At 40.7% G+C, this 72,089-nt stretch overlaps 1 protein-coding gene across 1 annotated transcript; it reads left to right on the top strand.

The window, feature by feature from the left end:
- Nucleotides 1-31,635: 31,635 nt before the first annotated feature.
- On the top strand, nucleotides 31,636-63,690 carry PNPLA4 (patatin like phospholipase domain containing 4). The gene is made up of 8 exons (XM_056862051.1): nucleotides 31,636-31,794; nucleotides 33,620-33,746; nucleotides 51,424-51,608; nucleotides 54,233-54,327; nucleotides 54,520-54,655; nucleotides 56,707-56,772; nucleotides 59,835-59,987; nucleotides 63,401-63,690. The coding sequence occupies exons 1-8, from the start codon at nucleotides 31,636-31,638 to the stop codon at nucleotides 63,530-63,532; spliced, it is 1,053 nt and encodes a 350-aa protein (XP_056718029.1). The 3' UTR covers nucleotides 63,533-63,690.
- Nucleotides 63,691-72,089: the final 8,399 nt, after the last annotated feature.

Genomic DNA, 72,089 nt, shown 5'->3' with positions numbered 1-72,089 from the left:
TCTGTGCAATCTGACAAAATAGTTGGTAGAATTGTCCAGTCTTTCAGTGTCTTGGAATAAGATCCTGTGTCCTGTTTGTGTCAGTCCATGTTCAGCTACTGCTGATTTCTCAGGTTGGCCAAGTCTGCAGTATCTTTCATGTTCTTTTATCCTTGTTTGTATCCTACCAATCCCAGTTCAGACTCTCAATTATCGTCCCGATATTCAAAAAAGGGAAAAGAGACGATCCTACCAACTACAGGCCAATAAGCCTACTTAATGTCATCAGTAAATTATATGCAAGGCACCTGCAATGGAAGCTCCAGGATTGGATGGAACAAGATAACATTCTTGTAGAGGAACAAGCTGGTTTCAGGGAGGGCAGATCTACCACGGATCAATGCATAGTGCTATAACATCTAATTGAGAAATACTCCTCGAAAGGTACAGTTTCCCTCTACATGGCCTTTATTGACTTTAAATCAGCTTTCGACTCTATAGCTAGAGCCAACTTATGGAGGAAACTGGAGGCCTCAACGATTGATAGGTGGCTGCTCTACTTAATACACATGCTACATGAAGGGACTTCAATAAGAGTGCTATGTAATCCTCAGGACCATCTCTCTAATGCGGTCAGAACCGAGAAAGGTGTCAAACAGGGGTGCATACTGGCTCCACTCTTATTTAACCTATACATTAATGATATGGTACCACAGCTTTGTAATATGGACTTTCATCCCCCCAAACTGGCAGGAAAGCATATCTCAGTGCTGCTGTATGCTGACGATGCAGCAGTCATATCAAGAACACCGATAGGACTTAGAAGAGCCATGGATGCAGTAGTAACATATTGCAAGGAGAGCAATTTACAACTTAACTACCTAAAAACTAAAATTATGGCATTTGCCAGGAGACCCAACATGGAACATTGAGGGCCAAAATATAGAACAGGTCAACTGCTTCAAGTATCTGGGAGTAATCTTCCATTCCTCTGGAAGTAGAAAAGCCCATAGTGACTATGCGGCTGGGAACGCACAAAGAAGTGCAGCTGTCATATTAAAATACCTCAGGTCCAAAGGTGGCCACTACATCCCGGCTGCCCTCAAATTGTTTTAAGCCAAGTCGATTGCTCAGCTTCTTTATGGCACACAACTAGGAACTTGTGCTAATATATCATCGATAGAACGTGTGCAATCTAAGTTCCTGAGATCAGCCTTGCAAGTCCCAAAATACGTTTCCAATGCCACTTTACGCCTTGAAACTGGCCTTACACGAGATGAGGCCAGAATATGGATGGCTGCAATTAATACCTGGCTCAGGCTATCCTGCCAACCTCGAGGCCTTGCTCCTTTAATTATTAAGGATGATTTCCAATCCTCATGGAAACGAGCGGTGATAGATAAAATGTCTACATTAGGCTTTGCACTGCAGGTACTAACCCACATGGGCTATGATCTGGCTAAGGCAACAATTAAACAACGTATGATCGACACAGAGCGTCAAACAGATCTTGCCATAACACCAAACTTCATTATTAGTGCACCCTGCAAATACCTTACTACTCCCATGGAGTATCTAAGCAGACTTGAAATTCCAAAACATCGAAGAGCTTTCACCCTGGCCAGATGCCAAGCCCTCCCGTCAGCCATCCAGGAAGGCCGCTACAGAAAGATGCCATATGAGGAGAGAAAATGCCCCTGTGGTTCTGGATATATAGAAACCCTTGAACATGTTCTTTTTCATTGTCAATATTATACAGCTATCAGAGAAAGGTTCACCTCACCACTAATTTATAAATCTTCCAGCCAGTATGGACAGTTCCATATGTCATCCCTGCTACAAGATGTCAACTCAGATATAACGTATTCAGTTGCTAGATTCTGTGCCGCTGCAATTGACATACGACGGAGGAGAGGCTGTGCTAACCAGCAGTTTTGAAAATGAAGGCAAACAGTTATATTATATGTTCTTTCCTTTTCTTTCCAAGGGGTTCATTCATGTTTTATTCAGATGTTTTTTTTAGAAGACTGTAAATTGATAACTTACCTATTTTATTTGTGCTGGTCATTGACTGTAATAAAAGTTCTATTCTATTCTATTCTATTCTATTCTATTCTATTCTATTCTATCCCAGTTCAGGCCTCATCATCCCCTCAGCAGGAGGCCTATTTATAAAACTCAAGCCCACAACCACAAGTGTGAAGGAAGTGGGGGGAAAGTCCCTTATTCCACCCAATCAGATAGGGACCTAACAATTCCTGCTTGGCTCCAAAGCAACTGGCGAATCCCACATTGTTGCCACAAGAAGGGAAGGGTGGGGAGCACAGCACGGAGGAACAACTTTACGTAGCCTTCCATTCTTAGTCCTCTCGTTGGCTGTATCATACAAGGGAGACATTCCTCTTAGCCTCTTTCCCCAGTGTCTGGCGCCTCTAATTCTCAGAGGTGGATTGGTGCAAAATCATCCCTGCCACTTTTTTTGGCATAAGTATGCTTCCCTACACATGGTCTGCTATCTTCTGTGATTATAGCTGTATCCATATGCAGTGTATATGTGCATGGACTCTTTCAGAAGTTATGCTAAACATAGAGCTTTACGTTCTGCTAACAGTAATCTGCTGGTGGTCCCTGGCCTGAAGAATGTGCGGCTGTCCTCAACAAAGGCCAGGGCTTTTTCGGCCCTGGCCTTGGTCTGGTGGAATAGTCTTCTTGGTGACATCAGGGCCCTTTGGGATCTTAAGGAGTTCTGGAGGGCCTGTAAAATGGAGCTATTCTGCCAGGCCTATAATTGAGGACAGCCACGAGACGATCCATCATTACTGGCCTCTCCATCCCACCCACCCCCATTCTTGAAACCTGTGGGGGGTTGAATTGCTGATCCTATTACACAGTGGCACCAGGGTAAATTTATGGCCACCTGCATATAAGTGTTTTATTGAGATTATTGTTTTAACAATGTTGATGATGTTATGTATTTATGTATTTTATGTATTTTAATTGTTGTTACCTGCCCTGAGCCTGGCTTGCTGGAGATGAGGGCGAGTTATAAATTTGATTGATAAATAAATAAATAAATGGGTGGTAGGGACAGGACTAGTGGATTTTATACTACTCCCCACTGATGTGTTCACTGTGGATGTGTGTAATATGTCCTAATTTTCTTCATCTCCTTTGTGTACATAAGTTGTTGAACACTGAACACTGCAGAAGGAGAAATAAGCATACTTTTTCATAGCTTCTGCTGACCCATTCATATTTTCCTTGCCATATACTAGTAGTACCTAGGAGCTGTGGTTAAAACACAAATATTGAGTTTGCGAATAGGTACATGTGATAAATTGTGCTTTTATAAATGAACATTTATGCATGTTTCCCATTTCTGCCAAAAGTCACAGCTGTTAGCAAAAGGGGTTTGTATAATGATGTTCCTTCCAGTGGAATGTTGCCATTTTAGCACAGGAGCGGCTTTCATCTTCTCTTTCTACCTAGAGAGATTGTGTTTAGTTTCACTGAGAAATCCAAGGCAAATCTGATATTTTATTTTCATGCTCATGAAATGAAGCAAATAAATGGAGATAACATGTACACATGGTGGTAGGAATCGTCAGTCTCTTTAGTATTCTACGGCAGACATTATTAACTCTGAATAAGATTAAAGAGTAAATTTGAGTGAATTGCTCATATGGGTGGGGAAATTACATATTGCTAATATCAAAATTTTCCCAGTTATTTTAAACAGGTAACTTCAAGTATTATTCCCAGCCTCTTTGGCTTTCTGTTCAAATCCTCTTATAGCTAAAATGTTAGACTTTCTGCTGAAGATGCTTCCTCCTAAACCCCCTCCCCATCATTCATGGATCACCTCTCCTGATATACCCCCAGAGAGTGTTATGCTCAAATGGAAGCAACTTCCTGGCCCCAGAGCTGTCTGATTGTCCTTGACCAGGGCCAGGGTTTTTTAGGTCCTGGCCTTGGGTGGCCAGCCTCCAGGTACTAGCTGGAAATCTCCTGCTATTACAATTGATCTCCAGCTGATAGAGATCAGTTCACCTGGAGAAAATGGCCACTTTGGCAATTAGACGCTGTGGTATTGAAGCCCCTCCCCTCCCCAAACCCCACCCTCCTCAGGCTCCACCCCAAAAACCTCCTGCCGGTGGTGAAGAGGGGCCTGGCAACCCTATCCTGGCCCCAGCCTGGAGGAACTCTCTGTCTAATGACTTAGTTCTGCAGATCCTGCAAGATGGAAATGTTCTGCCAGGCCTATGGTTGAGGGCATCAGAAGTTCAAACATCAGCTGGCCTTCCCTCCTTCCCCTCCTCCTCCCTTTCCGTCTTATTTTCCTTTTCTCTTTCCCTATTGGACCCTACTAACTGGTTGATATTGATCCTGATGTTGGTCAGACCACCCACCCCCATCCTCTTTTCCTGAATCTCTCTATACCACCTCTCCCTGGACTGACACTACCTTGCAAAGTTGGTGGCTCCTTTCCCTAATTATTGAAATAATATGTAGGTTTTATAGAAAGAAGCCTAGTCTTGGAGTGCCACTTTTTATAGGCAATGATTGGAAGCATTTTATTAGAAATATATTATTTTATTGTAAATGTGTGAAATGTTCTAATTTTAATAACTTACGTTGTCATAGATTGTATTAATTACTTATTGGAAGTCGCCCTGAGCCCGGCATTTGCCGGGAAAGGGTGGGATACAAATCAAATAAATCAAATAAAAGACAGATACCATTCATTGCAATCATTACTCCCCTTCCCTTTCTTACTAGGCAAATGATACTTTGTCCATAGATCTGGAAAAAAAAAGTCTCAATGAGAGCTCCTGTACTGCTTTGCAGAAATTAATAATCTGGTTTCTAGGAATCAGGTAGCAATGACCTTTCAACACCAACTAGTTATTAGGGTTGCCACACATCCGGTTCCAGTGGGGAACCTCCTGCCAATGCTCCGCATCCCCCCCACTCAATTGAGTGGCAGGGGAAATGGAAGGTTTTGATCAATACTGATCCTGATCCAACACAGAAAGGGATGCCATGACGGTGTGAGAATTTTCAAATTTCTATGGTAAAAACAATCGAGATTTGAAAATCCCTAGACCATTGTGGCCCTGACCTGGATGGACCAGGCTAGCCTGATCTTGTCAGATCTCAGAAGGGTCGGTCCTGGCTAGTACTTGGATGGGAGACCACCAAGGAATACCAGGGTTTCTATGCAGAGGAAGGCAAAGGCAACAAACCACCTCTGTTAATCTCTTGCCTTGAAAACCCTACTCGGTTACCATGTCAGCTGTGACTTGACAGCACTTTACACACACAGAGACCATCATGAAGTCATTTCCTGTTTTAGGCCTGGAAGTGGCAGTAGGGTGCTCTAGGAATTTCCAAATTGCTATGATTTTTACCATAGAGATTTGATAATTCCTAAAGTGTACTGACATAATTTTCTGTTCCATAGCAAGAAGTTATGTCCTGGCTGTCTCTGCCCCCCTAATGTTCCCAGGGGCTAGCAACCTATGCCAAGCTGTGCCCTATTGGTCTAAGAATATGCGCTATGGATGTCCCTGGAAATCGAATGTCCCTGCTAGCTACTAATTCTTAGCCTAACTCAGCTCCTAGGGTCATTTTGGGGATGGAATTGAGTGAAGAAATGTTCACAAATAACATCCTGAGATACGATGCAAAGGTCGTGAATCAATAGTACAGCATTCTGTTTCAACCCTAAACTCTTTGGAAACAACAAACAAACAAACAAACAAACAAGAACTACTACTACTACTATTATTATTTGCAGTCTGTGTGTTCAAAGGTTATCATTATAGGCAGATTTCAGACTGAATCTTAATGTCACTCCAAACAGGTAAAGTGCACTTTGGCCTGGATATTGATACTCTTCTAAAAATTGGCAATCAAACCCCCCTGCCCTTTTTCAGTAACAACGAGGGAAGCCATTCTGTCCTGAACCTGTCATGCTCACAGCTTTTCCAGGATGTTACCTGCTGAGGGGAAGCGCTGTGCGGCTGAAGGAGGGTAGCAGCCCCTGACAGGCTATCATTCATGGGCCTCACTCAGTCTGACTGACTTTTATAAGAAAAGGCAAAGGCTCAGCAGGAGAAAACAGACAAATGAGAGAATGAGGGGTCAAATATTTATAGCTGAGCACAAGAGGGTCTGAACTCCCATGGCAAAATGGAACACGGTGGTAAAGAAAACCTTTATGGAGAAATGTGTAAACATAACCCTATTCAGTCCAGAGATCAATTGTACACAGTATCAAATGGCAGAATTAGCAATGCAAATGGTGGATGGCATGAAAGAAACAGCGACCATTGCTTCGGAGCTTTGTGGTTTACAGAAATTGGCCTTAAATCTGACAGGATCTTCTACAACTTCTCGGCACCAGGAACTGGCTTGCATTGTACCATTCAAACGTTTGAATGGCCATTCATTGACGGAAAAAGCTGTCATAGAGGAATTCACAATGGACGTGTACAGTGATCTGTGTGAAACTGGCCAAGTTACAAGTCACATTATAGTTGCAGCAAACTGCATTTTGTATAATGGAATAATAATAATATTCCCAATTACTGAATAACCTCCCCAGATACCTGGCACCTACTATGTTATCTTTTAGGTGCCAGATCAAATCTGTTTTGTGATCCCAAGCCTAGCAGGAAGACAACATGATTCTGCTTTTCTACTATTTTAGCTGCAGTCTATTCAGCTGCTATTTTATCTTTTCAAAGTTCTGTTTTAATTTTTTCATATTTTATTCTTGCATTTTTAAGCCTATATGTAAGCCACCTTGAAGACTATTAAGAGGAGAGGCATGGCAGAAAGACTGTTATTTAAAAGAAACACCTTTTAAAGAAATTTACTGTCTTTGTGTTCAAGCCAGAAGCTCCAGAGCAATAAGCAGTACCTTCATACAGGAGAAAAAAGTACCAGAGGTTGAACTAAATGGAAGAATGCCTTTAAAATCTGATGACAGGTACTTCTGTGTTTCCTCTTCTGTAAGACAACTTAGCCTCATCTTGTTAGATCTCAGAAGCTAAGCAGGGTCTACCCTGACAAGTATTTGGATGGGAGACCTCCAAAGAATACCAGGGCTATGATGCAGAGGCAGGCAATGGGAAACCACCTCTCAATGTCTCTTGCCTTGAAAACTCTACCAGGGGTTGACATAAGTCAGATGTGATGTGATGGCTAGGGTTGCCAACCTCCAGGTACTAGCTGGAGATCTCTTGCTATTACAACTGATTTCCAGCTGATAAAGACCAGCTCACCTGGAGAAAATGGCCGCTTTGCCAATTGGATTCTATGGCATTGAAGTTCTCCCTTCCCCAAACCCCACCCTCCTCAGGCTCCACCCCAGAAACCCCCTACTTGTGGCAAAGAGGGAACTGGCAACCCTACTGATGGAAAAAAGAGCGGGGGGCAAAATCAGTCATTCTCTAAGCACAGGCGCATCTTAACTTGTCAGTTTCTCTAACCGGGGAATACAGAGCTTCAGCCTTGGAGAGGGGGGTATGAGCAGGCTATGTGTGTGTGTGTACTGCTTTCAGGCACTTAAAGTGAAGGGAGGGGAGGCTTTGCTTAGTGCTTGCGTGTCTGCTCATTCCTGTGTCCATGTGAATGCTGGGAACTTATTCATAGACACTTCACTTAGGCCCACTCTCAGGTCCAGCGTGAAGCTTTCCCAGATACCTTTCTCCTTACCACCTTCTTTTCTTAACTCAGCACCATTTGTTAGCCTCTCCTCCCCGGAAGACCGCAAGAATTGCAATAAAACCATCTGGAGCTAATACTGGAACCAGTGTAGTGTAGTGATTAGAGTGTGGGACTGGAATCTGGGAGATCCGAATTCCAATCTCCACTCTGCCATGGAAGCTTGCTTGATGTCTTTGGGCTAGTCACATACTCTCATGCTAGGGCCGCCAACCTCCTGGTGGGGACTGGAGTTCTCCTAAAATTACAAGTGATCTCCAGACTAAAGAGATCAATTTCCCTGGAGGAAATGACAGCTATGGCAGGAGACCTCCCATCAGCAACCCCCACTGCCCGCTGCTCCTCCATCGGCCAATAGGAGAAACATTGATGGAAAAAAATCACTCTTGGCATGACAGAATTACAATGTTTCTGGAAAACGCTCTAGGAATTACCATAGAACTTTACCATAGAGTTTCTGGGGATTCTTGGAACGGCATAATGTCATTTCTGGGTTTTCTCCAGAAGTGAAGTAACATCACTGTACTGATAGCATCTCCTATGTCTCTGTCCCTCCAGACTCTCTCTACTTGTCAATCACTGGCTGGCAACTGTATATGGCATACTCGCATGCTGCAAAAAGGATTGGTATGTGTTTTGGGGGGGAAACTCCACCACACATTGGATGTTTTTGTTGCTCTTTCCTTGTAGGAGCAAGCACGCTCCATAAATCAGTGCTCTTCTCTTTTTCTACCAGTATATGGGAAGCAAATCATATGGAATGTAGTAAGGATGTAGCTCCATCCCTGCCTGACTGGTCAAGGGATAGGGCAACCCAAAAAGAGCAATATTAATCGGGCTTTTGTGCAAGATTACAAGACCAGTGTTGCAGGAACTGAATTAGAAATATATATCTTTCTATTGCAAGAGTAAGTTTCTCCTTTAATTTTAATCTGGAAAGAAACTGTGTCTGCGGTATCAAGAATGTAGGACACATTGGTTTATACAAATGAGTCTAGACATTTTAAGCTTCACAAACGAATAATATACAAGTCCAAGCTTAACATAATCAAGTGTACTTCTCATAACTGATCCACACAATCTATCCAAACACCAAAAGAATTAAAATATCATAGTTGCCGATTTTTATTTTAAAATGCTTATAAACAATTACAAAACACAGAATAAAATATTATCAATTCACCTATGTAGTATATACGTTATACAACCAGAAAAGGAAGAGTTCTTTCTTACAGTATATCTAGCAAGGCATAACATTTAGCTACAATATTCTAACTTTCAGTATAATTATTAACACACATTCAATATGATTTATATTGGAATCAGAAGTGGGGACAAGTAGAAAGAAATAAGCTCACCTCATCCCAAACCTCTTTTACAAGACCAAAGAAGCCCTTCCAGGATTTAAAGGACTTTTGTGAGTTCTGTTTAACAATCATTCTTGGACTTTAATATTTGAAATGATTATGGATTACTGGATTTGTTCCGGCGTTTTTGGAGGGTGGGTTATTTTATACTGTAATATTTTAAGGTTGTGTGTTGCTTTGAGCCCATGTGATAAAGAAAGTTATAAATTACATTGGATTCAACCCAATGCTATTATTGCAGTTAAGCCGCTGACAATCTGATCCTGTAAATAACATTTTTCTACAAGACAATAAATCAAATTTATGGTTAAATATCCACTGCATACCTCCTATCTACTCCCTGATCCTTAGCTTTTAGAATACAGCTTACATTAACCAGAAAATCCTTGCTGTTATAAAACAAAAACAAACGTGAATGCAACTGTTATTGGATATGCTAGTGCAGAGGAAATAGCCTTTCTGTTATGTGTCCTTTGTACCTTTTACTAATAACCTAAGACACAATGGATCACTCCAGAAGGAGAGATTGTCATCAATACTGATGTGATCATCGCTCTATTATCTGCCTTGATCTCTTGCATAAAATGGCTTTGCTGAAAGATCAAGGTTGTAATTTCAGTCTGAGCAAGGACAGAATTCTTCTGGGACAAAAAACATGTATCTACACTTAGGAGCTGCCATGAATATTCCCCAAAATTCTGAGAAATGGGGGAAATGCCAGATCTTCTTAGAAAAAAATAATTTTAAACCAGGCTGTAACTTTAGCATGTTTACTTGTTTAGAATGTATCAAGTAACTCTTGTCTTTTATGTTATAGGCCCCAGAGGAAAACAGTGACAAATGTATGTTAAAAGGTAGTATATCGTTCCCTCATTTTATATAGGAATTTAGCAAGCCCCATGGGAGCGCATCAGCAATGATATTATGAAATGTGCTGCTTAATAATATGAAAGGTTAAGTATCTATTGCTAGTCGAAAAGCTCATTACTTTCAGCTCAGAAATTGTTTACTGTTTATCACATATTTTATTCTGCCTCTTATTCACAAACCTTCGGGCAGTATACTTTATGCTGGCCTATCCTCTGAGACTAATGACAGCAACTTGCTCAAAGCCATCCAGTGAGATTCATAGCCCAGCAAGGGTTTAAATCTAGACCACTCAAGCTGAAATCCAGCATCAGCTACAACACACCGGGTGTCTTGCCACATGTCACTTCAGTAAAGTACTGCAGTTATTATAGTATGCAAGAAAATTCTTAACAGCACAACAGCATCAGCTAGACTTTCCACAAATTGTAATGTTTAGATAAGCACCTCCTACCAATTGGTTTGGTCCTATATTGTTTCTTCTTTAACAAGCAGGCCGTGAAGCTACCCTATTCATCCATTTATAAATCTGGATTTTCACACAAGGCTCCTTCACGGATTGCCACTGGATAGAAGCTCCTCTTGGCATGACTCCATATTTGGTGGGGCAGGTTCACCTTCATTTAAATTGTTACTTGGGCTAGGAGGAGCAGCTTGAGAGAGGTCTATCAAATTGCCTCCTCAGATCACATACCTTAGTATACAGAGCCTTCTTGCATCATACGTAGGGTTGCCAACCTCCAGGTATCGGCTGGAGATCTCCTGCTATTACAACTGATCTCCAGCCGATAGAGATCAATTCCCCTGGAGAAAATGGCCGCTTTGGTGTCTAGCCCCTGATAATTTACTATAAATGGGCTTGAACACAGCAAAAAATATGGTTAGTCAATGACTTATAGACATCGAATTGCAGAATGAGAGGACCCTTCTTCCAAGACCATACAGACTATTAAAGAGTTGGGAGGGTTCCTTCGGCTCTTCGGCTCCTTATCTGACCTCCATCGTTTTTACCAAATTTCGATGGGCTTTTTCAAGAGCTTGTTTTAATGCCTTTCCGTCAGCCTTGCTCAGTGAGAGATTCCAGCATTTGCCTTTGGCGTCTAGGTTGTGCCCCTGTAACTCTGATGTTGAGACAATTACCCAGATTTTATTGTATTGTGAATTTTATCAGGACATCAGAAATAGGCTGATTTTGCCCTTGTTGACCAGAGTTTTTAGACATTCAGATGATTTTATTATTAAATATTTACTTGAGGATAAAGATGCCAACATTTCCTACATAGTGGCAAAGTTTTGTTACATTGCCACTAGAGTGCGAAGAGCTTGGGTTGGTGCATCAACATTGTAACCCTGGCTCTGTATTTATCAGTTTTAACTACGTTTATCTGCTGGTCAAATGACTGTAGATGAATAAACTGAACTGAACTGTCCGCTATGGAAATTGGACTCTATGACATTGAAGCCCCTCCCCTCCCCAAACCCTTCCCTCCTCAGGCTCTGCCCCCAAAACCTCCCATCAGTGGCAAAGAGGAACCTGGCAACCCTAATCATACCTTCATTATTATTAACACCACTCTCGTTTCCCTTCATAATAGGAGGCCAAGAGCAGAATTAATGTAGCTTAGGCATAGTTTCATTTTATTTATTTCCAGTGTTCGAGAGGAGGTTGGCTAATGGGCAGATAGTTTACCAGCTAGATGTTTAGAATACTGCTTAGTTTCACATCTATCCGAATTCTATGAAACATGTGCAGAGTTTAATATTACAACTCTAATGCTTTCTCATCATTACATACTATAGTTTAACTATTCCCTTACTTAAAATTTGCTTTGGTAGTATGTTTGAAGTAAGGTGATGAACATCTCTTTACAAAAGATTATTCTTGAAAGAGATTTTCATGAAGAATTAGAACCTGTAAGGTGCATGCCACACGATGTTTTTTAGTTCTTTACCTGTGAAGTAAGGTTTCATAGTTTAGGCTTTCAGGTTAGAGAACAAGTAAGCCAGCTGTGGAGAGGGCTTCGAAAACTTTAAAAACACATATTCATATTGAGAAAACAAAGAGAACAAATGGTACAAAATTATTCTTCTTAAAATATTAAAATACTGACAATAACCGGCAAATATGAGATAAAAAGCAGGAAATCGCCTTTCCCCGCAAAATGCAATATCATCATATAGAATCTTTTGCATACTGCCATGAGCTTTTGTTGCGAAAGTGTTTTGAATATATCAGATAGGTAAGTACATGGAAGATAAACCTATTGGTGCTTAATACTATCTTGCAAGACGTTGAAATTAACAGGAGTTCCGTTTTGACTGACATTCATAAGGACATGTCAGAACACTTTCCTCCTGTCTTCTATGACCTTTCAACTCTTTTTTTTACCCCCTTCTGGAGCCAGTGTCACCCTACCAATAACTAGATCAGTGCATTTTGACTCTCTTTTCTCTATATCCAGTGCAATACAGTGTGAAACATAAAGATTCAAACCATGATGCTTCTGTGTCATAAACTTTAATTTGGAGATGTCATTATTTCCTTTTATTGTAGTACACTGCCCCCTGCAGGAAGAATCCAAGCTCTGTATCTCTGCAAAGATTGCTGTTTCTGCAGAATCAGAATAATTTTACTTGTGCTGATAAAAAATGTATGTTGCAGTTCATTCCAGCCTATTTATTTCTATGTTATCATGAATCACATCACTAGTTATTACTCAAAAGCATACCCAATAAGAAATATACTGGAAAACAAATAAAACGTAGGAACGAGAAACAGGTTAAGAATTAATAAAATGATATCATGAGTGCTGGTTCATAATTGAACTGGACAGAATTTCTGGAGATAGCGATTTTGCAAGACATTACATCATTATTCTCAGAAGAACATAATGTTTCTGTTTTCATAAAAATCGTGTAGAGTGAAGACGGTGGGGAAATGTTCACCACTAGCATGTTGTAGTGGTTTGAGTGCCAGATCTGGGAGTCCAGGTCCAACTATCCACACTGCCATGGAAGCTTGCTGGGTGACCTTGGGCCAGTCACTTTCCTCTCAGTCTAGCTCACAAGATGGTTATCTTCTTCGAGACAAAGTATAATAATAGTGAAGGGTTGCATCCACACAGTCTTTTGCAACTAGTTTTGCTTGCCTGTATAGGATAATCTAATTGTGAATGGTTGTTATAGCACAACAGTAGTGCAATATCCAACAATGATTGGATACATATAAAGCAGGAAATAGGGGGATCTTTAATAGTAAAAGAAACATACCAGAGAGGGTCACTAAGAGGGCGCTTCTTCCCGTTCTCCTCCTCACTCACTTGATTTTCTCTCAGTAGCTCTGTTTATATGCTATTGTGTATACACCTACATGTGTGTACATTTGTTTGTAAGAACGAGCCAACAGGTGTTCACTTTACAAATGAAACCAAGGACCAGTGCCTGGATAATGTGGGGTTTGAACCCTACGTTCAGATGCACATGCACTGACTGTAACATGAGAATTACTCCTAAGAAGAAAAATCAAGTGTACACTGTACACAGATTGAATGTGTGTCCACTGTAACTTGTGCAAAGGGTTAGTCTTTTGCTCCATGCATTCCCTTTACTGCAGACACAAAAGTACTCTGAGGAAGTGAGGGGTGGGAAGGGAGGTTTAGGGCCCCTGTCCTACATATAACCAGGCACATGTTCACCATAGCAGCGAAAATTATGCCTAGTTACTGGTAACTTACTGCAGTGTACATGCACACTGTACATTGGTAACATTCATGGGTATAATATCCTATAGGTGATGAGAATTTTTTCTCAGATCCATTCCAATTAGAAATCTGGTAAAGCAAGGAAGGATAAGGTGATACCTTCACAACCTTGAATTCAAAACATAAAGGGAAGAAATAATAGTTACACAATCATACTGATTAGGGAGAGACAAAAAAACCAGTTGGTTTCCTTTGTGTAGACAGGGCTGCTGAGAGGGGGGACTGGAGGGGGGACATTCTTGGGACCCTGAAGCCTATTTCATGCTGCATCCAGCTGAATGCCTTTCCACTTATATTCTTTTAATGCAGTTCTGGCTGCAGACACTAGGGGCGCAGGGAAGTCTGAGCACAGTAAAAGGCACTCTGTCCATGGGTAGACTCGCCTTTCTGCAAGACTGAAGCAAACTTGCCTAACAGATCATGCTAAACCCATCAACCAAGCCAGCATAGGAGCAAGATAAGCCAGCACGGCTGATGGCTGCTACAGTAATTGCCATCCTGCAGCCTGCTAACTTCATTATCTCCAGTAGCCTACCCTTTCCTTCTTCCTTTCCTTGCACCCAGTACCATAGTTCTCCTGCCAGATCTTTCCAAGAGATAGTTAGTGTGTTGCAGCAAGATTTTTTTAAAAAAAACCTTTTAAAAACCTTAATTCCTCTCCCTATTTCCCACACTTTTCTCACTCGTTTCTCTTTCCCTCCACCTAATTTTTCTGTGCCCCCTCTTTATTTTCAAGTCTTGGTATCAACTCCTTCTCATCCCTATCCTGCATGGCTACTTAAAATGTACTTAGTGATTCCCAATTCAGACACTGGGTTGTTATTATTATTGTGTGGGTGGAAGATCTAACAGTCCTGGGTAAAGGCTACTTTGCTATATGACAAATGACTTAATGTTTCGAATATCAGAATAATGAATCCCATTCAGCACCACTACATAACCCAGTTTGCCTCTGCTTTTGTGCGAGATAAAGTTACAAGGGTAAACCAAAATAGATTTCTTACTGATTTAGTTACTAAAGAATTACTGTGACATGATTTTTTGTTTGTGAACTGGAGCCCACTTCATCAGATGTAAGAAGTGTATCCTATACTGGTAGTATATGTAAATATAAAATTACAAAATTAGACACATGGCTATAGAGTAATGTTGAGAGGCGCAGATTGTATACATGTAGATGTGGAGGGCATTTTTGACAGGCACAGCTTGTCTGGAAAGGGGGAGGAAAACTGCTCCTGCTTCTTTTACACAATTATGCTGGCTTCTATAGATACGAAGGGCCTAACTCTGATCGCCGTGCTCACAGTATTTAACAGTAGCTTGAATACTGAACAATCAATTCTTCTACCTGCCCAAAGGGTTGCAAAATACTTGATGAAGCAACAGCAGTAGCTACCATCCTTTCTTTGGTGAACTGTAGGCAAAATTCAATTTATAACCCAGTCTTTCTCCCCTGCTGCGTTGTTTTCCTGTCCTCCATTTTATCCTCACAACAACTCTGTGAGGTATGTCTACCTGACAGTGTCCTTTCCGCCAACCTTGTGTCAAGGAGGAGACAGGAATGCCTCCCTCGTGAAACAGCCTTGTAAGCATTATTTTTTCATGTAACCCAATCAATGAAAAGTTTTTACCTTGCAGAAAGGACACGTTTTAGTGCAAAAACAAACCTCACCAAAAAACAAACAAGAAACAAAGCATAACAAAAAAACAAAAAAACAGTATAAACCCTGGTTCAAAGAAAGCCAATTGACGACTTTATGCAGCAATGGAAGCCATCATACGACAAATATAGGTGCTTTTAGAATAACTTGCTTTATATCAATATTTAGAAGTGGTACTGTTAGTTTATTTAAAATGCAAATTATATATGTTCATACCAAGAAATATGATTCATATTAGGTATCAACCAAATTTCAGCAATCAATACTACTGATTAGTAAAATTAATATAGCATCTTTAGAAATTCACATTAAATATTAGACTTTTAAATAACAGTTAATGGTATAGTTTGTTTACTCAGAGCTAAGCCCAGAAGATGATGGGGTAAGATACAGAAGTAAACGAATAGTTTCTTGGGCACAGCTATGTAATACATGTATTATTTCCCCTAATGTGTTCCCCCCCTTTTTTTCTGTATCCTTATATATTAAAAATATTTTTTTTAAGTATAAACCTGATATAATCTACCAGTGCCGAAGAGATCACTCTGCGGTGCCTTTGGTTCCCTTGTGTAGAACTCTGCATCTTTGATTTAGCACAGGCAGACATAAGATTGGGTTGTAGGACTGCTTGCTACTATCTCTCCCCCCCCCTTGTTTGGGTCCCGTCGGCACTAGAATACTAAAGCACTAAAGCACAACTACAGCTAATCAGTATCTGAGAAGAGATGGAGGTTTTCCCCAGGGTTTTAATTTGTCTGTTAAACAACACGTTTGGCAGCAGCAACTGTAGCCTTTTAATCTATGTTTCCCTTGGTACCAAAGGAAGTGTTAAAACTGGAATTTTTTTTTTACATTTACAAAGCCAACAGGCCTTGGCTTCAAACTTGCGAATAAGTGGTAATTAGCATGACGCCTAACTGAATTCCTAGGAGGATGTCATTATTTTAATTCACCATGCTAATTTTAAAGTTCTTTTTTAAATTCCCATATTGATTCACTGTAAACAAACTAATTTGGAAACTTGGTTTTCAATAACAGGACTGGTACTGGTGTATAGGCAGTATCTTGCTGATGTATGGAATGCTTGGTTGTCTCTTTGTTCATGTTTTCACTTCAGTTGTCACCATGGGATCAGCTGGCTTTACCACACTAGGCAGAGGCCGCCGCTTTAATTTATTTATTTTACTTTAAACATTTCTATGCTATCTTTCCACCAAAATAGGGTCTTCAAGTAGGCGAACAGGAAAACATGACAACATCAAGACATTAAAACAGCATATAAAATTAAATGTATATAAAATATTTGAATAGACTGGTCAATTGACCGTAATAAATATTATTATAATTATATAAAATATTTGAATAATTCAATAAAGTATATAAACACACATAACACAACCAGGGAGGAGGGCCAATTACAGTTAGTGGGAGACACAAAGCATAAATGTCTTCATGCACTAGTGGAACACAATGATAGTAGGAAACAAAGGAATCTTCCTGGGAAGAGAGTTCCAAAGTTTTGGTGCCACAACAAAGGCCCTTTTGTTGGTTTGCCACATGTCTAGCCTCAGATGGTGAGGGCACCTAAAGCAGGGCCTCTGAAGATGTCCAGAGTGGATGGGTATGTTGATATGGGAGAAGATGGTCCTTAAGATTTGCTCCTATGTTAAAGGGTATCCTACAATTCTGTTCCAGTTGCTTCTTATCAGTGACTTCTATTGCTGCTTCTGTCAAAGCAATATCCAATTCACTTACTGACTTCACTCCTGCACAGCTCTTCTATATCTTGAAGAGGCTCTAAGACACCAGGTATATTATATATTGTCCTTAGGGTCTGGTTTTGGTGAGCAGTATTTCTCAGTCAGTCACATTAAGCGCTCTAACACAGAACTCCCCGTTGGGCTCGGATTGGAACAAGGTTCTACTGAATAACACACCTGGATGGATGGTGTAGAGTTCAAACAATCCAGTTCTTTCCTTGCAGCAACTGTTTAGCCTCATGGGTACCAGGGCATCATGTCTAGGCTTCACCAGCATGTTATTATGAGCCACAACAGAAAGCGGTTCCTCTTTCTCACTACATTGACATGGTGTAGGTCTCTCTACAGCCTGTAGAGCTGCCTGCTGAGGCTCAGATATTGTAATATTTCATAGTCATATCTGTTTTCTTCTGACAGTCTGGACATCCTTGTGATGTCCTAGTATAAAATCTACTCCAAACTATAAATCTCTTCAGTGACTATGAAAGTCCATGTAGTTCTCAGATACCCCAGCATCACATCAATTGCTCCTTCTGCTCGCAGTGGCTTGTCATCAGTAGTTACAAATATAACTCCAGCTACATCCATTTCCCTTCTATTGAGCTGGATGCACACTATGCTCACTTTTTCCAGAACCTGAATGGAACAACATTGACATTTCCTAACCATCAGTATTCCCATTCACATAGTAGTAGGTGCCTGGCCTGCTCTTCATCAGGATCATTCTTATAGTTGCTGATGGTGGCTCTCTTGCAAGAAGTTTTAGTTTTCCTGGTGCCTGTCACTTCTTGCGGTAGTGCGTCAAGGCTTCCTTTCCATTATTCATAATTTTACCGACTGTCAGAAGTAACTTCACTCCTGGCTCGTTCTTTCCCTGGAGTTCTAGGATGCTGTTTTATAACGAATTTAAACTCTGCTTCAAGGCAAGAGCGACACAAATCCCCGCCATTTCTATGCATAGCCCTAACTTCGGATTTCTCTCTCCATGCCCATTCTGGCTTCTCCCTCTCACGTGCCGGGGAGTGAAACCTTCATGAAGTGTGCAGGAAGACACCAACTGAATAGAGGCTGCAAAGGCTGGAAGGCAAATCCTGGCAGGGAGCTGTTGAAGAAAGGTGGGGAGGAGTATCCAGCTTTGCAAAAGAACACACGCAGACAGGGAGTAATCCCTTTAAGAGCTGACCCGCCCCCTCCAAGTAAAATGCAACAAGGCTGTGCTTTCAGGGAGAGGGACTCAGAAGCTCTGTGATTCACTGGGGATGCATAATTAATCACAAGGTACTCCTGGAATTTCTTTGGGGGGGGAAGCCCTCATGCATATGTTTGAGAATTCGGAACAGAAAACTGCAGCAAACCAAACACAAACTTCCCCTGCATAAATGACCTAAGACTGCTAACAATTGCTTGCAAGCGGGCCTTTTCTACCTGCTCAGCCACCACTGTGGCAAGAAGTTCCTGGAAGGCTGTGGCTGACATGAAAGAGTTGCTACAATTAACAGCAGTTACCATTAGGAAAAGACTAATTTCTGCCTCCGCACTTTGCACTCTGAACACAATATAGTCCATTGGTTTGTCTAAAATGTCTTTAACAAGCAGGCTATGAAATTCCCCTGTTAATACATTTATAAACTTTTGTTTTTTACCCAAGATTCCTTCATGGCCTGCTGCTGGATATAAGCCCCTCTTGGCATCGCCAGCTCCGCATTTAGTTGGACAGAATCAGCTTCATTTAAATTGTCACTTGGACTGGGAGGAACAGGGAAAACTTGATCACAGGGTCCCCAACCTTTTTGAGCCCGAGGGCCTTTGGGATTCTGACACAGTGTGGTGGGCACTACCACAAAAAAGCTGCCGCAACAGGCTGAGTCAACCACAAAATAGCAGCCACAAGAGATGGAGCCAACCACAAAGTGTCGGAGTGAGGTCATGCATCACTCTAATAGTAACTCTTCAACATTAACAGGATGCCTTTTAAAATGAATGTGTTGTTTAAACATATTTTCATGCATTCACACAGCTTAACTTCGGTCACACAGTGAAGATCCTTGAGTTGTAGCAGCTGGTACTGAAGCAACTTAAAATTGGCACCACCAATTAGAATTCCAGTGGCCAATCACAAGCCCTGCTGGGCAACAGCCCTGCCCACTTTTTCTAAAAACACTTGGTAGACACCAGGAAAGTTGTTGATAGGCACCACAGTGCACCACTTTGGAGACCTTCACTATCAAATAGCCTTCTCAGAGCACATAAATAGTATGCAGAGACTCCCCTCTTCCCTCCTCCTTGCTTTCAATTCCTTTCTGCATTTCAAAGGGACAAAGCTGCCTTCCTACTGGCCTTTTAAGTGCTTGCAGAGCTGCTTGTAAAAACCACCTCCTGCACAGGGCATCTGCAGGTAAAATGCCTGCCAGATACTGCTCTACCTTCTGATCACCCCACAGAGGACAGAAGCTCATAATGGGCCAGGTACTCGCTTATTCCAGATACATTTGAGCAACCAGAAAATTTCTTCTCAGACAATAAGCCTTTTGCTTTCTTGAAGTTTCTGCCACCAGCTGCAACACACTTGTTAAGGAACAAGCTTAAATTAAGGTTTCCAAGTCTCCAGTGCAGATCTTTAAAACAGTTACTGCAGTGAAACAGTCAAACCTCTCTGAACACAGAACAACTAGAACCAATACAAAACCAGCAAAGCACTCAGATGTGTAACAGCTCCACCCACTAGTAGGGATTATTATAGAATCATTGCAATACTGTCACCTAGTAAAAGATCATAGAATCATAGAGTTGGAAGGGGCCATACAGGCCATCTAGTCCAATCCCCTGCTCAATGCAGGATCAGCCTAGAACATCACCACCTCCCTAGGCAGCCGATTCCACTGTTGAACTACTCTTACTGTAAAAAAAAAAAATTCCCTAGTATCTAGACGGTACCTTTCTGCCTGTCATTTAAACCCCTTATTGCGATTCCTATCCTTTGCTGCCGACAGGAACAGCTCCCTGCCCTCCTCTAAGTGACAGCCCTTCAAATACTTAAAGAGAGCAATCATGCCCCCCCCCGTCAACCTCCTCTTCTCCAGACTAAACATTCAGTCACATTCAGATGACATATTTCATTTAATTTGCTTGGTCTGACATGCATCATTCAGTATTCTGTAATTTAAATAAATTAATCCAATCAGTACAATTATCAATACAATAAAATTCATTTCATTCTGGCCAATTATATAACATCATGTTAAGCATGTATTGCAGTCACCTGACAAACATATGGAGAGAGTGGGAGACTTGCCATTGGAAATGAATACTAGTGAAAGGTGGATTGCAAAAGACAGGGTATAATTTCAGGCACAACACAATGTTATTAACATTGACAGGGAAAGTGTAAGAGCAATGACAGGGTTTTGAAAGATGACATAGTAAATAGTGAATTGCCCTCTCCCCCCCACAAATTGGTAGGGAACAAGACAGACTAAATAGAAAGTACCCATCTGAGACAGAGTAGAGGAAAAGCCGACAAATGTGTACATATGTCACAAGCACACATTTATTTATTTATATCATGCTTTCCTCTCCAGTTGGGGATGCAAAGCAACTTTAACAGGCCCTCCTCCATTTCACCCTCATATCATCGACCCTGTGAGGTAGGATAGACTGAGAGACAGCACTTGACCCAACAGATGATGCACCTGGTTCTCCACTCTTCCATTCTCACAACAACCTTGTGAAGTCTACTAGGCTGGGAGTGAGTAGCCCCAGGTCAAATACAGCACCGTCCTAACTACAAGCCACACTAGACAGTACTGTGTCCCAGAGTTCACCAGAGGGCCACAGTGTTATTTTTCTGCTTTTAAAAAACTTTTGAAAATACTGTGCGGCCTGATAGTGCTGGGAACCACAGCACGGGGAGATGTGGGACTCCTGCCCCCCATGTGTCATTTTCAAGGACCAAAACAGCTGCATGATTGTGTTCTGCAATATTTCATGACCTTAAAACTCACTATAAGTGCTAAATATAACAACAGAATGCCTGCAAACGTATAAATTTCATTTTTAAAAATGGCTTTTGTTTCTACCCTGGTGGGACCTAGGTTCTACAATAGAGTGATTGGTGAGATGTTAGATATAAAAAGTTGAGAACCACTGCTCTAGAATATGGCATAAGGACTGAACAAGTTCAGTCCATTCTGTTTTCCCTTGGTGTGTTTCTTGCTTATGGGTTATATAATGCTCCTGCATTATGATTTGCCCCAGACAAAATCCAGTTCTCTGTTGCAGATGAGAGAATGACCAAGAAGAAATGGGGAATGGGGTGGGGCTTGCCTTCCTTTGAATTTAAATGGTACATCTCAGGAATCACATTATATTGTTGCAAGCAGTGGAGAAATGCCTTTTCTTTTCACTCTGCTTTTTAAAGACACATTTTCCATTTCAGAGACATTTGACGTGAAGATGCATAGGTGCTCTCTGGGTAGAAATTTCTCCAGTTGAAAGAATTCTTCATAAAGCTGTTTCCCACCCATTTTACTACAGTAACATTTTCTCGCTGAAAGCCTCTAAATAACATAACTGTAAAACTAAGCCTCTGGGCTAGTCATGCCAGAGTTTCACAACCAGCAATGAACTAGCTTTCCCTTCCGGTGGCAGGCAAATCTGAAGTAACAAATGGGTGTCAAAGCCAGCTGGTAATGAGAGATACTTGCTTTTTATTCATAGGAGTCCAATTTCAATACCTTTATTGGCATACCATCAAGCAGTCGATCAAATAAAACCAGCCCTATTCATAGGAGTCATGATTCTGACTTCTGAGGACGAAAGTCCTCAAGAGGCCAGGAAAGGGCTGCGCCGGCATTGGGGCCCTCCATGCCGGCGTTGGGGCTATGTCACCGTAAGTTGCCCCAATTCTGGCGGGGAGGGCCGGATGCCGATCTCCGGGCGCTTACCTCATGTTGTGGGTAAATTCTCACACGCATAGTCTCTTGCTGGTTCCATTCTCCTCCAGATGACAGATTCCTCTCCCATGAATTCACGTATTTCCTAAGGAAACCACAGTTTGCAGCTGTGATAGCCCAAAACCAAAATCAAAGCACAATCCTCAGAAAACCTTTTATTATGTAAATCTATGGTGTACAATCTATTATGTAAATCTATTATGTACAAATCTATGGTGAGACCACACTTGGAATACTGTGTACAGGTCTAGTCACCACAGCTAAAAAAGGATATTGCAGAGCTTGAGAAGGTGCGGAAAAGAGCAACCAAAACGATTAGGAGACTAGAGCGACTGACCCATGGGGAGAGGTTAAGACCCTTAGGGCTGTTTAGCTGGGAAAGAAGGTGGCTAAGGGGAGACATGATAGAGTATAAAATTATGCATGGTTTGGAGAGAGTGGACAGGGAGAAGTTTTTCTCCCTCACCCATAATACTAGAACGCAAGGTCATCTGTTGAAGCTGGAGGGTGAGAGATTCAAAACAGATAAAAGGAAGTATTTTTTCACACAAGGCATAATTAAATTGTGGAACTCCCTGCCCCAGGATGTGGTGATGGCTGCCAACTTGGAAGGCTTTAAGGGGGGAGTGGACATATTCATGGAGGAAAGGGGTATTCATGGCTATTAGTTAAAATGGATACTAGTCATGCTGCATACCTATTCTCTTTAGTATCAGAGGAGCATGTCTATTATATTAGGTGCTGTGGAACACAGGCAGGATGGTGCTGCTGCAGTCATCTTGTTTGTGGCTTCCTAGAGGCACCTGGTTGGCCACTGTGTGAACTTGTCCAGACTGCTGGAGTTGATGGGCCTTGGTCTGATCCAGCAGGGCCTTTCTTATGTTCTTATGTTCTTATTAGTATCAACAAAAATAAACAAATGAGTACAAACGAGACCGCCTTCGAGTGAATCAGAACAGGAGTCCTGGCAGCAGCTCTCCAGAGATTTTGGCAAGGGTTGCCAGCCAGGAGCCTTTTGCAGGCAGAAACATTAGGGGAGTAGAGACTAGGGGAAACAACATTGTGTTATGCTGTGATGTAACATCTGGATGAGTGAGGGATGGAACAATGGGAGCGGGAGGTTGCCCACTGCAGTGGACAACCTGGTAAGTAATTCAGGCATAAGGCATCTTTTCCAACACCTGCTACTGGAAATCCTTTAAGTTGAGTAGGGAGGACTAGTCCAAGCATCTTCTGCATGCAAACCACAGATTCCATCAAGATATTCTTGCCTCGCCTTTCCTTCAAGGAATTTAGAGCAACAAACGTATTTCTCCTTTCCTCTATTTTATCATCACAGCCCTGTGAGGTAAGTTAAGGATGAGTGAGAGAGACAGACCACTATTCAACACTGTTCTTCCCCCAATGAGGATATAAGTCCATAGAGCTTACTCCTAAGTACCATGCATACGATTTCAGAGTTAATATTATTTGTAATATTCATATACTTTCCCTTATAAAAATGAAATCATTAATATTCAATTGACTTTATTTATTTATTAAGAATTTTGACTGTTCATTTTATAATTTTCTAAACTGTCTGAAGATAAATGTTTGCAGAATTCAATCAAGTGCATTTCAATATCGACACATATTCTATACTTGTTGTCATTTCATGTATGGTTTCTATAGTAAGCTCTTCCTGTCAAAATCATGGGGGGGGGAAATTGGAATAAAAAGGCCCAAGGAAAAAAAATTGCTGGCCATTGCTGAGAGGCAGCCAAATACTACAGACCTAAGTTTTCAGACTCATGAACTTAGTGCAAGCCCCTGCCAAAACTAAACATGAATCGTTTTCCATACTTAAACCCTGCTATCAAATGGCAGATTACACTGGAAGGTCTCCAACATTTTAATGTATTTTCAGAGAAAGAAGTACATTTAGATTTCATCTTGGAGACCTAGTATTGCCAGGCCCCCCTGTGGGGGATGGGGGGGGAGCGTTGACAAATCCAGGTTGGTAAACTCCTGGAGATTTGAGGATGGAGCCTGGGGAGGACAGGGACCTCAGTGGGGTACAATGCTATAGAGTTGTCCCTCCAAAGCATTCATTCTCTCCAGGGGAACTGATCTCTGTAGTCTGGAGATGAGCTGTAATTCGGGGACATCCCCAGGCCCCACCTGGAGGATGGCATCCCTATTGAGGCTGCAAAGACTCCTGAGCAGCAAAACCTTTGATATTCTGCGAGGAAGTTGATGGGTAGAGAAAAACTTAACACAAGATAACAGAAGTTATTCACAAAAACAAACCAGAAGATAGCATGTTTTCCAACCCCCTTAGACTGGCTGCAGATAACACATATAAGATGATAAACTGTAAAAACATAAATCTTAAAAAAATGTATGATAGTGTAGTCAAATGTCATCAGATCTCAGAAACAAAGCAGGGCCAGTGCTTGCATGGGAGACCACCAGGGAAGACTTTGCAAAGGAAGGCAATGGCAAATCACCTCTGCTTCTTACTTGCCTTGAAAACCCTATAGGGTTGCAGTAAGTCAGTTGCGACTTCACAACACTTTACACACACACACACATGACATTCCAAATAATCATTTCATGAATATAGTAAAGATGGATGTCTTGTTACATTTTTTTTACACTTAGGAAGAGTTCTTGGTTCTTCCAAAGACATTCTTAGGACTCTGGTATGAGTATTTTGCCAAAAAAAAAAAAAAAAAAAAAGTTCTGTATACATAAGGCCTATTTAATTATTTTCTGTATATTATAACAATATATTATAACTCATTTGCACATCTTACCAGTCTACTTCCAGTCTAAGGCTTCAGCATACAAATCATGACTTTCTGGACTTCACTGAGAAAAAAGTACAATCATGTTATCAGCATAAGCATAGAAATATTTATGAATGGATACTAGCAAGGAATACATCTATATCCATTAACTGTTAGCTGAAGAAGTGGATATTGGTGTACAATTCATTTTCCTAGTGCCGACCCTATCCACATGACTTGTCATCTTGTCTGCTTCTTAAAAAACTTTTCAATCTAAGATTTCCAGTCTAAGAAAGTGCAGAGCTCATTGTTGCTTTTCATCTTGTATAAAATAGTACTAGTTATTTATCCTTCAAAGGTTTGCATTGTCAATACAAACTCCCTTTCTTCCACTAGCAGACAATAAGAATCAATATTGCACTATTCTCTTCACCTCTGGTTCTCATGAGAATCAAGAGATGGTTAGAGCTTTAAGAAAAAGCTGATCTAGCAGTCATTCTTGCTTCCTTAGTGGTTTCTACACTGCTGCAGTTTTGACCCCCCCTCCTCCTACTTATAGCACGGAGTATTTTTAACAATGCATTAGAAACTGATGGTGTTTCTAGAACTTGCATCAAGCTCTCAAGATATTCAGCAAATCACAGTCAACAGCTAGTGGCCCTTGATGGAGTTACACATTCCTGTAAGGGCATTGAAGTCCCTGTCCTCCTCAGGCTCAGCCCCAAAAATCTCCAGGTATTTCCCAACCCAGAGCTGGCAACCCTAAGGAGTAGGCACATTATCACTGTAGCTATTAACTGACTTGCTAAAATTAGCCCTATGTCCCAACCTAACTGGAAGAGAGGAAACCGGTGTAAACTGCTTGGGGATAGGGTTGCCAGCCTCCAGGTGGTGGCTGGAGATCTCCAGCTGATGGAGAACAGTTGACCTCAAGAAAATGGCCGCTTTGGCAATTGGACTCTATGCATTGAAGTCCCTGTCCTCCCCAAATCCCGCCCTCCTCAGGCTCAGCCCCCCAAACCTCCAGGTATTTCCCAGCCCAGATAGGGTTGCCAGGTCCCTTTTCGCCACCAGCGGGAAGTTTTGGTGGCGGAGCCTGAGGAGGGTGGGGTTTGGGGAAGGACTTCAATGCCATAGAGTCCAATTGCCAAAGCAGCCATTTGCTCCAGGTGAACTGATTTCTACCGGCTGGAGATCACTTGTAATAGCAGGAGATCTCCAGCTAGTACCTGGAGGTTGGCAACACTATTGCTCTGGCATGATTCAAAAGAACAAGGTATCAAAAGTAAACAGTCTACCAAACAATGGGAATATTCACGAGTCATTTGCTTGTTTTTATGGCCTGCCTTTGGTCTTTCAAGAAATATACTGAGTGCTTGATGTTCTTATTTTCTGTTGTTTTTATTTTCTGGAGGAGGTAGATGGCTTTTTTCAGCATTGGGGAGTGTCCGATCCAGTGTTAGCCTGCTAACAATCAATGACTCAGTTGTCAATCTGTTTTCTCCTGGAGGTTAATGAAATCGATACGTATGCTGACCCAACAAAGTTGAATAAAATAACAGCACCGGCTGAAACTATTTTCATACAATAATGTCAATCCATAGTTCACCAAGAATTCAATATCAGATAACCAAGATAAATTATAATAACTGTATTAATAAGGTTAAAGAAACCAGGTTGCTTCACCAGTGGTATAACAAGTTTCACAAGACCGGAATACAAGTCCCAGGTATAAATCAAAGTCAATAACAGGTTACTATTCTACTGGTGAAGCAACCTGTTATTGACTTTGAGTTATACCTGGGACTTGTATTCCGGTCTTGTGAAACTTGTAATACCACTGGTGAAGCAACCTGGCTTCTTTAACCTTAATAATACAGCTATTATAATTTATCTTGGCTATCTGATATTGAATTCTTGGTGAACTATGGATTGACATTATTGTATGACAACAGTTTGAGCCGGTGCTGTTATTTTATTCTCCTGGAGGTTGGCAGCCCTAAGCCCAGAGCTGGCAACCCTGGTGGGGGGGGGGATAGTGGGGCAAAAAATCAATCAGAACTAATGTAAAGTCGTCGAGAGAGAACAGGGCTCAGCTGTTTGCAGTGGCTCCTTTTCTTTTCGTCTGCTCGGACTGCCTTGCAGGGCTGTTGCGTGGGCAAGAAGCTATGGAACAGTTCGTAAGCTAACTGAACGCTGCCAACTGAATCGCGACGGGGCGTCCGTTGCTTCGGAGGGGAACGGGAGGAGCGCTGAGCTGTCCAGCGTGCTGAATCTGCTGGCTGCTTTTAGGTAAATGCAGACCCCGGAGATGGAAACTAACGGTGTGAGCCGAGGTTTTTGCGGGGGAGGCTGGGGAGGGGGCTTGAAAGGAAACTGGGGGCAAGCCCAAAGGGGAAGGGGGGGGATACAGGGGCCGCGTAATCCTTGTCGCCCCACCCCATGCCCCTTCAGTAGCTAACTGGAAAGCTTCCTTCCTCCACCTTTCTTGACTGACAGCTGCCTTTTTCTGCATTATGGGGAAGTGGGTGCAAACTGTTTTCGCAGCCAGTGAGTTTAAGATAGTTGGGAGGGATAGGGAAGTATTTCAGCCCAGTGGTGAAAGCGGTCGCTCTGGTTTATTTGATTTATTTATTTATTTATTTATTGGCCATTTACGCATGGGAGGTTTTGCCTTGGAGTTGCCGTTCTTTAAATGCACATTTCCCCCATCCTGATTCTCAAAACTCCAAAGTAAGGCCCCCCCCCCATGCAGAGTTTGGAGCATTCAGATGGGGAAAATGTGCATCCAGAGAGCTGCGAATCCATAGCAAACCTCCCATGCATAAAGTTTGGAGCATTCAGATGGGGAAAATGTGCATCCAGAGAGCTGCGAATCCATAGCAAACCTCCCATGCATAAAGTTTGGAGCATTCAGATGGGGAAAATGTGCATCCAGAGAGCTGCGAATCCATAGCAAAACCTCCCATGCATAAAGTTTGGAGCATTCAGATGGGGAAAATGTGCACCCAGAGAGCTGCGAATCCATAGCAAAACCTCCCATGCATAAAGTTTGGAGCATTCGGATGGGGAAAATGTGCATCCAGAGAGCTGCAAATCCATAGCAAAACCTCCCATGCATAAAGGGCCTTAGTTGCTCGAATCCTTTATGAGGGCAATTGTTGGGATCTGCCTGCAGGGGAGTTGCAAGGAGGTTGGGTTATAATAGGCTGTGGGCAGCCATCCACTGTGAGATTGGGGGTTACCGCACTTTGTATTCCCAGCGATGTATTACACAGCCCGGATAACCCACAAGAACCAATGAACTCTGACCGTGAAAGCCTTCGACAATATTTTGATGTATTAAGAGTTTGAAAATGTTGTAAAAAACAGTGCCGGTTACCGCACTTGTATTCCCAGCGATGTATTAAGAGTTTGAAAACGTTATAAAAAATACTGTTCGCACTTTGTTTGGCCCCTTTAGCTGTGAAGACGTCTTCCAACCATTTATAAGCCGTGGTATCCAAAAACCCTTTTAAAGCAATGTTTTTTATAACGTTTTCAAACTCTTAATACATTGCTGGGAATACAAAGTGCGGTAACCCCCATCGCTTTAAAAGGGCTTTTAGATAACATGGCTTATAAATGGTTGGAAGAAGTCTTCACAGCTAAAGGGGCCAAACAAAGTGCGGACAGTATTTTTTATAACGTTTTCAAATTCTTAATACATCGGTGGGAATACCTAGAAAGTGCGAACAGTATTTTTTATAACATTTTCAAACTCTTAATACATCGCTGGGAATACAAGTGCGGTACCCCCTATATTATGTTTTCCACACTTTAAAAAGGCAGGAGTGCCCTTAACTGACCTTTCTTCCAGGGTCCATGTTTTTTTTTTAACGTTGCTTACCTATTAACTATTGACATATCTTTATTCTGTCCATGGTTAATTTCAGAACAAAAACCAGAAGAGGTGTAATAGCCTGGAGGGAGTTGTTTTTTAAAAAAAAAAAACGACCAGCAGCATCCCTTTAAGAGAAATCTTAAAGTTCAGTTAAAACCTTTTTTTCACCCCTGTCCATAACAACCAAGCAGATTAAAATTTGTTTTAAATTCCAGCGGGGTGTCAGCTGGGGGCTCTTTGCCGCCTTATGTGCCGTCGGTTTCAGAGTGAGCTCGATCGATGCAATGACAGTGATTTCAATGTGGTTCTTTGACCAAGCTTATTAGGTTTGTTAGCATTGTACAAAACGGCTTGGTGCTTAAGCTGAAGCAGTTGTGAATTATGATGTCTTAAATCTCTAAACTGTTGACTCAGGCTTGGTTCTTGTTAACAGTGCTTTAATAACAAATTGTGACTGACACTAATTGGCACTTCCTACTTATGGGACTGGGGCATCTTGGCATCCAATCTGTATGTATTGCTGTATTTTGTCTATTGGATACTGATATGGGCAGAAGGGCTGTCAAACTTCCGCTTTGTAAGAACTCTTTTATTATACAGCGTCCTGGGATTGAACTCATGCTGAGGTCCCCTGATTTTAATGGGACTGCCATTCCCCACCCCCACCCCCAGGGCTCATGACTTTAACCTCTGTCTGAAAGCTAGGGTTGCCAACCTCCAGGTGAAGCCTGAAGTTCTTCTGGACTTACAACTTATCTCCAGGCTGCAGAGATCAGTTCCCCAGGATGAAACAACAGTTTTGGAGGGTGGAGTATATGGCGTCATATTCCTGCTGAACTCCCTCCACAACCCAAACTTTGTTTTACATTATGTGTTTCGTATGGCAGTGTGAGTTGCTTTAATATAAAATCCCTGCGCAGCCACAAAGCTATAAGAATGGCCTTTCAGCTTAGCCCTCCTAAGAATAAAGTGAACTAATCCCCTGTATACTGTGCTCCTGAAAGAACGGCTGGGATAGAAATGTGAATCATATAATTTATATAAATGTTCTAAAGCAGATGGACCTAGAAAAGCCTTAAACAGATTCCAAATAATTAAGAAGTTCCTGGTAATGAAAATATCACCGTTATTACCCATCAGGAGTAAAAAAAAATCAAAAGCAATACATCTTATCGAATGATGTGTACTTGCAGGTTTATGTCAGCATATATGAACATATATCTTATCTCCATCCTCCTACTGGGTGAATTAAATTTAGGGTGCACCCATTTGATTAAAATTAAATTGTGTTGGGTAATTTTATAAAGATTCTTTGGAAATGATTACTTTCTGAACTGTCCACACATTGTTCATATACAGGAAATAAGATGGGGAGGTATCTAAAATTTATTTTATGTTTATAATCATAAATTTATATCAAAGTTCACACTGGTAGAAGTCCAGTCCCTTCATTATAAATAATTGTCAGAGAGTGATTGTTCTAGGGAACAGTTAGTCATCCATCTCATGATGGATTATTCAGAGCTACTTCAGGTACAAGAATGCAAGAATAATATTACAGAAATATGGCAATGAATTCACGAGGAAGAGTATGCATGCCTCTGTAAACATAGACATATATTTTGTTCTCTTGAAGGGGATTGAGTGCTGAAGGATTTTAGCCTTTTTTTATAACATGCTAGCTGTACATGTATAGAGATGTTTGTTTAACTGTCAAGTTTTGGTGTTCACTGGAACATTGTCTGTATGATGTTTATTGCACCAGACACCTAATCTTATAATCTGAAAAGAACGGTCTTTTTTTTGGCATTGCCTTGAGTGCAGGTTCAGATGTCCTTGTAATGTTTGTGTTCAAAATCTCTCCATCAAACGTCATCTAGGGTTCAATCTCAAGCAAGTTTAGGCCTCTGATTCTGTAACTGCTGTCTCGATTCAGTTCTTTGATCCTTGTAATGGGCTCACAAGCCTTCCCCTGTTCCTTCCCTGTTCCAAGGAGGTCAGAAGAACCTGTGACTGCCCTAAGTCTCCTTTCCCTTGCCCCTCCCCCTTGCTCCCCGAAGGTGCCAATTTCAACCTGGATAACCACCGCCTGCCACCAATGACTCTTAAAGGAATCTCCTGCCAGAAAGTCATACATCTAACACTCTGCCTGCATTGTACTTAAGGTGCCCCGCATAACTGCCGCGCCTTCTGCTACCTTTCTACAAGCAAGTGCAAGGCAATCCATCACAACTTTGTACTTCAGAGCTATTGTGCTCCAGGGATGGAGAGATCCTCTGCTGCCCCTCCCCAGTACCACATTTCAGAAAGCTGGACTGAATAGTGTGGTGAGTTTCCAGAGATGAATCTTGGACAGCTTAGATCTCCAGGTTGGGACTTCTCTCAATTGTCCCCTGCCTCATGGACAAGATGGAGTCCCTCAATTGAAAGCTTAGTCCATCATGGTTTACGCACATCCGAAGAGCTGCGCAAAATGAAAGAAGACCACTCTCCCCAGTGTCTAGAGTTTTTATAACCTCTCCCCCCTCTTTGGGATGGGCTTTCTGTCCCAAAGGACAAGTTTACCATCTATTGCTTTAGCTTTCCTAGTTTTATGTCTCTAGGTGTGACTTACTAGCAGAGGATGGGGTTGTAATCCATTAGCATAAATAAGAACTTGACTGCTCTGTGCTGGGAGCTTGAGGGCTCCTATCTCCAAATTATGAATTATTGGGTGGAGGGTGTTTCTCCACTATTCAGTTATTTTATTATTGATTATTTATTGACATCTATTTATTGTGTGTGTGTGTGTTTGTTATAGGATCATGGGGAATCTTCTGTGTGGTTTTACTCACTGGACAGCCCGATGATTTATCTTTGACCATGTCAAGAGATGACCTGAAAATCTGTTTTTCAGAATAATGTGGGCTATCAAAAGTATGTACAGATTGCAACCACCACAGATTCACCTGAAGCAGGTTGGTCTACACAACATTCTGTTTTTTAAACTCCAGCAGTTTTGGGATAATGCTGATAGCTGGTACACTTTGCGAACTTTCTGTGCTTTAACCACATGCAATGCAAGTATTAATTTACTTCTGTATTGTAATGGTTGTGCGTACCAATTTTTGTCCAAGCTAATGAAAATGACCGTTTAATTAGTATTGCTTCACAATTTTCAAGGGCCATGTTAAGTTATTTGGATTTCTGTCTTCTACCTAAATATCTAACAGTATTATCATTTGATCTTGCCGCATTCACTTGTGTGTAATGGGGCCTGATAAATCTGACTTTTAAAGAAGATGTATGCATAAAGGTGCATTATAGGAAAGGGGAGGGAAATATTTTCATTCTTTATGTGTTATCACATGTGAAATACAGTTTTATGGAGGGAGAAAATGGTCACTTGTTAAGAGAGCATGTTTAAGAAAATGAATAGATCGGGGAACTTATTTTCTTGCAGTTATGTGGCAATCAGGCAACCCCAAAGTCTTTAAGAAGTTGTTGACACATCTGATATGTGGCAGAAAACTAGGATTAATAGGGAAGAAAATCAGTGGGAACAGCTGCAGAGTTTTGGATATTTGTCCTTGAAGCAGGTACATAATTTTCTCTGTATGAAAACCTCAACATAGCCATACAGACAAGTAGAGAAAGTAAACCAGTTTTATACTCGCATGTATCTTTGGACAACAGAGAGGCCTGAAAATTGGGTTTGGCAAGATAGTTTTCTGGAACAAATTGTTACCGAGGGTGAGCGACTGACTTCAAGGTTTATTGTACATTGCTACAGTGCTTATTGTACAGTGTGAGCCTAACCCAAGTCCTGAACACTGAGAGGTCATTAGCAAGTGTAGGGCTCGGCGGGCTACCTAGTATTTCACAGTTAGATTCTAAAATGCATGTTTCCTGTTGGGACTTGGGGTTTGCCTTCTTCTACTTAGTCAGAATGGGGCAGAAGATAAGCATGGGGTAATTAAAGCAGGAATTCTATGCACATTGACATGAGGGTAATTCCCGCTCAGTTTGGCGGCACTGGCTTCCAGGTAAACATGTATAATTGGGAATTTATGCTGTGATCTTAAGCTTCATTAGGGGAAAATAAGCTAATATATCAGACCAATCTATGTATGTGTAGGACTGGGCTGGTAGAATGCAACTGTGTGCAAAATATGCAACACAAGAGTGGTAATATACCCTTTCTTAATTCTTAGACCATGTTTACAAGATTGTACTATCTTAGAAAAAATATATTTCTAATACTGACCCACTGCAAAAATTGCTGTTTTGCAGATAAATACAAAGAAAAAAAGAAGCTACATATTTCCTTAAATTATTCTTATTTTTCTCCCTTCTTTTTGTAACAGCATAATTGATACAGTAAATACTGTAATCAGTGATGAAATACATGTTAAAAACCAGTTATTAGAAAAGTTAGAATGAGAAATACAGACATCCTACCATTAACATAGAGCATATAATGGTTGATTTCTACTGGTTCGTGTATACTTCTACTGGTGGAGGTGATTTTCTCTAATTCCTCTTTCATATAGCAGACACTTTCATCATGTCCAGTGAAGTTTCTAAGGATTTCTTGAGTCCTAGGAGCAGTGTCTCATTGGGTGTGGGTGGTATAGTGGAATTAAGAGGCAGAAAAATTCTGAAAATGGAGTACCATTCACAGATTGTAGGATGCAGCCCATAATTAGTAAAAACCAGTTATATAATAAAACAGAGAGAACAAATCTAAAATAACATAAAAGGGTGCCCATTAAGAGCAGAGTGTTTAGAATTCGATAAATCTATAAACCAGCCAGATCCCCCCCCAACATTATAGTAATTATTTTCTTAATTCCCCCCCCCCTTGGTATTCTAAAAATGTTAATATTCTGATTGTATGAGTAGATTTCCCAAGTTCGAAATACATGGCTGATAATGAACGTCACAACAGCTGTCAACAGGAGGAGAAGCAATACGGTTTTTGGAAGAGCATCTAATTCACCATGTGATAGATGGCTGAGTGAGATGGAAGGTATTATTTCTTGTTAATTCTATTTTAAATATGTGTGTTCTGCAGACACAGTTGTATTTGGTGCTCTGAAGGTGGTTTTCACTAGAATGTTAAAACACAATTACAGTCAACCAGCAGTAAAAAAAAAAACATAATCCAAAAGCACCAACAAAAACATGATCTTAAAGCTGTGTAATTTTACAATGTGAATATAAAACTCTTGGAATATAAAGCACTAAACTTAATTAAGCAGCAAGAACAACACAAGTAGGTAACAAAAATATACTCAAATGATCTCTTAAAACCGGCCAATCTAACAATAACATAAACAGGATTAAAAACAAGCAGCAAAACTTGGGACAAAATGGATTAGCATCAGATAACAAGCTTCACAATCTGTTAGCAGGTTGCAAGCAGCAGAGCTGAAATTTTGCCAACCTATTAATGTTCTTGATTGTTGGTTACACATACTGTCATGTAGTGGCTTCCCTCTTGCTATTCAGTACATAACAGTGCCAAATTAAGTGGAGTTACACCCTTCTAAAGCCATCAGAGTCATCGGGCTTGCAGGGATATAACTCTGCTTAGGATGGCACTGCGAGTTACTGTGGGTGACTTTGCATATGTGAGGAGTCTCCCTCTGTGCCTTATGGCTGCCAGAACCTATGTTTGTTAAAAGAAAAGGCAGGCAAACTGTCTAAATCAGAAACCATTGAAACATGCACATTCTAGCAGAGCTTTGCCATGGCTGCCCTCTCCCTGTAAACCATTTTCTGCCCCAAGGAAATAAATCAACTTATAAAACTGGTTGAATTTTCACAAAGGTCTGTGCTTAAGAAAGCCTTGGTCAAATTCACTATAAGTAGTAGATGTCACAGACTCTCCTTGTGTCTGCTTCCTTCAGCCACCAACCTCCCCCAGTTCTGCACACTACATTGAACAGAGCACCAAGGGATCTGTATTTAAAATTAAAATACCCAGAAAACAAGAAAACATTTGTCCTTTCCTGGGTCTACTCTGGAGTCACTGCCGCCATCAGAAGATCTTGGGGATCAGCAGCAATACATATTTATTTGAACTTCCATTTTCTCCCCTTATGACCCCCTCAAAAGACCATGAAGTGTTCACATGGGAGAGTGAACATTTTTAGCTTCCCCCTCCTTCCCTCTCTGTTGGAGCTGTTCCTTCAGCACCAACTATAAATTAAAATTCGTCCGAGCAGCTTTAGGCAATACAGGTGAGACTTTTCCAAATGTCTGGCCCCATAAATCCAAGCTCACAGATCTTATAAAACGTTATTAACTAAATAAATCCTAGAAAACACAGATATTTTCAAAACTATGGACTGGTAGAAATAAGGCAAAGTACAAATGTACATAAAGGTAGTTGCTGGCTAATCTTATAAAGCTTAATGTCATCCCTAAGAATGGGTCCAAGACTGAAGTTATTAGACAGCTAGATTGAACTGCAGGAACCTGTCCCCAACTGCCCCCCCCCATGGCTACCTGATTTTATAGACTTCTTTCCTAGCTTGTGAGTTCCATTCCTGGGTGAAGCAGAACTTGGGTTGCAGATTCAAATTTTTCCTCCAAGACAGCTATTGACACTCAAGGAGTTTTGTGCCCAGAGGAGTGAGAGACTAGTAATAATTTATTAGGGCAGCTGACAGCCTATCCCAAATGGGGCCTTTGGCCTGGTCTCAGTGCATCCATCACCATTAAAATGTCATCCCCCTTCCTGGAATGTAACTTAGGTATTCTGTTTCCCAATTCCATAAATCCTCTCAACACAGCTTTAAAAGCATCCCAAATTATATTTAAACTGGTTTCTCCATTCATATTGATCTCAAAAAAATCCTTAATAAGAGTATGTATTTCTTTTCTTATTTTGTCCTCTCATAAAAGTCTATCATTCAACCTCCATCTGAATGCTTGTCTATTATTCCATTCGAAAGAAACCGGATTATGGTCTGAAAAATTTCTAGGTATTACTTGTACCTTACGTAATTGCGTAAATATAGATTTACTTGCCCATATCATGTCAATACGGGAGTGTGAGTCATGTCTTGCGGAATAGAAGGTGTATTCTTTCGATGTCATATTCATTGTTCTCCAAATGTCTTGTATTTTAAATTCCTCAATAAGTTGGAAAAAAGTCTTAGGAAGGCAGCCTTCCTTATCATCCTTGGCCTTTGATTTTTTATCAATTGCACAATCTATAACTCCATTGAAGTCACCCATTAACAGTATTTGTTCTTCAGCATGTTGCAATAGAATGTCGTGAAGCTGCTTATAGAATTGTGCTTTATCCTCATTGGGTGTGTAGATCCCTACCACCAACGTTTTTTTGGCCTAATATCTTGGCTCTGATTATAAGTATTCTGCCCTCTTCATCTTTATATACTAGTTCTGGAGCAAATGAGGCATGTGCATAGATAACTACTCCTTTAGTTTTTGTATTTGATGAAGAGATGAAGATTTGCCCCAAAGAGTTTCTTTCTAGGTACTTTTTGTCTTTCCTAGAAATGTGAGTTTCCTGCAAACATATTAAAGAGTATTTTTGTTTTTGTAAAAAATTGAAAATCCATACTCTTTTCACCTTTTCATTTAGACCATTTACATTCCACAAAATAACTTTAGCCATATTGTCAGAGTGTTAATATATAGATTTTATAGTCCACCCACTGCTCCTTTCGCTGTGTCATCTTCTTCTTCTTGACTAGAATCTTGCTTCTGGTCTGGTGTAAGGCCTGTGAGTTCCTTTCTGTATTTCCTCAAAAATTTCCCAACATCTTCCATCATAGTGATAGTGTATTTCACTTCTTTGTAAGTAAATGTTAGTCCTTGTGGTAACAACCATTTGTATTTATTCCACTTTTCCTCAGAGTTGCTGTGAAGTCTTTAAAAATATTCCTTTTTGTCATCAGATGTCTTGGTATATCCTTAAGGAGTATTAATGCAGTACCTTCCAGGACTATTGGGTCTTTGTAGTGCTGCTGCATTATTATATCTTTCATCCTGACATCATAGAAGGATATCATAACATCTCTTGCCTTTTCTCTCTTCAATTTAGGGAGCAAAGGCATCCTGTAGATTTTATTTATTGCATGGTCTAATTCTTGTTCTTCTATGTGGAATAAGGCAGCCAATGTTTTCACCAGTGATTCTCTTGTAGCACCACAGTCTTCGGGTAGATTTCTCAGGAGTAGATTAGATTCTCTGACTTTCAAGTCCATAGCAAGTTGATCTTTCGTGGTTTCCTCTTGTGTTTGTAGTTTTTCCAGTTGTTTTTCATGGCCTTCCACTTTCTTCCTCACTTCTTTGCGTTCTTCAGTCATTTTCTTGACAGAGGCATCCATTGTCTTCATATCAGATTGCAGTGAAGTAACCTGAGTCTTCACCTCCATCACTTCTTTTGTTACAGTGTCCAGTTTTTCAGCTAACATCTCAATTAGCTGGCTCATTTGCTTTTCTTGCTGTTTGGACATTTGTTCCATTTGTTTGGTAAAAATATCAGTTTGTTTGGCTAAAAGATCTTGCATCTTTTTGTCTTGTTTCTCCATTGTTATATCTGTAGAAGGTTTAGCTATTGCAGGGCTATGCAGTGATCCAGAACGTTGCCGTGGAGCAGACATATAATCTAGCAGTAATCTCAATATAAAGGCAGGTCTCCAATCTTTTAGTCCTGAGGTATACTGATTCTTGTATAGCCTCCCAGCTAATTTGCCATAATTACTTGTAATTTGGCCTCCAAATCAAAGTAAAAATCAAATTTAAAATATCAAGGCACCATAGAGTATGAGGACCCTCTAGGTCGGCTTCTTGGACAGGAAATAGGAAGTACCGCAGACCTTCTGTCATTTCCTTTCTATGATCAGAGAGGTAGGATGAGTTTACCTGTTGCCCACAGGAAACGCACTTCCGGTCCTATGATGTCACTTTGCAGCCAGTTTTCTCTGCCCGCACCGAATACAGGGTGCCTCTATCTTGTAACGTGGCCTAGGATCTCTACCGTGGAGGCCATTAACTGGAGGAGGGACTTCTTAAACTTTCTCCTTCTCTCCCAGATATTCCAGCGTTGTTATTGGAGGTTAGTATGTCATTTCAAAGTCTCATTTGTTTAGTCTATCTCCAGATGGCGTTGATAAGCTTCCTGCCGTTTTATTCCTTTTTTTTAACAAAGTCCGATAGAATTATTTTTTAGGGTGGGAGGCTAGGATTCCATCACTATTTGTTGCTTAAGTTTCATTTATTTATTTTCAAAGAAAAACAAAGGGGTTCTTGGCACTCACTCAGATTTCGGAGGGTGAGGCTTTCATTCCTTAAAGTAGTTGCATAGATGGTATTGGATAGGGGAGAGCGAAGCCTTAATCCAAAGAGACGTCTGCGGCGATGTAAATCCCCTCAAGCCAGCGGGACAAGCATCTGAATCTCCGGGAGTCTTAAAAAAGCACTCTCGAAGAATTCAGGAGTCAAACCGCTCTTCTTCGGCAGCAGGAGCATTCCTGTCACCCGTTCCACTGTTTAGGAATCGGGGGGCGCAGGGGCACCCCGATTTTAGATGTTTCTTGGTTCTCCGCTGGGAGCTCCCAGGAAGACACAGTGCTTTGGTCAGCAACCCTACCGGAAGTCCAATTCCAACAGATAATCCTGTATTAACGCTAAAAGCACATTTATCCTTCCACGACAATTGGCTCCTTCCTCCAAAAGAGTTAACTAAGACTTTTCACCCATTGTACTGAATTGAAACTAGTCAATGCCATGGTCAGTTTCATCTTCAGTATACTGGGGAGCACACTTAATGATCTATCCTAAATCCGATTTCTGGCTTCGTATAATAACTAATCTCTACCCTGGTAAAGTTAAAAAAATTGTGTAGGTGCTGGGATGTTGTAACCCCAATGCTGGCAATGAAATGGGCCAAGATATTCAACACTGTTATGTTGTTTTTTAATTTAGAATGCCATTCCTAGGACAGACAATGCTTAATGGAGCTAAACAGGGCACCATATAGTAAAGATTTTCTGTTTTCCCCCCATCATAACCTCAATAAATTATCATTACAAAAATTAAAAGAAGCTGGCATATTAAAGTTTCTAGATTCTGCAGGAAATGCTATTCCACATTTTCTGCAAATTCCCATAGTCCTTTACGACAAATTTCTACATACTTATCTCTGTCATTTATCTGAGTACAGATTGCCGTGACTATTCTTCTTCTTCTTAGGAAATGTTTTTTCTTTAGGTAAAATAATAGTTCTCACTGCTTTGGGAAACTCTAATTAGCCCCAGTTGAAGACAAATGTTCCATGAAGAAGGGTCAAGAGATCTTTGACCCATCTCATTTCAAAATGTTTGGTCTGAGTTATTGTTTGACTGCAGTTGTTGCAATTCTGGTAACTAAATAAATATCCTTTGAAGATGGATATTTTCTTCTGATGGGTAGTCCAGGCAAATGAAATTAGGTCTGATCATTGAGGTCTAGGTTTATTTATTTATTTATTGTTTGCTCATCCTCTCCTTTCATCATTTAACTGTCATCTTAGCCATAAATTATTAAGTAAACACTGCAGGAAATGGGTCCTGAAGCATTCTTTGGGCAGATGTTAGACAAAGTTTAGCATTACCATGTGTTGTTAACCCAAGTATGTAACTTCTGTTTGCTAAACAATGAAAAGAAGCTGTTATCATAAACCTGCTCACTAGGAAATATGTGGCATTAAAAAGTTGAGACTTGTTTCAAAATTGGTATAAAAATCCCCAAGTAGGTAAAAAAAGAAAACAAATCTAGATATCACAGACATCATGGGAAATAATTGTTTTGGGTTTCCATGAGTGTGATTTCATAATTCCATCCTCATGAATTTTTATAATAAATTTCTAGGTTTATTCTGTGATTTACTTCATTTATATTCTGCCACTCGCTCCAGTGGTTACCCAAAGTGACTTGCATTGCTCTCCTCTCCTCTATTTTATCCTCACAACAACCCTGTAAAGCAGGTTAGGCTGAGTGTGCGTGACTGGCCCAAAGTCATCCAGCAGGTTTCCATCATAGAGTCCGGATTTGAACTTGGGTTTCCCACAAGCTGTCTCAGTGTCCAGCTTGGTGCTGTTCCTCTGATTTTAAGAAAGGATATTGCAGAGCTTGAGAAGGTGCAGAAAAGAGTAACCAAAATTATCAGGGAACTAGAGCAACTTCCCTATGAGGAACGGTTAAAATGCTTAGGGCTGTTTAGCTTGGAAAGAAGGTGGTTAAGGGGAGACATGATAGAGGTCTATAAAATTATGCATGGTATGGAGAGAGTGGACAGGGAGAAGTTTTTCTCCCTCTCTCATAATGCTAGAATGCTTGGTCATCTGCTGAAAATGGAAAGTGAGAGATTCAAAACAGATAAAAGGAAGTATTTCTTCACACAACTCATAGTTAAATTGTGGAACTCCCTGCCCCAGGATGTGGTGATGTCTGCCAACTTGGAAGGCTTTAAGAGGGGAATGGACATATTCATGGAGGAGAGGGGTATTCATGGCTACTAGTAAAAATGGATACTAGTTATGATGCATACCTATTATCTTCAGGATCAGAGGAGCATGCCTATTATATTAGATGCTGTGGAACACAGGCAGGATAATACTGCTGAAGTTGTCTTTTTGTGGGCTTCCTAGAGGCACCTGGTTGGCCACTGTGTGAACAGACTGCTGAACTTGATGGACCTTGGACTGATCCAGCATGGCCTTTCTTATGGTCTTAAGTTCTTATGTTCTCTCTGTTGCAGAGTCTGAGGCCAATTTGTATGTACGCAGAGCAAAACTTTAGTTTTCCTCTACATCTTCGGTGGTAGACTTGTAGTACACCCACAGTACCAAATTATATTTTTTGTAGTCACTGAGAACATATAAAAATGTTTTTAAGTAAAAACAACAACAGAAGACTATCACACAATGTTGGGTTCCATCCAAGTAAGTATTCCACTTCTATGGAATACCAGAATCCAGAGTGAAATCTGGTAAGAGAGTTCCATGGATACGCCTAATTATAGATTTGGGGATCTGAAAGCAGCCAACTGGCCATACAGGTATTTTTTTAAGAGTCTGCACGCCTATATAGCTTCCTGCCATTTGACTTCTTTCCTATTACTTGTTTACTTTCAACATCCATATGTCACCGTAAAAAGAAGTAGCCAGGATAAGGCTATCTTTCTCTTTTACACCATAAACAAGGGACAGGACAGGTACTGTATGTAACCATATTACAGTGCTTTCAGATATGTGCTGATACATCCCAAGCCAGAAGTATAGTTGCCATCAGTCCTCCATTTTGGCAGGTCAACCTCCTTTTTGATGTGGACCAGCTTCTTTCTGCTAGCAACAGAGTTTCTAGCCATTACCTAGAAATTTCATCACATTCACTGAGGTTTACTGTACCTCCAGGAACGAATCAGCCTTGCCCAGTATCTAGCTATTTGATCACTCTCAAGTAATAAATCAGGGCTCCTAGCCACAAAAGACTTCTACAGTGTTATTCTGCCATAGTTATTTACCCTTTTTCTTAAGGGGTTCTTGGATCAGATTGATCTAGTGTTATAGGCTGTTGAAGTTCCTACCTAAATGCCAGCTCAGTGAGGTCACCAAGCCTGCTTCTGTATAACCTCCTTTCTCTTATCCTTTAAAAAAATGTTTCCAGAGCCTTTAACCACCTTTCTCTTCCCCTTCAGCTAGTGTATTGATGACTGCAAGCTCCCTTACCCCACCCTCTTTCAAAGCCCTGAAGGAAAAGAATCTTGTTTTTAACTCAAGTATCATCTAACCCTGTAATTGGTACTAGAATCTGTCCCCAAAGTTTGCTTTGATTGACTCTAAATCAGTTGCTTTGAGGCATGTATTCAGTAGACATAAAAATGTCTTTACTTATCTTCCCAAGTGCATTACTTTGGATTATTTACAGCCTGGATACTCAAACTTCTGCCTTGGGAACTCCAGCTTTGCCTAGCCTACACAGATAAGATAAAGCAGGGGCTGTAAAAATCTTTTGTTCTTCCTCTTTGAACGTTTTTGAATGGAAAACATTGCATAGTGTGTGACTGTTTGCAATATTTGGCTCTTAATGCAGGAATTCTAGTGCTGGTTAGTATTTTTGTATGCTTGATATTATTTTGACTTCTCGAACTTGCTCATTCTTCTGAATGGGGGCTTATGTTATTCTGCTCAATAAACTTTATTTCTGATTTCACTCTGTCCAGATTATCAGTATTCCTTCCAAGCTTTGGGACTTTGCTAGCAGATCCCTGTAGCTGTTGTATATCTTGGTGGCCAGATTGGGAGTACTCCTTTAAACTGTGTGCATAACCAAAACAGCAGGTAATTTAGTTTAGGAATAAGAGATGGCAGAAGAAACTTTCTCCTTACATTCAGGATATTTTATTGTGTATGTGGGCCAAATGAATAAGAGGACCGTGTTACAGAAGAACAGGAGAGAAAAGATGAAGGGAGCTAACTGTGGCTAACCCTGTGTGTGTCAGTGAAACTGGGAGCAATGCCATAAGGGGTGTAGACTCTGTCAAGAGACTAAACTCCTAGCAGAGTCACTCAAGATGGAATGGTCACAGCTGAGACACCAGACAAAGATGCATCCACCCACTTCAGGGATCAATAGCCACATCTGCAGAAGAGAACAGGCAGTTCCAATGGTGATGGGGGCAGAGGAATCCTTGAAGGGTAGCTACTGGGCAGCAGCAGTAGTGGAAGGTGACACTGGCGGAGGATGGCAACAGCAGTGCCACTACAGCTAATCCTGGTTAGTACTGCGCAGAAGAAGGAACCGGTAAACCACTTCTGACCAACCCTTATCTTGAAAACCCTATGATGAGAAAATCCAAAATGAAAAAAAAGATATAGTGCTGGAAGATGGGACCCCCAGGTCAGATGGCACTCAATTAGCTACTGGGGAAGAGCAGAGGACAAGTATGAGTAGTGCTGTTCTTAATGATGTGATTGGACTAAAGCTGAAAGGACGCTCAGTGGTTGACATGAATGGATGCAAAAGGAAAGTTCAAAGCTGTTTGATGCATATACTAGGAACATGGAATGTGAGAATCATGAATGAATGTAAGCTTGAAATTATACAACAAGAAATGGACCAATTAAACATGTCAATCCTGGGAGTAAGTGGACTGGATTAGGACATTTTCAATCAGAAAATTACGAAGTGTTTCACTCGGGGAATGAGAAAAATAAGAAACGGAGTTGCTTTAATAGTGAGGCAAGATGTAGCAAAGGCAGTCAGGAGCTATAATGCAAAGTCTGACTGAATAAAATCAGTCAGACTTCAGGGAAAGCCTATCAACATAACCATCATTCAAGTTTATGTTCCAACTACAGATGCTGATGAGGAAGAAACTGAAAGTTTTTATGCAAGTGTTCAGGAAGAAATTGATCATACACCTGAACAAGATGTGCTGATAATCATAGGTGATTGGAACGCAAAAGTAGGAAACAAAGCAGAATCAAATGTTGTTGGCAGACTTGGGCTAGGAGCACGGAATGAAGCAGGAGAACGAGCCATAGAATTCTGTGAAGACCACCAAATCTATGTTGGTTACTGGAGCATATGAGAGAATTTCAGAAGAAAATCAGCTTATGTTTCATAGATTACAGCAAAGCTTTTGACTGTGTGGATCATGAAAAGCTATGGCAGGTTTTAAAGGAAATAGGTGTGCCACAACATCTAATTGTTTTAATGTGCAACCTGTACTCTGGACAAGAGGCCATGGTTAGAACAGCATATGGAGAAACAGAATGGTTTCCAGTTGACAAAGGTGATAGACAAGGATGTATTTTATTTCCCTTTCTCTTCAGTCTATATGCATTATATGATTAGGAAAGCTGGATCAGATTTAGATGAAGATGGAGTAAAAATTGGAGGAAGGAACATTAACAATTTGAGATATGCCAATGATATACATTACTGGAAGGAAATAGCGAAGACTTGAAACGACTACTGCTGAAAGTTAAAAGAGAAAGTGCCAAAGCAGGACTACATCAAGAAGGACTACTGAACCTCAAGAAGACAAAAGTAATGACTACAAGAGAATTACTCAACTTTAAGGTTGACAATGAGGAAACTGAAATTGTTCAAGACTTTCTATTCCTTAGCTCCATCATCAACCAAAAGGGAGATTGCAGCCAAGAAATCAGAAGAAGATTGAGACTGGGAAGGGCAACCATGAAGGAGCTAGAAAAGATTCCGAAGTGTAAGGATGTGACACTGGCCACCAAGATCAAGTTAATTCATGCCATCGTATTCCCTATTACTATGTATGGGTGTAAAAGCTGGACAATGAAGACAGCTGATAGGAAGAAAGTAGATTCCTTTGAAATGTGGTGTTGGAGGAGAGTGTTACGGCTACTGTGGACTGCCAAAAAACAACAACAAATCAGTAGGTTATAGATCAAATCAAGCCTGAACTGACCCTAGAAACTAAAATGACTAAACTAAGGCTATCGTACTTTGGTCACATTATGAGAAGACAAGAGTCACTGGAAAAGACAGTCATGCTAGGAAAAGTTGAGGGCAGCAGGAAAAGAGGAAGACCCAACAAGAGATGAATTGACTCAATAAAGGAAGCCAGAGCCCTCAATTTGCAAGATCTGAGTAAGGCTGTTAAAGACAGGACATTTTGCAGGACATTGATTCATAGGATCGCCATGGGTCGGAAGCAACTTGATGGCACTTAACACACACACACAACCCTGCTTAGTTTCCTAGATCTAATGGTATCAGGCTGCTAGAAAAAACAAGACTGTGACTTTTTTGGGATGGAAAATATAGAACACATAAAATAAAATGAAGATTTCTAGATAGCTAAACACTTGCAGGTAGCCCTTACACACCTACCTCAGAGGTGGGTCAGGCAGTCCATCCAGACATCTAGGTGTTAATAGCTTACTGCCAAAAGCTGACAGACAGAACTTAGGTTGACTGACCCAAACTCCCTTCCCTATTAGGTTGACTGACCCAAACTCCCTTCCCTATATCCCCTTTCATGGAAAGGAGGGCTTCGTCTTGAACCTGGGAGATTCATGGGTAACAGCAAAGTGTATGGGTTGCATTCAAGGGAAAATATTAAAAGCATCAGACTGGAGGAAGTTTGTTGAATGGGCTAAGATCCCTGTACAAAACAGGTCTTTTGCAACAACATGACACATCTAAGTACAGGAGTCTCCTCAACCATGCACCGTAGCAGTATGCCTTTAATAATGTAATATCTGAAGTAGTTAAGTGAACCTCGCTGACAGAGCAGTCTGTAACATAAAAAAGAAACTAGTTCTAACCAGGATCCTATTATTTCATTTGCCTGTAGACTGTTTCTTTTATCTGATCGCATTACATAATTGGCTATAGTCTGACTGAGGAGTATATGAAGTTTTCATTGTTTTCTGTGATATTTCTGCTGTCTTTTTTTTAAAAAAATAGGCCTCTCTGGAACTCTCTTTTGTCTTGTATCATTTCCTCCTCCACCTATATAAAATATTCATATTCTGCAATTACTTCTCTTTACATATTGCTTTACTTGCTTGTTGCATGGTTAATTTGGTCTGCAGTCTATCTCTTCTTTCTCAAAAAAGCGCCTATTAATTTATAAATTGTAATCTCCTTTCTGCCTTCACTGATGATAGTGCTGGACTAGAAATTAAAAAACAATGAGAATTATGACTTCTTATAATTATAACAATTGTCTGATCTTTTTAACTAGAGTTGGGGGACTTCATGTTGCCATATGTATATATATGGATTGGTAAACTCATTTAAGCCAAAATCTAAAGGTTGGTTTACTTCTTTCTGTTCTGTGAACTAGTAGCTCAGACAAGGCTGTTCACTTAAACATCCTGGAACCAGAATATCTGAAGGACTGCTTTTACCCATATGTCTGAGACTATCTGTCCATGAGTGGTGAGGAAGTTAATGGTTTATACTGCAAGTCTTGACAAATTTTCTTCAGCTTTATGAGCCACCCCAAAAATGTAGAAGTCAGGCGTACTTTTCAGCCTTCAGAGTTTTATATTTTAATGATCATATTTTCTAATTATTGCTACCACAAACCCTAATCCTAAACTCTTCAGTTTCTTGTCATTTTTTGAAAGTTATAACAAAAGTGTTACAACGTATAAATAAATATGGGTTAACCCTGGTTATCACAACAAAAAGCTAACCTCTGTCCATTGCTTAAATAAGCTCTGTACTTCTACTTAAAATCATTAAGAGGTACTTACAATAAATGGATGCTGAAAATATTGGACAGACTGCAATTTAGGTAATTTGCTTTAATATCTGCTAATGTTCAAAGGTAACCATAAAGCACCTTCTTCACACTGGTCTCTATGGCTCTGGGGACAGAATTCTACTAAGAAACCTCTAATAGAATGGTGGCACTTATCTGTTAAATGCACAAGTTCAAATCCTACCTTTTCCATAAAAATAGAAACAAGGAACTGGTGTCTTTTTTTTCCCACTGGGCTTTTCGGGCTGTAGCTTTATAATGCTACTGAACAAATGCTGCCCTTAGCTGGCAATCCCTGGGACCATTGACCTGAGGGTGGGGGGGAATGCTTCTTGGAACTTTCTTCGTGTTTTGAAACAGGAAGTGACATCACGACACTCTAGGGATCTCTGTGGTAAAAACAAGAGATTAAAAAAATCTAGAGTCATGACATCATTTACTTTTCTGAAACAAGAAGTGATTTCCTGTTCTGTTTTTCCCTCCCATTTTTCTCCTGCCACTCCACTGAGCAAGGGAGGGGGACAGAGAGCATCACTGAGAGGTTCCCTGCAGTTACTGGCACTAACAATATAATATAATATAATATAATATAATATAATATAATATAATATAATTCACTTCAGTTCTTTTCAGACATTCTGTTTTTTTGTTCAAGCCACATGCAGAAGTAATATGTGGGCTATTCAATGTTGGTACAGCTTCAGTATACACAAACAGATTCCCTGAAAAAGCTGGGGTTCTATTCGTGTATACCAAAGCTATGTGTGCACATGGTAAATGCATGCATTGTCTCATTCACATGAAATGCCGACTGCATGAGTTGGGATGATCAAGCCTAGTGATGGGAATGCCTGAATCTTGTAATTTAATACAAATTTGTTCGGTGACTCAAAAACCAAAGTGATTTTATCAATAATAACTCCACTTTAAGCCAGTGAGACTTACAAAGTGATGCTGGGGGGGAGCATCCTTATTAATATAATATTGTTAGTGTATTCTTAGGTAATCAATCTTGAACATATAATGCGATCCAAAACAATTTGTTTCAGCATTTATTTTCTATTATTTGAAGTTAAAAAACACACAAAAAATGACAATGAAATAAGTGGATTACCCAGGGAAAATGATATTTTAAAAAGCTTATTATTCTAGTGGATTTCAATAATGTAAGCAGAAAGCTTAGCTATTAGAAATAGAAAGATATACTTAATTAGATTTACATATCTTTTGTAAACTGTTGTATTCCAAGAGCTAATGGCATCTGAAGACCATGTGAGGAATACAATTCATATGGCAGTTTTTCACCCACTACATTTATCTCTTTTGTCTTAGTTTTAATTTCCTTTAGTAATTTGAACTGTAAAAGGAATTTCAAACATGTGTCCTCTCTCTTTACAACTGGTTCCACCAAGTAATGGGCTTCATATTGAATCTAGAGGTAACAAATATGGTAGAAATGATACATCATCCACAAGTATCTGTTAAAAATACATCTTTGAAAGGCAGATGTTTAATTTGCCTGCTGCTAATGCTCCTAAAACCACCTTCACAGTCTGTAGATCAAATTTTGCCACTAGTGTTCTGTCTGCCTTGCTTGGAAGATTGCAGTTCATATGATAGTAATGTTCCACATATCATATGATAGTAATTTTCCACATACAGAAGAGAAGATATATGTGTTACAGTACTGAAAGGCGGAAAGGGTTGCCGGCTCTGGGTTGGGAAATACCTGGAGATGTTGGGGGGTGGAGTCGGAAGAGGGTGGGGTTTGGGGGCAGGGAGGGTCTTCAGGGACTTCATTTTCTCCAGGTGAACTGATCTCTGTTGCCTGGAGATCAGTTGTAATAGGAGATCTCCAGCCACCACCTGGATGTTTGTAACCCAAGCTGGGAAGGTCTGGATGGGGACGTATTAGAAGAAGAGAGACTAGCCATGGAAGTGCCATGATTGCTGGGAAAGAGCAAGCCTGGCTAAACAGGAAATGGTTTTCATGAGAAAACCTAATTAGCTTAACTAGATAGAATGAAAAAAAATAGTAACTTTAATATCATTCTGCCTATCTCTCAGTTCAGTCATAGGTTTTGGCCTTAGGAAGAAAAGACAGCATTTATTGCTAATTTTATTTTCCCTTTGCCCAGTGTAGACACTTTTCCTCAATCATGTGATTTCCCTTTTTGAAATTAATGATTTAAATTAAAATAATGTTTTTCATTATATGGAATTTATGTTAAAGTGGGGCTGCCTGAACAGATAGCCTAACTCAGTCCATTCTTACCAAGGTGCAAAAATGGCACAGAGACTCCTGTCTGGATTAGAATCACTACCACAGACTAGATTACTAATGTACATCCAGGTACGTTTAGAATTGGTGGCCAGAGAAAACCTGAGCTTCTTGGTTCAAGAAAGAATATTTAAAGGAACAGAAAGATATAATTTAGTTTCCAGAAGACCTAACAGGAAGACATAAACTTACAGCCTTGTGATGGTTCTAATTTCTGTTGTGATGGTGGATGAAAAAATATTGCTTCATTAGGGTCTAGTGCCAGGGGTCTCCAGTGTGGCACCCATAGGCAGTACTGGCAGCCTCCAACACCTTTTCTGGCACCCACCAAGTGTTTTTAGAAAGTGGGTACAGCCTGGCACGGCTTGTTGAGTTTCTGATGTTCGTGGTATAATGCTGCCAATGGCTTTATGTAAAGTCCCTGTGAAAATAGTGAAGCAATATGGTCAAAGCATTGTGGGACTTCCTTCTGACTAACGATAGGGCTATCTGGCTAAAATGCTTAATGCACCTAACTGGAACTTCTACCAAAGACATCACATCCTCTAAATTTCAGTGTATTTTTATTATTCAGGTGGAAGTTAATTATTTTGGTCACTTTTCAAAAATCATTTGTGATCTATCAGAATCTGACCAGAATCTTACTGTTACTGTGCACATGTGCAAGGAGCTCTTGCCAGACCTTTAGCATAACTGTCATTGTTAACTGTAATAGTGCAGTTTAAAAATGGCTGGGATCATAGAATAGCCAGGAGAAGAAGCTTTTTTTCCCTTTTCTTTTTGTATAAGTGCTCTAGATGTTTGCAAAATGAAGACAGATACTGCCAGATAAGGGTTTTTTTTTTTAAAGCTAGCTCGGTATGTATACTTTTTGTGTATATGAAAGAAAATATTTTAAATGGTACGTTCATTTTAAAAGGCATCCTATTAAACAGAGCTTCTGCCTGAAATGTTGAAGGGCTATTACCAGAGTTATGCATAATCTTTCTCAACCACACTGTGGTTGGTTCTGCCTCTTGCAGCAGCCATTTGATGATTGTGCCCACCATCCTTTGTCAGAATTTCAAGTGTGCCTGCAGGCTCAAAATATGGGAACCCCTGTCTAGTGAAACCTGGGTCAACTGAGTAAATTCCATCCTCCCCACCTGTGGTTAGAATGAAGTGCCTGCAGACCTCATTCTGTCACAATAAACTGAGATAGTGCAAGGAACTTTGTCACAGTACAAGGAACTTTGCCAGGAAGGGCCTGCGCTGGCATTGGGGCCCTCTGCGCCGACTCCCGGGCTACTTACGCCTTCGTGAGTGGCCCCAATGCCAGTGGGGAGGCCTGGATGCTGGTCTCCCAGCACTGCTGTGGCAGTGCCGCCCTGGGACGCTGGCTGGGCCTTCCACCGGCACCCCACTGGTGTAAAGGCCTGCGCCAGCGTTCCGGGGGGCATTCCCAGGGCGTGCCGGGAGGCAGAGCTGGCTGTAGGCAGTTTCCTGTCCCTGTTGAGCCCGGAACAGGTGCAGCATCGCTGTTCTCTATGGGGCGAAAAGCCCCATTTTTACCCCAAAAAAGCCTCTAAAAGGCTTTTTTTTTTTTTTTTGCTTTTTGGCAGACATGAAACAGCTTTGGAGGCGCCAAGGCAGCACTTTGGCCACACCGCCTCCGGCTGCTGAAAGCTCAGGAATGGGCTGTTAGTGAATGTTTGTTTGAAAATTCCAGGAGCTTTCATATTTTTTCATACTATAGCAATGCTTGTCCTTTATTATGGAGTTTGAACACCTTTGCTAACCATTTGCATGGTGGTGACCTTTTGAATGTGGGGTAGACATGTGCCTTTAACTGTATGTTACAGCTACTGTGAAAGCAGCATCCCTGCATTGTCTCCTGTTCCTTCTAGTAACGTTCAGTAATGCAGAATGTGTGATGTGAAATCATTGTATTATTGAGCATTTCCACTTAATGGGCTGCTGCTTATGAGAATATCACAATGTAATGACATCATGTCACACATTTGGCATTGCTAAGTGTTACTGGGAAAGAGAAGAGAATACATAGGCCTGCAGCTTTCAGTGGCAAATCACGTGTCATCTGCAGTTACTAGATCTGGCCTATGATTTCACTGTCTCTTTCTCATCAAGGTCTTTTGGTTGCTCATCACTATTACAATTCCCAGTCTTAGGGTGTAATGTAGTCTACAAGCAAATGCAATAGCATCATAAGGAATGCATGCTGTTGTGCAAACATTTTGAGGAATATAACAATCATTGTTAATATGAAGACAGCTATATTCATTTATTTCTGTCAATGGAACTTCACTGTCTTTGTTTTGGATCTAACTTATTTGGATCTACTATGTTTTGGGGGTTTAGTGCCATATTATTGTTCTGTTGCTATAACTATATCTAATTCTCAATGTGGCCAAATCTGTGCATGCTTAAATCCAGAGGCTGGATCCATGAACAGGCAAGATGGATCTTCTACAAACCTGACAAAATCCCCAAGTTTGCAGGGGGTGGTGGTGGTCTGAAATCTTAAAAAAAAATTGGAGGTTAATAGTGTTGTCAGCCTTCTAATCTTGGGTTTCTGGCAGGGGAAGGCAGGGGGAGGGAGCAGGGCCCTTTTCAGAGTTGCTTTGGCCTTTTAGAGAGGATTCATGTGGGCAGGCCTGCCAGCCACCACCACAGTTTCCTACCATGTAAATTGCATGACTCATCCCAGCCCAGCTGCTTGCTACTGTTCAACAGCAGTCACCCCCAGAAAGCCAGTGTGATGTAGTGTTTGGAGATTCAGACTAGTATCTGGGAGACCCAGAATTCCCATTTTATCATGGAAACTCACTGGATGACCTTGGGCCAGTTACATGTTCTCAGTATACCCTACCTCACAGGGTTGTTGTAAGGATAAAATAGAGCCAAAGAGAATAATGTCTTTGTATGAATGGGCTTAACTTAATAGATGTAAGTGTGAAATTTTGCTCACATTTCACAGAACCTGACCTCAAACGTTTTGGAAGTATTCCTCTCCAAGTATTTTGCCATGCAAAACCAAACCTGTCCTGATGAGTTTAAGCTTATATTATGTCACAAGAGAGAGCATTTTGGAAGAAAAGAATAGATTAATGACCCATTCTGTGATGGCAACCTTTCTTCCCATAGCCAAAATGAAGCATCTCAACTTGTCGTTTGCAGCCTGTGGGTTTCTTGGGATCTACCACTTGGGGGCAGCAACTGCTCTCTGCAGACATGGTAAGAAGCTACTGAACACTGTGAAGGCCTTTGCCGGAGCTTCTGCAGGCGCTTTGATTGCCACCCTTCTTTTAACAGTGCCAGAAAATACAGAGGTAATTGGAAAAAGAACTGTAATTGTTAAAAAAGAGATGCTACCTTCAATCTGTGGCCTTTGGATGATATCAGTTGCAGCTGACAGAAACCGAATCAAAGCTTTGCATCAAAGCAACTTCCTTTTGCTGGCACGTTCCAGAGGAAAAATGGAATATAGAAAGGATGGATTTATGCAAAATACGTTTTGAATTTGTTGGAAATCTTGCGTATATCTCATGGTTTGTATATTGCAAGATTATACATGGAGAAGCCAGGCCATGTTGGTGGATGTTTCTGAGACTTGTTCACACACTTTGGCCTTTTATATATGGCTGTTTTCCTAGTGGTCACCCCTCCAACAACTTCGGGTCTGATTACAAGGATGTCCCTGATTAGCTATGTACTGCATGATGGTATTGAATGCCAACTTTTATGACTAGACAATTCAGAATAATTGTTGTCTTGTTTAAGATACTACACAGCAATGTTCTTTTCCATTAGTTCTCTCTGACTGAACTGAATCCTAGTTCTTCCAGTGTAGTTCTCTCATCCTCTCTAATGTGATGCTTAAAAAACGCAGCTCTAGCACACTTCATCCCTGTGCGTTATTTCCCTTCAGTGCCACTACCAGTAGCACTGTTCAAGCCCCCTCTCCTGAACACCAAAGCCTTTTGTAAGTCACTGGATAGGAATCACTCCTGTTCAACTGATATTTTCTCTTGAATTTCAGTGCTGTAGATATTGCCCATATGCTATCTGCAGCTGTTTAAGCTGATTTTGCATTTTTATGAGCGTTAAAGCAGTCTTAGTAAATTACAACTTCTAGCCTGTGACATTAAAAATAACTGAAAATTGCCACCTACAGTTCTTTGTGATTTAAATCGGCATGGTTCTTTCAGTATATTGTAGGGTCTCATTACTCATGAAGGATCTGTAACTGTTCAACTTCTGTGCTTTTCGTTGTGTAGAATTTCAGGTGGCGCTAAATATTCCAAGTGAAAATAGTGATTCTTATAAGTAAGAATAATGTTAGGATTACTTTTAAGAAAGCCTGTTGCAAAAGATCTAGATGTTAGGGCTGTATGATAATGAAGCAAACTAGCCAGCTAGTTTCAGCCATCTTTCCTGCTTATTGGAAATATTCTAAGTTTGTTCCTACAAATTTTATAGTGTGAGAGGTCTTCTTCCATTGGGTGTACCTTAGTCAAAGTAGACAGAACTAAAAAATTCTTCTCTGCATATAACAGCCACCTCCAATATATGCATACAAAGCCCAAGAAATAGTGCTTTCTATTGTCTGGGAAATGTGTGGTGTGTGTAATAGGAAGTGTCTATGAAAGTACACTTATATACAGTAATGCACTTATAGAAGACACTGGAAAATCTCTGTGAATATAAACTTCTGAGTCACAGCCAAGAAATGAGATTGTCATCACTGGGTGATCTTTATGACCATTGTTCATATCAATTGTAACAATTTATATGCCATTAAAGGTTTATGAATGAATGAATGAATGAATGAAAAAGTAGAAGAAAAAAGGGGAATGAAACCCAACCTAGAAACCGGAAGCTGGGTGCCCAAGGTTGGGTGGGATGAAAAAATATATAAAGAATGAAAGTATAATTTATTAGAAGTGCTATGTCAAGATTAAAATGATTTAAAAACATTAAAAGAGCACAATGGCATTTCCTAAGGTTGATATCTATAACCACATGCCAGAAGTGTTTCGGCCTATGTGGCCTTCCTCAGAGGTCAATTGAAACCCATGTAAAGCATGCACACATTTACAGGTATATATACATATACAGACAATATAAAACAGACCAGGCATGTAATAGGTTGTATAATATATTACCAATTACACAAACATCTGGTAAGATTGTCTCAAGTTGTTATGCTGGGCTGTATATGTCTCCCATATAAGATGTGTGCAATTATCAACCTGGCATATACAGATGTTTGTGTAATTGGTAATATATTATACAACCTATTACATGCCAGGTCTGTTTTATATTGTCTGTATATGTATATATATCTGTCAATGTGTGTACGCTTTACATGGGTTTCAATTGACCTCTGAGGAAGGCCTCATAGGCCGAAACACTTCTGGCATGTGGTTATAGATATCAACCTTAGGAAATGCCAATGTGCTCTTTTAACTTTTAAAAATCATTTTAATCTTGACATAGCGCTTCTAATAAATTATACTTTCATTCTTTATATATTTTTTCATCCCACCCAACCTTGAGTACCCAGCTTAAAGTGCTACTGAGCCATTTTTGGAAGGTGTAAGTGAATGGGGCCTGGCGGAGCCACTTATTTTTCCACTTCAATAGAGGGTGGGGGGAAAATCCATCAGGCACTGGATAGGGATGTGCAGATGAAAGGGGGGGCTGGCAACAATGTAGCTGTGGCTACATTGTCAAATATCCCTTTGACATTTTTTAAATTGATAACTACTAATCCTTGTGGTGCTGTGGTTTGTTAAGAAGTATGATGGCATTTCTATGACTTTTGATGATGTTTCTATGACTTATTTTTCTTTTTTCAGGAATTTTAAATGTACAAGTAATTCATTTTTAACATTTTAATTAAGCATTAATTTGCCTGAGATAAACATTTGTGTATATATATGCATTTCAGGAGTGTATAAAAGTTGTGTATGCATTTGCAGAAGAAACCAGGAAACAATATTTGGGTGCACTAACGCCGGGTTATGATTTTATGACGAAACTTAGGTAGGTTTTTGGTAAGTAGTCTCTTGAACTTAGTTTTGTGTGAAACCCCAAATAAATGGTGCTGTAGAGATTCTGTATGGAGGGCTCTTTGCAATAAGTGTGAGAAGATAGAGCATTCTATCCCACCTAAATTATTTAGAAGATGTTTAATTATTAAGGCTGACTAATGTTTATCATTCTCTTTTTCTGTAGGGGCAGCATTGATTCAATTCTCCCTCCCAATGCTCATGAGATAGCACAAGATCGCCTCTTTATATCAGTCACCAGTGCTAAAAATGGAAAAAATCATTTGCTTTCAAATTTTGCCTCCAGGGAGGATCTTGTTAAGGTGGGAGACTTGCATCGCCTCTTTACATCAGTCACTAGTGCTAAAAATGGGGGAAAAAATCATTTGCTCTCGAATATTGCCTCCAGGGAAGACCTTGTTAAAGTGGGAGACTTGCATATCACTTCTATAAATGAAAATGCATGAGTGTCTCCAGGGTCCAAGAGTTTGGCTTTTATTAACTGTGGCCTGTGCACTCTTCGTTTTATTCACTTGAGCAACTATGTTGCTGTAGAAGGACTGCTGACGTGTTTAAACTGCAAACAGCATGACCTAATATTTCTGTGAACCTTAATAACTGGAGCCTTATTTATTCCTTGGGAAATAATAAACCTTCATCCATTTTCTATGTGTATGCGTAAGTAAACAGGGCATTTCCCCCCAAAAAATTGATATCCGAATGCAAAGGTAGAGGTTCATGTATTAGGCAGAACAAAAGGAGTGAAGAGTTGCAAGAAGTCATTATTTCAATCTGGTAAAGGAGAGCTAAGGAGCCCCGTGGTGCAGAGTGGTAAGCTGCAGTACTGCAGTCCAAGCTCTGCTCACGACCTGAGTTTGATCCCGACGGAAGTTGGTTTCAGGTAGCCAGCTCAAGGTTGACTCCGCCTTCCATCCTTCTGAGTTCGATAAAATGAGTACCCAGCCTGCTGGAGGTTAAGGGAAGATGATTGGGGAAGGCACTGGCAAACCACCCTGTAAAACAGAAGTCTGCCTAGTAAATGTTGGGATGTGACGTCACTTCATGGGTCAGGAATGACCCGGTGCTTGCACAGAGGACCTTTATCTTTTTAAAGGAGAGCCATGTGGTGAAAGAGGCTTCCACCCAGACTGGCAGCACAGATTTGCATCAATTTCAAAGTGTTTGACCAGATTCCTTTGAACCCTCTGGATTTTTTTTAAATTATTGATGAAAATTTAGATCCCCATTCAGGATCACAGGATCACAAAATGACTCATTGATCCTGCTAAGACCATATCAAGACTGACAGAAACAATATGCGAAGCAAGTCTTTACCCACCACATTTCTCTCTTCCCTTCTCCCCACATACACAAGGACACATAAAGCTAACCATGTGCAGGAGAAAATTGGATTGTGTCAAGAGAATCTACCTTAGTTCAAAACTGATGGCTATTGGAGCAGGATTTAAGTTGTGATCCTCTTTAAAATATCTCATACGGAGTAATTTCTTATATTTTTAGAGTTCCAGTCTGAGACATTTTGTTCAACTTCTACATAGAAAGGGATGTAGGTTCTTATGGTTTTCCTTGAGATAGTTTAGATCAGGCTTGGCCAAACTGCTGCCCTAGGGCCTCATGCGGCCCAAGACGGCTATGAATTTGGCCCAACACAAAATTGTAAAATTACTTAAAACTTTATGAATCAGCTATCATTAGTATTAGTGTATTTTATGTGCAGTCCAAGTTAGTGTTAATGTATTTTATGTGCGGCCCAAGACTATTCTTCTTCTTCCAATGTGGCCCAGGGAAGCCAAAAGATTGGACACTCGTGGTTTAGATCATCCAATGTAATATTTTCAGAGCACAATTTTACTGAAAATTAGGCTACATTCAAGAGCTGTGATGTGTGTTACGGCCTTGCTCATTATCTCATGCTAAAAAGACACATTTTCAAATGGCTGAGGATGGAACAGAATGTTAGGAGGGCCATTGTTCATCAGACAAGGCAGATAACTGTGGTTACAGAGCTGACCTTGTCATGAGAGGCAGCAGGTCCATGCAGCACACATTTCTAAATATGTTATATAACAAAAATGAGATCCAGGCCAGAATTGGTAGGCCTTGATCAACACAACAAACTCATATAATTAGCCAGCATGGTCTGCCAAAGTTGTAGAGGAAAGATATATTAGGAACTTATGTATGAGGATCTTACTGTCAACAATGCAGAGTTCAGCCATTTAGAAGTGCATACGTAAGATTGTTTGAAAAATAGGTTAAAAAGAATAATAAGACTAACAGCTATTACTGAAAACATAAAGCTCTTATTCCGTTACAATATTTTGACTGGTTTTTGTTTACCCTTCTTCTGTAGGCTCTTCTAGCCAGCAGTTTTATTCCTTTGTATGCAGGAATCAGTGCAGTGGATTATGAAGGAGAGGTCTGTGTTTGTTTTCTGGATTTTGCAAGTTGTATTGTGTTTGCCAAAACTGAAACTTTGATAATTGGATGAAGTATAGGTTGAGTTGTCAACCTCCACGTGGTAGCTGGAGATCTCTTGTGATTATAACTAATCTCCAGCCAAAAGAGATCAGTTCACATGGAAAAAATGGCCACTTTGGAGGGGGGACTCTATGGCATGATACCCCATTGAAGTCCCTCCCCTCCCTAAAGCCCACCCCCTCAGGCTCCGCCCCAAATATCCAGGTATTTCCCAGCCCAGAGCTGGTAAACGTAAGTATAGGACTGAGTTTTTATACTTTTAATAGGCCCAATTTACATGTCTCCTCTATAGCATCTTAGCCTTGAAAACTTGCTTTGCTGTGGTTTGTAAGCAAATTGTATCCGTAACGTGTAAAAGCACTACTGACACTGAAAATAAGCACATCATCTGGACAATCCAAGTGCCTAAAACTTCTACAAGTGATGGTTGCGCCAGAAGAGGAAGCAGCTCAGCTTCTTAATGGGTTAAGGAAGTGCCATTGTGTTCCTTATTCTACTAACTAAATAAGCATCTTGTTATAGTAAGCCCTATAATGAATGCTTACTACAAATGCCTTACCAGAAAATATGTGAAGAGGACTTTTCTTTAGTTTGCTGCACATAACCTGTACTGACCCTGAATCAACACATGTAGAGGAGAAATGGGCACAGTTGTGCTGGCACTGTCCCTGTTAATGCATGATGTCTGGTTTGTGAGCACGATGTCTACATATGGTAGGGATGCTGGCCTCCAGGTGGGACCTGAGGATCTCCCAGAATTACAGCTCATCTCCAGACTACAGACATCAGTTCCCTGGGAGAAAATGGCTGCTTTGGAGGGCAGGCTTTATGGCATTGTACCACACTGAGGTCCCTGTCCTCCCCAGGCTCCACCCCAAAAACGCCAGGAGTTTCTCAACCTGGGGCATGCAACCCTACCCCACCACCCACCACCAGTTGCCAGGGGTAATCTGGCAACCCTAACATATGGAGAAAGTGTACACATTTGTGCTTATTCCCTTTGATCAGGAATGTTTGAAAAGCAGCACTTCCATTCATGGGGACAGCAGGAGGCTGAGGTTATTTCCCTATTCCCAGTTCGTTCCTTACTCCCAGTTCCTGGGGACAGCCTCTATGTGTATACACGTCTATTTGTGCGTATAGTGGTTAATTGCTGATAGTCATGCATAGGCAAGGGGTGGGGACAGCATGTTTGTACCCAATCCTCTACATGTGTTGATTCACAGTGTGTACAGGTAGTGTGTACAGCTAAAGAAAAGCCCTTTCCAGATTTTTTGTACAAAGGGATTCATGGCAGGGTTCATCATAATTAAGATGCCTCATTAAACAGAACTCTTTGTTGTCATGATATTGTCCAGAAAATATCTATAGATTAAACAATTATAGTTTCCCCCCCCCCAAAAAAAAAGACAACTAGGTCTGGGGTTTTATGATGAATGCTGTAAAAAGGATATGCAAGACAGGCTTTTCATCTGAGACCAGAACATTTATTATTTTTGTTGTTGTTATCATCATCATTATCATTATTATTATTAACAAAATTCATATGACTTTCTGCCCAATGAAGGCCACTATGCTGGCAAACAGTTTAAAAAATTAAAACAGTTCAAAAAACATTAAAACAATTCATAAAAACAATAACAACAAAAGTACATATTAAAATGAGCACATAAAACACTCATTAGAACACAGGGTAGGAAGGAGGGATGATTGCGGGAACACCTGGCGTAACAAAAAAAAGTATTGCCGGTGGATGACATGGAGTGACTATCCACTCTTGTGAGAGTAGGGAATATGTTCTAATCACCAGAGTAAGAAATCCCACGTTTTATATGAGTATGGTGCTGGATTATGCTACCTTCGCCTGAATAGTTTTCAATTCATCGTCCGTCTTCAAGTGCAGTTCCACATAGGGACTGTGCTTGCACAGGCTTACAGGCTTACCACCAGAGGATTTTACAAGCTTTAGCCACTAGGGGGTGCAGGGCGCTGGAGTGCGCAGGTGGTCAAACTGGAACAGCGTGTCTTACCGGTGTGCCGAGACCCCTTCCCTCAGTTCTTCTTTTGCCACCATCAGAGTCAGTTCGCTGATAGCCGTGGGTGCCTTCTTTTTGTGTATGTGAGTTTTTCCAAGTAGCCAAATTCTGTCTCCAGACATGTGGGATATGTAAACGGCTGACTGAGATCAATAATCTTATTCCATAAATCGCACTACCTCCCCTTTCTTAGCTTATTTTTGACTTTGATTTTTTATTATTAATATTGTTAATCTATTAGTAATACTCAATCTAATTTTAATTGCATTGCCTTTTACTCATATATGGAGCTGATTCTGTATCAAAATAGATATTGATTGGCTTGTTTCCTGGTGGCCATCACTTTGGCCCGTAGAATAAGCAAAATAGCTCCCCTGAGAATGGATGCACAAGATTGTTCCTGGTCACTGTCCCCAAAACATAGCATTTGTTTTGAAATTTTGTAACAGGAAATTATGCATCCTGAAACTTCTGACTAATAATCTATTCTGATGCGTGCAGAATGAAAGCATATTGGTAGATGACGAACAAAGCCAGAATAATGAGCTTTTCTGAATACTGCCACAGCATCAACTAGAGTCAGAAACATTTATTGTGGCTTTGCTCCAATAAAAATTAAGAACGTAACAGCAATATTACAGCGGATACATTGATATTGTTTAAAAGTTGTGTCATGTTAATTTAAAAGAATAAATATAAATTAAAATGTTTCACGATTTGGATAAGAAATAAACATTTTGACACAAATTCAAAAGAAGATTTTTAACTTCATTATTACTTTGACTTTTATTTTACTAAACTTTGACGAAGTTTGTAGATTGCTGCGCAGAATTTGGCGACCTTTCTAATTTGTAAGGGAATTTCATCTGAGAGGACCTAACTCTGAAACTTCCTAACCTGAAGCTTTTCAGAATAACCTGAAATTTTCTCAAAATCAACTAAATCCGGTTTTACTTTCTATTAGAAATGGATTGATGGTGGCTTAACCAATGGTCTCCCCATCCTGCCAGTGGGCCGAACTGTGACAGTTTCTCCCTTTTGTGGCAGATTGGATATCTGCCCACAAGACAAAGGACGCATAGATGTCTATGTTAAAATTGCAAAGCAAGATTTAATGGTAAGATTTGCAAATTAAAGTGATGTTTGAATAGCTCCAGAATAATTTTTGTCTAGGAAGTCACCTTGGTTAAATACAACAAATCTGGATTTGATAATTTTGTGGTCCGTTATATAGATTTCTGAGCATCTAGCTTTTTAAAAACACTATACCCAGCTCACACTACACTAGCAGTGCAAACCTAAGGAGAGTTACTCCACTCTAATCCCATTCATTTCAATGGACTTAGACTGGAGTAACTCTGCATTGGATTGCACTGTAAGTCATTCATTCAACAGCCATAGAAATACACAAAGATTGTGCCAGTTTATTTTTTTAAAGAATGAGCGATAACCTGCCCTTTGCTTTTGTACCACTGCTTTACATATTCAGCATGGGCAGGCTGTATACCCAGAAGACAGAGCAAAACAAAAAGCCATGTTCAAAGGTGATACCAAAGCAGTGTTGCCATATTACCTTTTAAAGGGCTGTTTTGCTTCATTTACCAACCAGGCAATGCCCAGACCAAGAATCAAGACTAACAGTGCCATCCTAAGAACAGTTTCCAAGAATAAGCCCCACTGAACAGAACTGAATAGGATTTTGAGTAAACTAGTTTACTCTCAAAAGCACTTTTACAGCGCATTCTTGAAAGGAATGCCTGCGCCGGTTTTAGGAGGCAACCCAGCGGCGTTGCCTCCTAAACAGGTTTCGGCACCTCCGAAACCTCTACCTGGTGCCAAAAAGCTGCAGCGCAAAAAGCTGGCGTATCTGTAAAACAAAAAGGGGCGTTCCCGAGCCAAAATGGCTCAGGAGGCCGACTAACTTCAGCCCCGCCCAGCGCTGGAACGCCTTGGGAATGCCTCCCAGGGCACTGGAACACCTCCCGGCTCGCCACTGCGGCCTGTACCGGCATCCAGAGGCTGGCGGGAAGCTGCGGCGGCCTTCTGGCCCAGTGCTGCCAGGGGCCGGCGTCCAGGCCTGCACACCGGCACTGGGGCCAGTCATGCCAGCGTGTGCCTTCCGGGCACCAGTGGTGTGGGCCCCTGCACTGGCAGAGGCCGGCGTCAGCCTCCTAAGGCCTTTCAGCCCAAATTTCAGGAATGGGCTGTTATTCTGCATGGTGATGTTGTGACGATCAACTGTATTCCCAAACCCTTTCTGACATTGCTCAGAAAGTTTTTTACGCCAACAAGGAAACAGCCAATAAAAACCTTTCCAGACAGACTCTGCCTGGATTCAGGCATGTTACTATACTTATGGACAACACAGAGGGTTTTTATTGAAGAAAACAGTTGTCTTTTGAAATGCCTTAAATTTTAAAAAGCCCTTAGCGCTAGATTCTTCCAATTCTCAGTCTATCATGAAGCTCATTGTTTGGCTTTGGACCAGTCTCCTTGTCTCAGACTAACCTACTTAATCATGTGACCTGCCCTGATTTTGGGTGTAGTATCTTAAAATGTTTCTGGGTGTTATAGAAAGGGTCAGCTATGATAAAGTTAAGAGTTTGGCTAGGAAGAGTGGCTTCTGGAAGGAAATCACCCTGCTAGATTACACTCTATATATTCATGGAATCACATTGTAGGTGTTAATAGGAAGCTAGATCACATTTAAAACTGCTATTGATTTTAGTGATTAAAGACTTAGTTTTGGTAAATTCCAATGACCAGGTTACCACATGACAGGATTTTCTACCACATGGTTGTTTAATGGTGTCTATTACTGCACACATAGTAGTAATTTATTTTTTCTCTACACATTCCTATGCACAGTAACCTTTGAGCCCTTTTGGTTTCCTCATTGTTGATTGGATAGTTATATGTATTACTATGAGAAAAACAGGAAGTAGGATAGTTTCATTTAAAATAAGACCTAATTCCGTTTAGCTTGCAGCCCATTCATCATTTTTATGTATTTTTCTACTGTAATACTATTTGCTAACGTTTGAATTAGGTATTCACACTTTTAAATCATTACAGTCAGTTATCAGTCATTAAAAGAAGGCAAAGGACCCCTGTGCAAGCCCCAGGTCATTCCTGACCCATGGGGTGATGTCACATCCCAAGGTTTACTAGGCAGACTTTGTTTATGGGGTGGTTTGCCAGTGCCTTCCCCAGTCATCTTCCCTTTACCCCCAGCAAGCTGGGTACTCATTTTACCGACCTCGGAAGGATGGAAGGCTGAGTCGGCCTTGAGCCGGCTACCTGAAACCAACTTCCGTTGGGATCTAACTCAGGTCGTGAACACAGCTTGGACTGTAGTATTGCAGCTTAACCCTCTGTGCCACAGGGCTCATTATCAATCATTACCAAAACAAAAATTTCTGTAGCTGGTTGGGAATACCTTTTCCATTTAGCAGCACCAGCTACATAGTACAAATATAAAGTGCTTGAAGGAATATGGGATGTCAAACTGCTTGCTTTTCAAGTAGGCCTAAAAAAAAAGACTGCATTTCTTTTCAATGAATGAAAACAGTCCCAGGGCAGAATAGGAGCAACAATTACTGTATTGATTGGGTAGGTTCATAAAGGAGTAGGCACTTCTTCAACTAGTGATGACAATTAATGAATAATATGGGCTTGTTTTGACCTATTATTAATCTATAATAAACATGCCAACATCTTTATTATAGAATAATTTCTTTTAAAGCCAGAGAGAAGAAGCAGAATAATGTTTTGTGAAAGCAGTTCAAACACCACTATTATCTGTATTAGATGAGTTTTAACACAGTGAGAACAGAATTTTTAAAAGTGGTTCTGTAAACAAAGAACCATGTAATTGTAGTGACAAAACATTGTAGCAATGAATGTTGGAGTAGGTGGAATGTTTGCACTGTATATATACAGAATGAGAAATAGATAGAGATTAAGAAAAACAGCTACAGAATAGTACAAAACTAACCATGGTCGTATGTACTGTAGTATCACTCTGGAGTTCGGATTGTAGAAATTTAGAACATTTAAGAAATGAGCAAAATTCCCTGTATTTTTTATGTGGTCTTCATAAATGGCTGATCAGATGGTTTCTTCAAATAATGGTGAATGGAAGACCTTGCTATAGCTGGGCTGGTAGTTTGGGTTCTGGATGGCAAAACCCAGGTCCAAAGTCCAACTCATTCATGACGTTCACTGAAAGTTATTGAGTAAGCAGGTTTTTTTAAAGGTACGCGTGGTTGTTCTCAGGATAAAATGGGATAATCCTCTTTAAAAGCTGTGGAGAAAGGGAAGGACAGTAATGTGATAAATTATAGTAATTAATAGCAAATGTTGAATGTCAGAACTTGGCCCTGATGAAGCCTGCATCCTTGTATTTAATCATATAAAACTAAAGAACCAAAGAAACAGAAAAGGTTATTCTGTTATGATTAAGAAAATATATTTATGCTGTATATATATATTTATGCTGTGTTCATTTGTCTTGCCTCTTTGTTTCAGTTATCCACAGCCAACCTCATAAGACTTCATCAGGCGCTGTTTCCACCAAGCCAGGAGAAAATGCAATCACTATACCAAGATGGATATGATGATGCCATACTGTTTTTACTGAAGGAAAACTGGTTTGAATAAGATTATGTGTGCTGAAAATTAACAAAGTCTGATGGCTGTCAGAGCAAAGCTTCCCTACGTGGAGCCCAAGGGATTGCTGTCACAATTTCTGTTTATCTAAAATGACTGCCATTGGAATTGCATCTGTCGCTGTCAAACAAGTGTTATATATAGGAGTGTAGGCTAGAATTGTAAACATATTCATATGCAACGGAATTCTACTTATGCAGTAAGTTATTGTTTTTGAGCAGAATAATAAGCACGGGGGTTTGTTGGGGGGGTCTATAGTTAGTTTATTACAGCATCCAGTGATAATTCAATAAATACTAAAGTATGTTTGCCAGCATAAATTACCCTTCAGAGATTTGTTCTTGAAAATCTACAGAGAGCTGCATGCTTGTGTTTTCAAAAGTAATCCTATCTGTGCATCCATTAACTGACTTGTTCATTTTTGGTTTTTAAATTTGGTGTATATTTTTTTAAGTATACTCTCAGGCATGAACTCTAATTACAAAGAGGCTGTGGGAGACAAAACAGTTTAATTGCATATCTTTTAATTGTTACGCATATGTGTTTTGTCATTAGTGCATCTTGTTCTTCAAATAAATTGCAGTCTTTTGCACACTTTGATTTGCATAAGTTTCAAAACTCTTGGTTTCCATATGCAAAATACTTTGCAAAATAACAGTTTAAATGTAATAATACTGGACCTGTTCTATAATTATCTATTGTGGCCTTTTTTCTGTAGAAATTTGGTGTGTTCTAAATCAAGGAAGCCCTGGCCTGGATGGCTCAATCTAGCCCCGTCTCATCAGAAGTTAAGCAGGGTTGGCTGTAGTTAGTATTTGGATGAGAGACCAGGGTCGCTACTCATAGTCAGGCAATGGCAAACCACCTCTGAACACCTCTTGCCTTGAAACCCCTATGGGATTGCCATGAGTCAGCTGCGACTTGATGTCATTTTCCACCACCACCAAATCAAACATTTACAGGAAGCAAATGGGATCATCTGGCAGAAGAGGAGGAGTGAATAGAAGTAAAAGGAGATCTAACCCCAGACAAGGTAGAAAGTGGAGTCATGAAGAGGGAGCTGTAGGACAAAGACCATAGTGTTCTGGAAGTTTGTGACAGAAAGATCAAAAGCTTTGGGAAAGCTCAGGATCCATGCATCATTTGTTTGGGCCTGATACTGCCTTGTACCATGGCTCTGTCCATGCGCACAATCCCATTCCAAACATCTAGTCTTATGAGAATGAAAGAGAAGACGTTTCTCTTCTATTACTAAAATTATGTAAATGTGCCTTTTCATGCTAATGGTCTTACAACCCTTTGCTCCCTTGGTAAAGTCAAATGCTCAATGCCAGGGGCGTTATGGTGAGCTACTGTCCAGAATGGCAGGAACTGATGCCCTATCAGGTAGAATATTGGGGGGGGGGGGACTGCTGCCTATTAGATACCTTTGGTGTTGATTTGGATGTTTGTTACCTGGGGGTATGACAGCCAATGACAACCATTGTGCTATCGGCATGAATTTCTCTGAGGAGGGAATCTACAAGCTTCAGAAGCTGAACAGTTGGGCTGGAACTTTGTTCTCTGCTCTGAGTTGTGGCTCTTTCAGGCAAAATTAAAGGCAACATTGGCTCCTACCTCTGTGCAAGAAATTTGAATCAAAGAAAGCAGACCTTAAAAAGAAGGAATTTTCTGGTGTGGTCCAAGTACTGACATTGCAGGGGGAACTGCTTCACATACATGGTTTTCCAGGTAATTGGAAATGCACAGAGTTTGACTTTCCAGTGGCAATTATGCTACCATTATAATGTAACAGCAGGACCATTTCTGCTTAGGTAGTACGTTGTGCCAAAGCATATTGGATTTGTTAATACTTCGCACAAATGTTTATTGTAAATCTCATGCAGTGTTTTCTGTTAATTATTCAGCTACGTATTACTGCTTTGCCACCATCCTCAAAAAGGTTTGTGTACATATAGGGAGATGGTGTGCATAGACAGAGATTCTTTCACCACTTCTAGTGCAATTCTAATTGCAGAGCAACAAACCATTGTTTAAAAGCAGGTGTTTTCGCTTTCTCTTTAGCAATAGGAATGGTCGTGGCAAAAACTTCAGCTGAAGTCCCACTTGTCTACTCAGTTATCTTCCATGAGCACAGGACTGACTCCAGGTTTAGGAAGGGGGATCTGGCGAACGTGGTCAGGAATCGCCAACGTACTATAGGAACACTGCATAACTTGCAAATGACCCCCCCCCCATCACAATGTTATGTTCATCAGGCTACTGCCCTGCACCTGCTTTTGTAAAATCCTGCAGTCTTTTCTCTGAGCTTTTTTTTTTAACCTGGGGTGAACTACACCTTTATCAGAACCAGGCTGGATGATGCAATATGCATATGTTCACAGGACTCTATATAGTTTTAATAGAATATACCAGTAGCACTGATTGTCTCCCTTCAAGCTGCAACACTAGTACAGATGCAGATTTTTACTAACTGCATCTTTAGATCACTGTGCTTGGATTAGACAAACCTAAAACAGAGTCTCTAATCACTAATATTTGTATAAACTTCTCTTTGGTATCACAGAGCTTTGCCATAGGTTCAGTCTTTCCTATTGCTTTTTATATATATATATTCAAAATGTTATTATAAATCTACAAAATTACAAAAGTTCTGCACAAAAGATTTCTGAATTCATATTCTTCTCCATTATTACTGAACAATTAGTTATTATTATCATTATCAGTTACCAGATTAACACTTCTATTTTTCCCAAGTCCAAATTTTCCTCTCTTTTTTTGCTGATACCCCAAGGAACTTCTTTTTCCCAGTAATCAATAAAAAGAGTTCATCACTGAACAAAAAGTCTCTGCATCTTTTCTTTCCAGTATACAATCGCTTCAACATTGAGATTTTATCCATTAACATTACCAACCAAATTATTCACTTCCATATGTCAAAGTAGCATAGATAGCTTCCAATTCTTTGCGATTAGAGATTGGGTCAGGAGGTCTCGAGTTATGAGGCCCGGAAGGGGTCCCCCATCTGCCCATTGCAATAAAGCCATTACAAACACATTCGTGGCTTTCCGTGGCTCCGGGGGGGGCATTTTTGGAGGTAGAGGTCCCACACTTTCAGTGTAGCTTGAGGGGACCCTTCTTGCAAGAACCCCCACGTTTTGTGAAGATTGGGTCAGGGGGTCTTGAATTATGGGGCCCAGAAGGGGTCCTTCCACCCATCTGCCCATTGGAATACAGCCTTTAAAAACAAATTCGCGTTGGGCCGTACCATTACCCCGGCCCGGGGGTCTGGTTGCCTCAGCAATTGGGCAGTACCATTACCCCGGCCCGGGGGTCTGACTAAAAGGCAATTAATCCCAAGGTATGGGGTCCCCCCCCCATCCACCCATTGGAATGAATGGGAGCAGGCAATGCTTAATGTGCATCTAGAGAGCTGCAAATCCAAGCCAAAACCTCCCTTGCGAAAATGGCCAGAGAGTATATGTGTGTGTGAGTCTGCTAGAATCGTATTGGATTACTCCTGAGTCCTGACTCCCAGTCCCTGCTCCTGATGGAAGAGAACAAGACATCCACAGTAAGACCCATTTGGGGGCTTTTCTCTATAATTCTCTATAATTTTTTTCTTGTGTGTGTGTATGTGGGGGGGTTCTGTGTGTGTGGGGGGAAGCTAAATGGGGGTGGGCTTACCTGTTCTGCTGGGGGTGGGATTGATTGCCTCTGTGTGGGACTGTGCTTTCTACTGTTTTCACCGGTTGCCAACTTCGTGTGGAGTTAACTGTGGGTCAGTGAGTCTCTCTCTGGCTGGTTCCTATTGTTTCCAATGGGCTGTGCAGCCGCTCCTGTTGTTTCAAATGGGCTAGCCTGTCATTCGTTTTAGTACATCCTCTGTAATGTATTTCAGTGGAGTCAATGCAAGTCAACAGACATTCCCCTCTCCCGTTATCTTCAACAGGCTGGGCAGCCTCTCCCATTGCTTCCAATGGGCTTACTTGTCATTCATTTTAGTACATCCCTTTTAATGGCTTTATTCCAATGGGCAGATGGGGGCACCCCTTCAGAGCCCCATAACCCGGGGGGCCCTGACCCAATCTTTACAAAACTTGGGGGTTCTTGCAAGAAGGCTCCCCTCAAGCTACACTGAAAGTGTGGGACCTCTACCTCCAAAAATGCCCCCCCAGAGCCACTGAAATCCGTGAATGTGTTTGTAATGGCTTTATTGCAATGGGCAGATGGGGGGAGACCCCCTTCCAGGCCCCATAACTCGGGGCGCCCTAACCCAAACTTCACAAAACATGGGGGTTCTTGCAAGAAGGGTCTCCTCAAGCTACACTGAAAGTTTGGGACCTCTACCTCTAAACATGCCCCCCCCCAGAGCAGCGGAAAGGCACAAATGTGTTTTTAATGGCTTTATTCAGACGAATTTTTCCCCGAACTCCGAACTTAGTGCCGAATTCCATGGATCCGAATCGGGGGAGTTTGGACTTGGGCATTTCCTGAATCAAAACAGGCCAAATTTTGCCGAATCCGAATTTTACCGAATTTTTTTTTCAACAGCCCTAATGGCAAACGTATCCCTGAGAAGAGCTAAGGGAAGCTTTAAATACTGATATTTTAAATTAGTATGTCAGTTAGCTTTATAACTTGCTGTCAAATATTTATGCTACATGTATAATTATTTATTGCTTTAATGTAAAGGGAAAATTGGGGGAAATAATATATATAATACCAAGGAGCTCTATGTTTACTGAACAGTCAACAAGGCCTCATGCTTTTCTCTCCCAGATTTCTGTTGTGTAGCTGATTCTTCCATAGTCTCTGAAGAATGGAACTTATATGGCCAGTCAAGATTTCAGTGGGGAATATTTTTTAAGTAGTTTTTTTAAAGACCTTAAATTTGACCAGATATCCAATAGACAGCAATGCAAGAAGATCACTGAGGTCATGCATCCTTTGCGACCTCTATTACTGACAAAGTTACAGATACAATAGAAAGCAATGTTCTTCCAAGGCTAGGGCATTAGTTCTCAGACAGAATGCATTGAAATCCTCATGTCTGGAAAGCTCTGATGAATCATTGTCTCGTCGTCAATGCATTCTCTCATTTCTGAGGAACAATTTCATCGCTTTCCAGTATTATAGCAAAAAGTAAATAGCAGTGTACTATAGATTCCCCCCCTGATCTGTGTACAATTCTATATAGTGGTATGATTTCCTTCTTTTTAGATACAGACATACCTTGAATTTTCTAAGGCTAAAGTCACATGTTTTACTCTTCTAATGCTCAAAGACAGTGTGGGTAGCTGACAGGATACAAGTGTCCAGCCTCATCTATTGATACATCCCTGTGACACATGCTTCAGAGTACAATCCTAAACAGAGTTATGTTTTTTTAAACTCATTTACTTCAATGTACTGAGAAGGATCTAACTCTGCTTAGAACAGCATTGTATTTATCACTTGTGTATCATGTTCTTTAATTAATCCTTTTCCTGTTTTAAATCTTGACCCCTCAGCCCTCCCAGCTTATATTGGAAAAGCAACTGTCCTCCCTTTGCTACTCTGGATATTCACCCATAGTACCCTATGGCTAAACTCTGATACAGTCACATGATTTGCTCACATAAATTTCAGTTTCAGTGTGGGTAATTGATAGGATAAAGAAGTGTCAGGTTGCATCTACTAATGCATCCCTATAATCGGGGCAAGATCACCCTGGCTTCAATCTCACAGTGGTCAAGCATATTTGAAAAGCAGGTTGGTGGAGTGGCCAATTGTGCCTTCTATTAGCTGCATTTCCTTTGCCAGCTTTCTCATTTCTTGGACTCAGCTGACTTGGCCATAGTGATCCATGCTTTTGTAACCCTGCAGTTGCCTTATTGTAATGTGCTCTATGTTGGGCTGCCCTCGAAGACAACATGGAAATTTCAGCTGGGTCCGAATAAGGAGGATTCCCAATTACCAGCTATTGGAGAGCAATTGCCCACCAATTCCTGTGGCTCCCTGCTGACCCTCAACTGGTGGGAGCTTCCAAGAGGCAGAGTTGGGGGCGGCAATCTGCACATCCAGCGTGATGATGTCCAGAAGGTCAATAACCAGTAGATAAAAATATAGTAACAGGATAACAACTATATACACCAATAAATATTTGACAAAAATAGTCACTCACTCACGGGGAGCCATTAAGAACATGATTTTAAAATGTGATACATAAAATATGATACATAATTGCAGTCAATATATATAAAAGTCGCTCATCCATTAAGTTCAACCCAAGCTCGCCTAGTCTTCATAGCTCGCCATCCAAATTTGGCCACTTTAAAGCATGGTGATGTCCCTTCCAGGTTCTGGCATTGCGCTGGGGGACGCTTTAGCACTCTCCCTGAGTTTTTTTTTGCTACAGTTTCCCCCAGCCAACGCCAGAACCCGGAAATGACATCATTGCGTTGGATGCACAGATTGCCACCCCCAACTCTGCCTCTTGAAAGCCCCCGTCGGTTTTCAGGAGGGACCTGGCAACTTTAAGAATAAGGCAGCCCAATCATTGTAAGTGGATAGCTAGTGGCCTGTCTTTAAAAAGCAGCTCTGGACAATTTGAGGTATCAGTTATGACTTTTAAAGTATTTTGTGGACTTGAATTCACTTATCTAAAGAAACATCTCTTACTACATGTCTCCATAAGCCAACTACAGTCCTCAGGCTGCCACCTATTGTCTGTTCCTCCACTTAAGATGGCCCACAGGGCCATCTTCAGATTGATACATCTCGGATCCCTGCATGGAAGAAAACCAGTGTTGGAGCTAATGCCAGCTTGGATCACTCTCCATATTATGAAACTCTGAAAGCTGGTTCTCTTTTGTGCATGGAATCCCGTCCAGGAAAAGACATTGTCATTCTGTTCGACATGTTGCTCTAACGGATATTGCTGTATATTCTAAAGCATTTCGCTGTTAGGATTGATCTCCTGGCAATTTCCCTTTCCGAAATGCATCCTCTATGTTGTTAAACCCTCTGTGTATTCTTCAAAGCCTTGTGTGGACGATGCAGACTTATTGCTATGTTCACTGGCTGCCTTGTTACTCTAGATGAATTTGTTAGTTGTGCACTATACCTAATACAATTGAATTTCTAGGGGTCTAGAGCGGTCCACTAGTGCTGAAAGAGAGAACCATTAGATTGGGCGAATCTATATTGTGAAACTGAATGGATAAAATGACTGCATGGCATTGGTACCTGTCAATAAATAACCTTTTAAATTTAAAAAAAAAAAAAAAACAGTGCCTGAAGTTTTTCTATTGTAGCTTCCACTTTGCGTTATGGGCTCCTTGAGAAGAGGAACACTGTCTTCAGAACCTTTCCAGAGGTGCTGCAAGGCTATTGTATTTCTTAGGCTTTTAATGGGGTATAAACTGCAGGCATCTTTTTTTTGGGGGGGGGGTATCTACGATTTTATTTTGTTGGGTTTAAAGAGTGATGCATTAATTGTGACTTACAAGCCATCTTGAACCATGAGAAAATGTGGGTTACACATATTTTAATGAATAAGTACATGTACTGCCCAGGCTCTTCCTTACCAAACACTTACTAATGCTCAAGAGAAGCATGCAATGTCCTTTCTACATAGCCACAATATCTTTAAACCAAGGATAATGTACCCTAAGGGCTTCCTATTCAAGTCCCCAAAAAATCACCATAGCCCTCAGATTCTGGCTAGAAGAATTTCCTGTTCCTGGTGATGCCTTATGGTGCTCACTTAAACTTCATAATTAAAATGCTTTCACCACAAACATACTGAAAAAGGAGGAGACTAGCTCATGGCTTGCCTATCCCCAAATGCCCCCAAATGGCCTTGAGCAGGCCCTGCTGCAGATCCTTGAGGAAGATGCTCTAGCCTTCCTCAGAGATCAGCAGGAGAGAAGCTCAAAAGCATGTATGAAATCAGTATTGCTCTATTTATATAAAGCAAATTAAAATTCAAAAAGATGGTACAAACTCTAGCTACAGCTTTGATAAAATGTAAAATCATTCAAGACTTGCAATAACTGAAGATTAAATTTAGTGTATGTACAAAACAGCAGTAAGCACACATTTACAAGAATGAATCACAAAAATGAATTTGTACTGTTATGCTCAAATATGGCAGCTAGTCTCTTCACATTGGATAGGCCATTACCACTAATTAATTACTTGCTAAAGCTGGGAATACACTGGTACAAATGTAAAACTGGAGTATAAAAACAAAGAAAAGGTACATTTTCTAATTTGCTGCTTGGGGTTGTTTCCTATCCAAGGAACCTGTCAATGTTCAAAACCCGGCTTTTACAAGACCTGTGTCTGAGGATTCAGTTAATCCAAATCATCTTTATTCACTCATAAGCATGTTCTTCATACTCCATTGTTACTTGTGTATGGGCACAGAGGAGCTCTAGCACTTTATCTTGTACACACATCATCTGGATTGTGATCTTCAGCTATTATCTATGGCCCTAACATAGAACAGTCCCACTGATTGAAAAACAATCTATTGAACAGTGTTGGTACCTATGGTAAT

This window comes from Euleptes europaea, chromosome 16 (genome assembly GCF_029931775.1).
Source record: "Euleptes europaea isolate rEulEur1 chromosome 16, rEulEur1.hap1, whole genome shotgun sequence".
In the NCBI taxonomy this organism is placed as follows: Eukaryota; Metazoa; Chordata; class Lepidosauria; order Squamata; family Sphaerodactylidae; genus Euleptes; species Euleptes europaea.
The sequence above is the reverse complement of the archived record's forward strand: the minus strand, read 5'-3'. Positions and strand labels throughout refer to the sequence as shown.

Bases quoted from the DNA above. Each gene is read 5' to 3' on its own strand.
- PNPLA4 (XM_056862051.1), top strand. From the start codon at position 31,636: ATGTGGGCTATCAAAAGTATGTACAGATTGCAACCACCACAGATTCAC. The intron at 54,656-56,706 runs GTGGGAGACTTG...CTTCTTCTGTAG, and splicing joins CCAGGGAGGATCTTGTTAAG to GCTCTTCTAGCCAGCAGTTT. The intron at 59,988-63,400 runs GTAAGATTTGCA...TCTTTGTTTCAG, and splicing joins TTGCAAAGCAAGATTTAATG to TTATCCACAGCCAACCTCAT.